The sequence below is a fragment of the Lolium perenne genome, chromosome 3 (genome assembly GCF_019359855.2).
Source record: "Lolium perenne isolate Kyuss_39 chromosome 3, Kyuss_2.0, whole genome shotgun sequence".
Classification (NCBI taxonomy): Eukaryota; Viridiplantae; Streptophyta; class Magnoliopsida; order Poales; family Poaceae; genus Lolium; species Lolium perenne.
The window spans coordinates 324,133,116-324,205,204 of NC_067246.2; the positions used below are offsets into that span (position 1 = coordinate 324,133,116).

A 72,089-nucleotide genomic window follows, 5' to 3' on the forward strand; every position below is an offset into this window, starting at 1 on the left:
AATATAAGTCATATTTGACTCGATAAAATGTGCCATTCCAACAGCCGGAAAAGCACTCGACAATATATTCTCAGAACGCCGAAGTTGCGATCAATTTCTGAATGCCGCAAATTTGCGAAGGTAAGACCCCAGATCCGTTCTGCTGGGCGTGGCATCGCCAAAGACTGCGCTCTGCTACCTTTATCCGTATCAACAGATACGAAGAAAAATCCTAACGGACGCGTTAGGTACCCGATAAATTTGGCGGGACTCGACGAATGGTAAGACCTTAAGCGGCACCTGTCGAAGTTTACACCAGTATCCCGAGATCATGTCCAGGGACGTGATTTTGAAGTAGGTTTTTGCGGATTGCCACTAGAGCAGTTAACTAGTACCTGATCCGTCAGATGAACTAGCCCCAACTACCAGTATCCCTGTACAATATAGAATTTTATGTGAAGAAATATAAAAAAGTTAAAGCTTTCGGGTAAAAATAAACAGTGGAGATTTTCCCTGACTCTACGATTCAAGCAAAATCTCGGGGGCTACTGACATAGGCATCCCAAATGGGCCTACCGAACATAGTACCCGGGGTTTACTGAAGGCCCACTACCCGAAGAATAAGAAGATTCGAGAGCCCAAGATGTATTTAAGGAAAAGATAGAGTTGTAATAGGAAGTGTTATTTGTAATCTGGCGGGATGAGTTAGAAACCGTCCCGGACTTTGTAAACTTGTATAGCACGAGTCCCTCGGCTCCACCTCCTATATAAAGGGGGAGTCGAGGGACGAAGAATCAATCGAATTATTGTCTGCAAACCCTAGTTTTCATAATCGTCGAGTACTTTTCGGCTGAAACCTTCGAGATCTACTTACCCTCTACTTCCAACTAAACCCTAGCCTACAATCCATAGGCATTGACAAGTTGATACCTTGTCAACAGGACAAATCACGCTTGGAAGATCCCTGCTGAAACTCGTGGGAGCAGTCATAGATGTTGGGAAAGGCACTCTAAATTTTATCTCTACACCCGGATGCGGTCATGTGTTCCTGATACGTCTCCGACGTATCGATAATTTCTTATGTTCCATGCCACATTATTGATGTTATCTACATGTTTTATGCACACTTTATGTCATATTCGTGCATTTTCTGGAACTAACCTATTAACAAGATGCCGAAGTGCCAGTTCCTGTTTTCTGCTGTTTTTGGTTTCAGAAATCCTAGTAACGAAATATTCTCGGAATCGGACGAAATCAACGCCCAGGTTCCTATTTTTCCCGGAACCATCCAGAACACCCGAGAGCCGCCAGAGGGGAGCCCTGGGGGGCCCACACCACACCCTGGCGCGGCCAGAGGGGGGGCCGCGCCGCCCTATGGTGTGGGCCCCCCAGAAGCCCTCCTGCGCCGCCTCTTCGCCTATATAATGTCCCTGGATCGAAAACCCTGATACGTTCGACGAAAACCACAAAAACCTTCCAGAGCCGCCGCCATCGCGAGGCCAAGATCTGGGGGACAGGAGTCTCTGTTCCGGCACGCTGCCGGAGCGGGGAAGTGCCCCCGGAAGGCTTCTCCATCGACACCGCTGCCATCTCCACCGCCATCTTCATCACCGCTGCTGCTCCCATGAGGAGGGAGTAGTTCTCCATCGAGGCTCGGGGCTGTACCGGTAGCTATGTGGTTCATCTCTCCCATGTACCTCAATACAATAATCTCATGAGCTGCTTTACATGATTGAGATTCATATGAGTTTGTATCACAATTTATCTATGTGCTACTCTAGCAATGTTATTAAAGTAGTTCTATTCCTCCTGCACGTGTGTAAAGGTGACAGTGTGTGCACCGTGTTAGTACTTGGTTTATGCTATGATCATGATCTCTTGTAGATTGCGAAGTTAACTATTGCTATGATAATATTGATGTGATCTATTCCTCCTACATATGCATGAAGGTGACAGTGTGCATGCTATGTTAGTACTTGGTTTAGTCTTTTGATCTATCTTACACTATAAGGTTACTTAAATATGAACAAATTGTGGAGCTTGTTAACTCCGGCATTGAGGGTTCGTGTAATCCTACGTAATGCGTTCATCATCCAACAAGAGTGTAGAGTATGCATTTATCTATTCTGTTATGTGATCAATGTTGAGAGTGTCCACTAGTGAAAGTCTAATCCCTAGGCCTTGTTCCTAAACACTGCTATCGCTGCTTGTTTACTGTTTCTTTGCGTTACTGCTGCAATACTACCACCATCAACTACACGCCAGCAAGCTATTTTCTGGCACCGTTACTACTGCTCATATATATTCATACCACCTGTATTTCACTATCTCTTCGCCGAACTAGTGCACCTATTTGGTGTGTTGGGGACACAAGAGACTTCTTGCTTTGTGGTTGCAGGGTTGCATGAGAGGGATATCTTTGACCTCTTCCTCCCTGAGTTCGATAAACCTTGGGTGATCCACTTAAGGGAAAACTTGCTGCTGTTCTACAAACCTCTGCTCTTGGAGGCCCAACAACATCTCTGAGAAAGGAGGGGGAACGTAGACATCAAGCTATTTTAAGGCGCCGTTGCCGGGGAGGAAAGGTAAAAGGTACTCACACTCCGGACCTCGGCTACTAAGCTATTTCCCGGCGCCGTAAGTACTCGAAGCTATTTCCTTTAGATCCTGCAATTGCAACTTTTTGTTTCTTGTTTACACTAGTTTGGCATAATGGACAAGAATGATCTTCTAATTCTATTTCCTGATTTAAAACATGGATTGTTTGATGCGAAAATTAAAAAACCTATGGAATCTTATTTGCATGCTGGTAGTAATATTAGTATGAACGCTTTGAACACCATTGTTGATAATAATATAGAAAGTTCTAAGCTTGGGGAAGCTGGTTGTCATGATCTTTTTAGTCCCCCAAGCATTGAGGAGAAAATTTTCTTTGATGATACTTTGCCTCCTATTTATGATGATTATAATGATAGTGGTCTTTTGGTACCACCTACTATGGAGAGTAAATTTTGTTGTGATTATACTATGCCTCCTACACTTGATGAGAATAATAATGATAGCTACTTTGTTGAGTTTGCTCCCACTACAACTAATAAAATTGATTATGCCTATGTGGAGAGTAATAATTTTATGCATAAGACTCATGATAAGAATGCTTCATTTGATAGTTATATTGTTGATTTTGCTCATGATGCTACTGAATATTATTATGAGAGAGGAAAATATGGTTGTAGAAATTTTCATGTTACTAAAACACCTCTCTATGTGCTGAAATTTTTCAAGCTACACTTGTTTTACCTTTCTATGCTTGTTGCATTATGCTTCTTGAACTTGTTTATTTACAAGATTCCTTTTCATAGGAAGCATGTTAGACTTAAATGTGTTTTGAATTTGCCTCTGGATGCTCTCTTTCGCTTCAACTACTATTTCTTATGAGTGCATCATTAAAACTGCTGAGCCCATCTTAATGGCTATAAAGAAAAGAACTTCTTGGGAGATAACCCATGTGTTATTTTGCTACAGTACTTTGTTTTATATTTGTGTCTTGGAAGTTGTTTACTACTGTAGCAACCTCTCCTTATCTTAGTTTTGTGTTTTGTTGTGCCAAGTGAAGCCTCTAATCGAAGGTTGATACTAGATTTGGATTTCTGCGCAGAAACAGATTTCTATCTGTCACAAATCTGGGCTGTTTTCTCTGTAAAAAAATAATAAAAATATGCCAATTTACGTGCGTGTTCCTCAGATATGTAGGCAACTTTCATTAGTTTTGAGTTTTCTGATTTGAGCAACGGAAGTATTTATTAGAAATTCGTCTTTACGGACTGTTCTGTTTTGACAGATTCTGCCTTTTATTTCGCATTGCCTCTTTTGCTATGTGGGATGGATTTCTTTGTTCCATTAAACTCCAGTAGCTTTGAGCAATGTCCAGAAGTGTTAAGAATGATTGTGTCACCTCTGAACATGTGAGTTTTTGATTATGTACTAACCCCTCTAATGAAGTTTATGAGAATTTTGGTGTGAAGGAAGTTTTCAAGGGTCAAGAGAGGAGGATGATATACTATGATCAAGAAGAGTGAAAGCACTAAGCTTGGGGATGCCCCGGTGGTTCACCCCTGCATATATCAAGAAGACTCAAGCGTCTAAGCTTGGGGATGCCCAAGGCATCCCCTTCTCCATCGACAAATTATCAGGTTCCTTCTCTTGAAACTATATTTTTATTCGGTCACATCTTATGTGCTTTACTTGGAGCGTCTGTATGCTTTTATTTTTGTTTGTGTTTGAATAAATTGGATTACATCATGCTTGTGTGGGAGAGAGACACGCTCCGCTGGTTCGTATGAACACATGTGTTCTTAGCTTTTAGTATTCATGGCGAAGTTTCTTCTTCGTTAAATTGTTATATGGTTGGAATTGGAAAATGATACATGTAGTAATTGCTATTAATGTCTTGGGTAATGTGATACTTGGCAATTGTTGTGCTCATGTTTAAGCTCTTGCATCATATGCTTTGCACCTATTAATGAAGAAATACATAGAGCATGCTAAAATTTGGTTTGCATAATTGGTCTCTCTAAGGTCTAGATAATTTCTAGTAAAGTGTTTTGAACAACAAGGAAGACGGTGTAGAGTCTTATAATGTTTTCAATATGTCTTTTATATGAGTTTTGCTGCACCGGTTCATCCTTGTGTTTGTTTCAAATAACCTTGCTAGCCTAAACCTTGTATCGAGAGGGAATACTTCTCATGCATCCACAATACTTGAGCCAACCACTATGCCATTTGTGTCCACCATACCTACCTACTACATGGTATTTCTCCGCCATTCCAAAGTAAATTGCTTGAGTGCTACCTTTAAACAATTCAAAATTTATCACCTCTGATTTGTGTTAATGTTTTATAGCTCATGAGGAAGTATGTGGTGTTTATCTTTCAATCTTGTTGGGCAACTTTCACCAATGGACTAGTGGCTTCATCCGCTTATCCAATAATTTTGCAAAAAGAGCTGGCAATGGGATTCCCAGTCCCAAATTAATTAACAGAAAATAGACACTCCTCCATGGTTTGTGATTGTTGGACGGCACCCGAAGGATTCGGTTAGCCATGGCTTGTGTAAGCAAAGGTTGGGGGGAGTGTCATCATCATAATAAAACTAAAATAAAAAAGGCACTCCTTCATGGTATGAGATTGTTGGCAGGCACCCGAGGAATCGGTTAGCCATGGTTTGTGAAAGAAAGGTTGGAAGGAGTGCCATCCAAAAATAAAATAAAATGGGAACCGCTCTTTGAAGGTTTGTCTGGCAAGGGGGTTAGAGTACCCGCTACCATTCGTTGACAACAACATACACCTCTCAAAACTTTATTTTTATGCTCTCTTTATGTTTTCAAAATAAAAGCTCTAGCACAAATATAGCAATCAATGCTTTCCTCTATGGAGGACCTTTCTTTTACTTTCATTGTTGAGTCAGTTCACCTATTTCTCTCCACCTCAAGAAGCAAACACTTGTGTGAACTGTGCATTGATTCTTACATATTTGCATATTGCATTTGTTATATTGCTTTGCATTGACAACTATCCATGAGATATACATGTTACAAGTTGAAAGCAACCGCTGAAACTTAATCTTCCATTGTGTTGCTTCAATACCTTTTACTATGAATTATTGCTTTATGAGTTAACTCTTATGCAAGACTTATTGATGCTTGTCTTGAAGTGCTATTCATGAAAAGTCTTTGCTTTATGATTCACTTGTTTACTCATGTCATATACATTGTTTTGATCGCTGCATTCACTACATATGCTTTACAAATAGTATGATCAAGATTATGATGGCATGTCACTCCAGAAATTATCTGTGTTATCGTTTTACCTGCTCGGACGACGAGAACTAAGCTTGGGGATGCTGATATGTCTCCGACGTATCGATAATTTCTTATGTTCCATGCCACATTATTGATGTTATCTACATGTTTTATGCACACTTTATGTCATATTCGTGCATTTTCTGGAACTAACCTATTAACAAGATGCCGAAGTGCCAGTTCCTGTTTTCTGCTGTTTTTGGTTTCAGAAATCCTAGTAACGAAATATTCTCGGAATCGGACGAAATCAACGCCCAGGTTCCTATTTTTCCCGGAACCATCCAGAACACCCGAGAGCCGCCAGAGGGAAGCCCTAGGGGCCCCACACCACACCCTGGCGCGGCCAGAGGGGGGGCCGCGCCGCCCTATGGTGTGGGCCCCCCAGAAGCCCTCCTGCGCCGCCTCTTCGCCTATATAATGCCCCTGGATCGAAAACCCTGATACGTTCGACGAAAACCACAAAAACCTTCCAGAGCCGCCGCCATCGCGAGGCCAAGATCTGGGGGACAGGAGTCTCTGTTCCGGCACGCTGCCGGAGCGGGGAAGTGCCCCCGGAAGGCTTCTCCATCGACACCGCTGCCATCTCCACCGCCATCTTCATCACCGCTGCTGCTCCCATGAGGAGGGAGTAGTTCTCCATCGAGGCTCGGGGCTGTACCGGTAGCTATGTGGTTCATCTCTCCCATGTACCTCAATACAATAATCTCATGAGCTGCTTTACATGATTGAGATTCATATGAGTTTGTATCACAATTTATCTATGTGCTACTCTAGCAATGTTATTAAAGTAGTTCTATTCCTCCTGCACGTGTGTAAAGGTGACAGTGTGTGCACCGTGTTAGTACTTGGTTTATGCTATGATCATGATCTCTTGTAGATTGCGAAGTTAACTATTGCTATGATAATATTGATGTGATCTATTCCTCCTACATATGCATGAAGGTGACAGTGTGCATGCTATGTTAGTACTTGGTTTAGTCTTTTGATCTATCTTACACTATAAGGTTACTTAAATATGAACAAATTGTGGAGCTTGTTAACTCCGGCATTGAGGGTTTGTGTAATCCTACGCAATGCGTTCATCATCCAACAAGAGTGTAGAGTATGCATTTATCTATTCTGTTATGTGATCAATGTTGAGAGTGTCCACTAGTGAAAGTCTAATCCCTAGGCCTTGTTCCTAAACACTGCTATCGCTGCTTGTTTACTGTTTTACTGCATTACTACTGCTGCAATACTACCACCATCAACTACACGCCAGCAAGCTATTTTAGCACCGTTACTCTTTGCTCATATATATTCATACCACCTGTATTTCACTATCTCTTCGCCGAACTAGTGCACCTATTTGGTGTGTTGGGGACACAAGAGACTTCTTGCTTTGTGGTTGCAGGGTTGCATGAGAGGGATATCTTTGACCTCTTCCTCCCTGAGTTCGATAAACCTTGGGTGATCCACTTAAGGGAAAACTTGCTGCTGTTCTACAAACCTCTGCTCTTGGAGGCCCAACACTGTCTACAGGAAAGGAGGGGGAACGTAGACATCAGTTCCCTAGACCAAAGAGTAGGAATAAGAGTAAGAAAGGTAAGAGCAACACCCCTGGTAAGAATGCCGATGCACCACCCTTCGATAATACTTGATACACACTTTCTGCGCCTAGCTGAAAGGCGTTAAAGAAAAGCGCTTATGGGAGACAACCCATGTGTTTTTACCTACAGTACTTTGTTTTTATTTTGTGTCTTGGAAGTTGTTTACTACTGTAGCAACCTCTCCTTATCTTAGTTTTGTGTTTTGTTGTGCCAAGTAAAGTCGTTGATAGAAAAGTTCATACTAGATTTGGATTACTGCGCAGTTTCAGATTTCTTTGCTGTCACGAATCTGGGCTAAATGCTCTGTAGGAAGCTCAGAAAAATATGCCAATTTACGTGAGTGATCCTCAGATATGTACGCAACTTTCATTCAATTTGGGCATTTTCATTTGAGCAAGTCTGGTGCCATTTTAAAATTCGTCAATACGAACTGTTCTGTTTTGACAGATTCTGCCTTTTATTTCGCATTGCCTCTTTTGCTATGTTGGATGAATTTCTTTGATCCATTAATGTCCAGTAGCTTTATGCAATGTCCAGAAGTGTTAAGAATGATTATGTCACCTCTGAACATGTTAATTTTTATTGTGCACTAACCCTCTAATGAGTTGTTTCGAGTTTGGTGTGGAGGAAGTTTTCAAGGATCAAGAGAGGAGTATGATGCAACATGATCAAGGAGAGTGAAAGCTCTAAGCTTGGGGATGCCCCGGTGGTTCACCCCTGCATATTCTAAGAAGACTCAAGCGTCTAAACTTGGGGATGCCCAAGGCATCCCCTTCTTCATCGACAACATTATCAGGTTCCTCCCCTGAAACTATATTTTTATTCCGTCACATCTTATGTGCTTTGCTTGGAGCGTCGGTTTGTTTTTGTTTTTGTTTTGTTTGAATAAAATGGATCCTAGCATTCACTTTATGGGAGAGAGACACGCTCCGCTGTAGCATATGGACAAGTATGTCCTTAGTTTCTACTCATAGTATTCATGGCGAAGTTTCTTCTTCGTTAAATTGTTATATGGTTGGAATTGGAAAATGATACATGTAGTAATTGCTATAAATGTCTTGGGTAATGTGATACTTGGCAATTGTTGTGCTCATGTTTAAGCTCTTGCATCATATGCTTTGCACCCATTAATGAAGAAATACATAGAGCATGCTAAAATTTGGTTTGCATATTTGGTCTCTCTAAGGTCTAGATAATTTCTAGTATTGAGTTTGAACAACAAGGAAGACGGTGTAGAGTCTTATAATGTTTACAATATGTCTTTTATGTGAGTTTTGCTGCACCGGTTCATCCTTGTGTTTGTTTCAAATAAGCCTTGCTAGCCTAAACCTTGTATCGAGAGGGAATACTTCTCATGCATCCAAAATACTTGAGCCAACCACTATGCCATTTGTGTCCACCATACCTACCTACTACATGGTATTTCTCCGCCATTCCAAAGTAAATTGCTTGAGTGCTACCTTTAAAATTCCATCATTCACCTTTGCAATATATAGCTCATGGGACAAATAGCTTAAAAACTATTGTGGTATTGAATATGTAATTATGCACTTTATCTCTTATTAAGTTGCTTGTTGTGCGATAACCATGTTCATTGGGGACGCCATCAACTACTCTTTGTTGAATTTCATGTGAGTTGCTATGCATGTTCGTCTTGTCAGAAGTAAGAGCGATCTACCACCTTATGGTTAAGCATGCATATTGTTAGAGAAGAACATTGGGCCGCTAACTAAAGCCATGATCCATGGTGGAAGTTTCAGTTTTGGACATATATCCTCAATCTCATATGAGAAAATTATTAATTGTTGTTACATGCTTATGCATAAAAGAGGAGTCCATTATCTCATTGTCTATGTTGTCCCGTATGGATGTCTAAGTTGAGAATAATCAATAGCGAGAAATCCAATGCGAGCTTTCTCCTTAGACCTTTGTACAGGCGGCATAGAGGTACCCCATTGTGACACTTGGTTAAAACATGTGCATTGTGATGATCCGGTAGTCCAAGCTAATTAGGACAAGGTGCGGGCACTATTAGTATACTATGCATGAGGCTTGCAACTTGTAAGATATAATTTGCATGATACATATGCTTTATTACTACCGTTGACAAAATTGTTTCATGTTTTCAAAATCAAAGCTCTAGCACAAATATAGCAATCGATGCTTTTCCTCTATGAGGACCATTCTTTTACTTTCATTGTTGAGTCAGTTCACCTATTTCTCTCCACCTCAAGAAGCAAACACTTGTGTGAACTGTGCATTGATTCCTACATATTTGCATATTGCACTTATTATATTACTCTATGTTGACAATATCCATGAGATATACATGTTACAAGTTGAAAGCAACCGCTGAAACTTAATCTTCTTTTGTGTTGCTTCAATACCTTTACTTTGAATTATTGCTTTATGAGTTAACTCTTATGCAAGACTTATTGATGCTTGTCTTGAAGTGCTATTCATGAAAAGTCTTTGCTATATGATTCACTTGTTTACTTATGTCATATACATTGTTTTGATCGCTGCATTCGCTACATATGCTTTACAAATAGTATGATCAAGATTATGATGGCATGTCACTCCAGAAATTATCTGTGTTATCGTTTTACCTGCTCGGGACGAGCAGAACTAAGCTTGGGGATGCTGATACGTCTCCAACGTATCGATAATTTCTTATGTTCCATGCCACATTATTGATGTTATCTATATGTTTTATGCACAATTTATGTCATATTCGTGCATTTTCTGGAACTAACCTATTAACAAGATGCCGAAGTGCCGATTCTTGTCGTTTGCTGTTTTTGGTTTCAGAAATCCTAGTAACGAAATATTCTCGGAATTGGACGAAATCAACGCCCAGGGTTCTATTTTGCCACGAAGCTTCCAGAAGACCGAAGAGTCAACGAAGTGGGGCCACGAGGTGCCCAAACCCTAGGGCGGCGCAGCCCCCCCCCTTGGCCGCGCGGCCCTGTGGTGTGGGGCCCTCGTGCCCCCTCCTGACTTGCCCTTCCGCCTACTTAAAGCCTCCGTCGCGAAACCCCCAGTACAGAGAGCCACGATACGGAAAACCTTACTGAGACGCCGTCGCCGCCAATCCCATCTCGGGGGATTCAGGAGATCGCCTCCGGCACCCTGCCGGAGAGGGGATTCATCTCCCGGAGGACTCTATGCCGCCATGGTCGCCTCCGGAGTGATGTGTGAGTAGTCTACCCCTGGACTATGGGTCCATAGCTGTAGCTAGATGGTTGTCTTCTCCCCATTGTGCTTCATTGTCGGATCTTGTGAGCTGCCTAACATGATCAAGATCATCTATCTGTAATTCTATATGTTGCGTTTGTTGGGATCTGATGAATAGAGAATACTTGTTATGTTGATTATCAAAGTTATGTCTATGTGTTGTTTATGATCTTGCATGCTCTCCGTTATTAGTAGATGCTCTGGCCAAGTTGATGCTAGTAACTCCAAGAGGGAGTATTTATGCTCGATAGTGGGTTCATGTCTCCGTGAAGCTGGAGGAGTGACAAGAACCACTAAGGTTACGGATGTGCTGTTGCCACTAGGGATAAAACATTGGTGCTATGTTCAAGGATGTAGTCACTGATTACATTACACGCAATACTTAATGCAATTGTCTGTTGTTAGCAACTTAATACTGGAGGGGGTTCGGATGATAACCTGAAGGTGGACTTTTTAGGCATAGATGCATGCTGGATGGCGGTCTATGTACTTTGTCTTAATGCCCAATTAAATCTCACAATACTCATCATAATATGTATGTGCATGGTCATGCCCTCTCTATTTGTCAATTGACCAACTGTAATTTGTTCACCCAACATGCTGTTTATCTTATGGGAGAGACACCTCTAGTGAACTGTGGACCCCGGTCCAATTCTCTTTACTGAAATACAATCATCTTGCACATCGTTGTTCTCTTGTTTTCTCGCAAACAATCATCATCCACACTATACATCTAATCCTTTGTTACGACAAGCGGTGAGATTGACAACCTCACTGTTTCGTTGGGGCAAAGTACTTTGGTTGTGTTGTGCAGGTTCCACGTTGGCGCCGGAATCTCTGGTGTTGCGCCGCACTACATCCCGCCGCCATCAACCTTCAACGTGCTTCTTGGCTCCTACTGGTTCGATAAACCTTGGTTTCATACTGAGGAAAACTTGCCGCTGTACGCATCACACCTTCCTCTTGGGGTTCCCAACGGACGCGTGTTATACGCGTATCAATGGCCAGGTGTCAAAGTGATAACAAGCAGATTGATCTCGACCATTCTAAGCTGGAGGTTGTTGTGCCTGGACAAATTGTCGAGTTTGATGGACGAAAATCTGATGCTCCTAGATCATCATCCTGGGGAATTGCTTCGGATTGCCTGCATATGAGCATGCTGGTGTTTGGGCTTGCGTCTGACAAAGATCATGCCGGGCCTACAACACCCTTTCTTCTAAACTGTTGGCATCAGGAAATTGCCTGCGAGAAGCTGCTCGAAAGTGTTTAGATGTAATTCTCTCTTGTAGTGTCTCTGCCTGAGGATGTCAAACTGTTGAGCCCTTTTATTTTCTGTATCCTCAAGCTTTTGCTCCCAGATCTTGTCACTGTGAAACCTTGGTTGCATGTTAATGGAATTAGGGGGCTTTGCCCCTCTTTTATCTAAAAAATAAAAAATGTACACTACAAATTCACCCATATGTATGCGCAAGTGATGGTCTGGGCTGGGCTTGAGCCTGACCCAGTCGTGGGCTTTCTGGCATTCATTATCCTCTTCTTCCCTTTACGTCGTCCGTGCGCGTCTTCTTATCCTCTTCTTCCCCCGGACACGAGTGAGTCAGTTTCAGTCAGAAATCCATTCCACCATCCATGGCGTCCATGCTGTGCTCCTACTCCATGCCCGCCGGCGCCGCCAGGGCCCCGCTCGTCCGCTCCAACGCCTACGCCACCTCGCTCGGGTTCGCCACTTCTCAGCTCGCCGGCCTCAGCCTCGGCCTCACCGCCACCGCCACCGCTGCCCCCCTCCCCCTCTCAGCCAAGCACACCATCATCGCCCGTACGTCCCTCCCTCCCTCTCTTCCTTTGTTTTGTTTATTTGCTCCATTTGCTCCTCGATTGCATTGCATTGCGTTGCCATATTGCTTCTCTCAGTCTTGTTCTCTGTGTGCACTGTAAGTCTGTAACATAGACATACCTGTGCTGCTCTGTCTGATTTTCTTCAGACCAGTTGTCTGTAACATACAGTAGATGAACTGAAAATGTACCACTCAGATGATAGGGTTAGCTTGATTCACTTCATTTATTAAGTTAACATGCATTGTTGACTACTCTGAAATTAAGATTTCACTGGCTAGAGATCGAGTTGTACCTGTGGAGTTCGGAGAATATACATTATACATGATAGCCGGCAACAGGCAATTCCTGTGCATCGTGTCCAATTGTCAGACATCATCTAGTCACTGCTTTCACGGCACTACGGATTCTGATTGCCATGAATCAAGAACAATTTCAGCAGCTGGCCAAGTGCGTAATCATATTAAACATATAGCAACAGTTGTAGGCTTGTAGCAGTCTTCCAGCGGTACAAGTACAACAAGGGAACCGGTTCTCTTTCAGAATTGCTGCTGCTTTGAATCTTACATACCATCTAACACTTGACTTCCAACGGCTAAGAGTCATGAATGATCTCTGCGTTCAGGTCGGATCTGCCCCTTCCTGGATAAGAGGACGAACCGGGCCAACAAGGTGTCCTTCTCCAACCACAAGACCAAGAAGCAGCAGTTCGTCAACCTGCAGTACAAGAAGCTGTGGTGGGAGGCCGGCAAGCGCTACGTCAAGCTGCGCCTCTCCACCAAGGCCCTCAAGACCATCGAGAAGCACGGCCTCGACGCCGTCGCCAAGAAGGCCGGCGTCGACCTCAACAAGAAATGAGCCAGCTTGTTGGTTCATCTCCTGCCTATGTTACATTCTTCATCTTCTCACACCATGCTTTTTTAGTTCAGGTTTGCTGAGTTGTTGCCTTCTCTTCTTTGAGGGATCACTGTTTACCCAGTTATGATTGGATTTGAGTACAAAAGAATAGAACACTCTTTGAATTTACCATTAAATCAGGTCATATCCAAAGAATGTACAGAGCTACAGAAAATAAAGGAAAAATAAATAAATAAACTAATTGTAATGTGTTAATTTAGGATCTCTAACCACAAAAGTGCCCTCCTTGGCCTCCATGGTATCATCAGAACTTCTGCAGGTGCCAATGCAATGTTTCATCCAGTTTTCTGCCAGCATAAATGTTAGAGAGTAATGCATAGTTTGGAAACTTGTAACAACAAATCTACAATGCTGATAAAAACTCTGTTTTATGTAAACATGCTATAATGAGATTACTCAATATGCCCTGAACAAACTATACGAAATATCTTTTGTGAATTCAACCAATGGTACAACCTATTAATAAGTCCAGGCTTCAGATGTTGACCCATAAAATCAATCAATATTTCGATGGAAAAGCTAAATAGCACACTCTGTACTTTCCAGCAAGTTGCAAATCAACAAATACATGTCAGATAGGCGCGATAATGGTCAAGCAGGCTGACACACATAACCAAATTTCATAACTGATCAAGAAGCCATGTTTTCTAATCTTAGGTTCTGCAGTCTAAGAATCTAAGTGGGTGTCTGGGTTGGGGCCCTCATACAGTAGCAAACCATGCAACCAGCTTCCATGGTGCAAATCTTGGGCTCTGGTTGGAGTGCTGATTAAGAGCATCTCCACTCGTCTCCCCGACGAGGCCCCCGAACGACGTTTTTTTCCATCCGGACGGCGTAATTTGGCCCAGTCGCGCCCCCGGTTCCTCGTTTTCGTCCGGATTTGGGCCTAAATTCATCCGGCGATCCCACGCCATCCCCGGCCCCCCGGGGAGCGCTCGGGGACTCCGGACGAAACGAAAGCGCGGGAAACACCGAGGAAACTTCCCGCGCGTCTGGTGGCCCCAACTTGTCGGCGAGAGAAACCAATCGTCGTCCTCATCGCATCGTCTTCCGCGCGGCGTAAAGCCTGCCGCCGGTCTGCATTCGCCGGCCACGCGGCGAGTTAATGTCGTCGTCTTCCGCGCACGCATCGTCTTCCGCGCGCACTAAAGGCTGCCGCCGGTCAGCTCGCCGCGGACGCGTCGCATTCCACGCGGCATTAATCACCAGCGCCAGCCGCGCCTATATACGCCGGTCCGCTCGCCGCGAGGCGTACCCCGTGCTCCACTCTCCCTCCACTCTCCCTCTACTCTCCCGATGGCGTTCTACGACGACGACGGCGCAGCCAACAACGGCTTCCCCCGCCGGTCGCTCCACGCGTGGGAGGGGCACCTCCTCCACCAGGCGGGGTACCCCTGCCCGCCGGACACGAGGCTTCCCGGCGGCGGGTGGCGGCTTAGTGCTGGCGGCGTACCAATCCCGCCGCCGCCTCATGGCCACGCCCTCGACGTCGCCATCGAGGAGGCGCGGATGACCTTGACGGATGAGGAGCGCGCCGAGCCACGCCACCACCCCGACAACTACACGGCGTGGAACTCGTACTTCCTGCGGCGGTGGGAGCGGGAGCTCGCCTCCTACGACGGCCCGCCGCCTCCGCCTCCGCGCAACAACGCCGCAGGCCGCCGACGTTGGTGGAGCGCGCCGAGCCGGACACTCGAGGCCGTCCTCGATCACATCGAGGGTGGAAACTTCCCGGTGCTCACGATGCCCCCTCCATCGAGGGCATCGGCGAGCCGCCGCCGGGGAAACGTCTGGCAGCCACGGCGCATGGCTGCCGGCTCGTCGTCTTCGGATCGGCGCCGAGGTCATCCTTGGCGCCGGTGAAGAGGGAGGAGGCGACGTCGCCTTCGACGCCGGTGCGCGTCAAGAAGGAGCCGGCGTCTCCGCCGCCGACCAGAGGGCGCAGCAGCGGCGCCCTCGTCATCCGCGACCAACCCTCCCAGCCTGGGCGGAAGAGGAAGGCGGCGAAAAAGGAGGACGCCGCGGCCGCCGCCGCAAACAGGCTCGCCGAGGAGGAGGCGAAGCGCGCGGAGGACGCCGCCGTGGCGGAGGCGATCGCCAGGTCGCTCAACGACCTGGTGCCCGCCGACAACACCCTCCCCGAGGACGCCGCCCTGGCGTGGTCCAGGCGCGAGTGGGAGCGCGAGGAGGCGGAGCAGCAGCGGCGGCTGATGGACCTGGCCGCCGCACGCCAACTCGCCGCGCGCGCCGCTCCAACCGCCGCCGACGACGCCGCGCGCTACCGCCGTCCTGCGACGCCTCCATCCGGCGTCGTTGCCCCCGTCGTCGACCTCGAGTCCTCGGACGACGAATGGTACAAGCCATCCCCGGGGTGGGGAGACGCCGGCTAGGGCAGCAGCCGCCAGGCCGCGCCGCCGAAGGTGCCGAAGGTCGAGGACGACGGCTCCGACGACGGCGGCGATGACTACACGGTGTTCTACCGCCGTATGGGCATGTAGAACGCCGTGTTTTAAAATTAGCATTTGAATTCCCCTAGCCGAATTCGAAATATAGTCGAATTCGGCCTCTATGTATTAACTCCGCCCGTTTTAGTCTAAATATCATTAAATTTAGTCTATATTTGCCCGAATTTAGCCGAAGTTTATCAAGTTTCCGTTTTTCAAACTCGCATCGTCGTCTTCGCCTGGGCACGCGGCTGGGAAACTACTCCTCCCCACGCCAAATCTTCCTCCAATCCGGACGAAAATTTCGCCGGATTTGGGCGTGGGGAGCGCCAACGAGTGGGGATGCTCTAAGAACTCTATACTAGGATTCAAGGCTTATAATCATTTTCCTATAAACTGGATTGAAATAATCTGCAGTCTGCCAGAACTTTTTTTTTTTGGTATATTTTAGTCCTGTATCGATCATCAGAAGTTGTAAACTTCAGCTTGATCAAATAGATGTAGTTAAGTCAGTGATCGTCGTCGAAGAAGATTCATCTAGGAGCATATCATTGCCTCTGTAAAGAAAAGTTGCCAAATCAGTAAACACGAATAGTGAAATCAAAGTTGAGCACTAAGCAGCAGGCTAGGAACTTCCTTCACAGGTACAGAAAATAAGGAAAAATAAATAAACATATTGTAATGTGGTAACTTAGACAGAGAGCCTCCTCCTCCCACCTCTCTCCCCTCCCTCTCCTAGTTGAGAGTCCTCCGTGTGAGACCGGGCCGACCCCGAGCCCTCTCCGGCGGCGCTGCCGTCTAGAGATGGCAAAGGGGAGGCGCCGGAGTAGTTGGTGGGTTTAGTTTTAGGTTTTTCGGCGGTCTACCGGTAGTTTGGATTAGGGCACGAGATCTCTTGGACCAGATCTGATGCATCCTGGGCTGGTGGTTCGTGAACAAGGTTCTCTCCTGCTGCTTCATGATTCATGTTGCTCTGCTGCAGTGGTTTCCTCCTTTGGCCGGCCATGGAGGCGAGGGGATGAGGAAACCAGATGCTAGCTCGATGGAATCTGGAGACAGCCGGAGGTCATCTTCATCCCTGGCGTTTCGACGCGGCGCCAGGCAATCGCAGATGGGGTCCTTCCCTGTGCTCCCAAGGTGGGGGACGGTGAAGATCTCCGCAGCTGCGAGGCCCCCCTTCAATAAGCGTCTTTGCCTCTTTTGCAATGGAGGCAAACCAACTTCGCTGCTCCTCTCGGCCGGCCCCGGTGGCGAGGGATGGGAGCATGCGGCTGTTGGTCTGGTGGCCATGCATAGGAGGTGCCCTGGGAGTTATTCTTGCGCACAACACGCGGTGACCGTCGTCGTCGCCGCGATATTCGGCCGTGCTAGCGGCCTATTCTCAACCTCCCCAGCGGAGGCCTTTGGATCCGTCGCCGGAGCTCGCCACGCCCAGGAAGCCAAGTGGTGCGTCCCCGGTGTCCTTGGTGTTGCTGGCGGCTGGATCCATTCACTGGAGAAGAGCATGCGAGCAAACTCCTCTCTGATCTCGGCTGCAAACCCTGGAGGTCGCCGGCGTTCTAGTGGTGGAGAGCCCGATGTCCTTGATCGCGTTTTCTCATCTTCTTACGGGGTGTTTTCTGCAAAAAAGAGGCCTTATCTTCAAATAGTAGGTTCATTAGGGCAAGTGTTGTAAAAGGCCTCTTTGTAAACTTGTACCCGCCACGTGTTCAAATATAATCCCCCTAGGGTCTTCTAGACCCCGGTACTGTTAAAAAAAGTGCCCTCCTTGGCCTCCATGGTATCATAAAAAATTCTGCAGGTGCCAATGCAATGTTTCGTTCAGTTTTGTGCCAGCATTAATGTTAGAGAGTATTGCATATTTGGAAACTTGTAACAACAAATCTAAAATGCCAATAAAAACTCTGTTTTATGTAGACGTGTTATAGTGAGATTACTAAATATGACATGAACAAACTATACAAAATATCTGTTGTGAATTTAATCAATGGTACAACCTATTAATAAGTCCAGGTTTCAGAAGTTGACCCATAAAATCAATCAATCTTTTGATGGAGAAGCTAAATAGCACACTATGTACTTTCCAGCAAGTTTCGAAACAACAAATACATGTCAGATAGGCGCGATAATGGTCGAGCAGGCTGACACACATAACCAAATTTCATAACTGATCAAGATGCCATGTTTTCTAATCTTGTGTGCTGCAGTCTAAGAATCTAACTTTTTTTTTCGATATGGGAGCGATGCCCCGGCCTCTGCATCAATCGATGCACACAGCCATTTATTTAAAATAGTACTGTAAACAAGAGAGTTTATTACACATGAAAGTGTGCCATTGAAGCAACACTACCAACCAGCTAAAGATGAAAAGTACAAAACCTAGCCATCTCGAATCCTACTAATATGACGCCATCCAGTAGCCTGGAAATAACAGTCCTGCGTGACCTTGAGTAGACGGCTGCATCCAGTATCCATAATACCCCGCTGGTCCTCCGGAAGCATATACGCCCATAGCTGTATCCATTGCGCCGCACGAAGAATAACCTGCAAAAAATTTGTTCCCTTATGTCTGTTAAAAATAATATCATTTCGGCTAGTCCAAATTGACCAACATATTGCCGAAATACCAATCCGGATATGAGCCTTATCCTCTTTTTTAACACCATTTAACCAATTACCAAACATATTTGTTACATTAGCCGGTGGTGGAATGTTATAAGCAAAATATATCATCCGCCAAACAATTTTTGCAAAAGGGCAATGAAGAAACAAATGATCCACAGTTTCATTATTGTTACAGAAACAACATGTTTGACTCCCTGTCCATTTTCTCTTCACCAAATTGTCCTTTGTAAGCAAAACTTTATTACTAAGAAACCACATGAATATCTTAATTTTAAGAGGAATTTTAATCTTCCAAAGATATTTCCGTAAGAATCTAGTATGACCATTCATAAGGTCCATGTACATAGATTTAACAGAGAATAATCCACTATCAGTTAATTTCCAGATAAATTTATCTGGTTCATTTGTTAACTGAATATTCATCAGCCGTTGACATAAGTGTAGCCATAGATTATATTTATATTCATTAAGCGTTCTCCTAAAACCAATATTAAGAGGATGCTCGGCCAGAACTGTAGATACTAACACATTTTTCCGTTGGACTATATTGTATAAAGACGGATATTGGAGAGAAAGTGGAAGATCACCTAGCCAACTATCTTCCCAGAAGCGTACTCTCGTTCCGTTGCCAACCTTAAAGGCTCCTCTTTTAAAAAATTCATGTCTAAGAATCTAACTGAGTGTCTTTTGGGTTGGGGCTCCTCATACAGTAGCAAACCAATTGCAATGAAGCCTAATGAACTGCAAAGGCGGACAACCAGCTTCCATGGTGCAAATCTTGGGCTCTGGTGTGAGTTCTGATTAAGGACTCTATTCGAGGATTCAAGGCTTATAATCAAACTAGATTGAAATAATCCGCAGTCTGCCAGAACTTGTTTTTTTTTGTGTGTGTATATTTCAGTCTTGTATCATCAGAAGTTGTAAACATCAGCTTGATCAAATAGATGTAGTTAAGTCAGTGATCGCTGTCGAAGAAGATTCATCTAGGAGCCTATCTTTGCCTCTGTAGAGAAAAGTTGCCAAATCAGTAAACATGAACAGTGAAATCAAAGTTGAGCACTAAGCAGCAGGCTACGAACTTCCTTCACATCCGATCTGCACGATCTGTGCAGAAGGTGCAGAGAGGATCTTGGACGGGTGCGAGGAACAATGAGGCGTCGTTGATGGAGGCAAAAACCGTAATACCCAGCGATCGAAACAAAATATAGCAAAACTAACACCAACACGCCACTATAAGAACAAAGCACTGCTACTGACTACTATCATGGTTTGCATGAGGTGGACTTGTGCATTTGCTGGTTAGCTAACCTGCTGGCCAGGGGAAATTACGTGGTATAAAAAAATTGAGATTAGCGCATCTCATGATTCTTGAACACGAACACTTTGGTTACGAAGATGCACATATAATATTCAGAGAAGGGCAACAATAAACAGACGAAGATTTCGATCCAGCTTGAATTCTACTGATTGAGGATTTCGATCTATGGTGTGCACGCACGCAGCCATAAAGTATTTACATGCCATGGTTCCATGTAAAGAGAGAACTTCCACACAAGATTGAGTATAAATAAGAAAATATTAGTAAAAACGTTCTAGGATAATTACATCTACCAACCAATTAAGATCTAGTTATACTTGTGCTAACAAAACCTGACTGCATTGTCATACTCATAATGAGTATGTACTGATTCTCCTAATAAAAACACTGTAAGGAAATCATGAAGCTATTCCTATGTAGTCAAGCTCGACGGAGCCCAACCACAATGTCCCGTTCCTCTCGGTCACCTCGCTCAGCGTGACGCCCTTAGCCGCCGTGAGCTCCTCCACCTCCACGCCATTGCCGTCAAGGCGGACTCCCACCAGATGCTTCACCGGAGCCGTGGTCGCGTCCGGGCGCGCCTTCTCCTGGTTCAGAGCCACCCAGTAGCCGCCCTTCCCGTCGCGCCTCACATTATCCGGGTATCCCGGAAGATCGGCGAGTAGCTCGTAGCGGCCGGCCTTTGGACCTTGCAGATAGTACCTATGCGCCTGGCACGGGACGGTGTGCGCCACGACCACGTATGTCCCGTCGTAGCTCACCGCCACCCCATTAGGATATGGCAGACCGTCCTTGAGAACGGTTACCTGCTTCGTCTTCGCATCGTACTTCAGCAACCTCCCTGTGGCGTCCGCGTTCATCATGATCTCCGTGTTGAACCTGTAAATTATGTAGCATAGCACCAATGGTGATTTAGTTTCAGCTATTCCGATCGAGTAGTCAAATTTATCTTATAGCATGCAGGATCGATGATCTACGTTTGTGTATTCAACTATTCGAAAAATATATACCTTCGCGGGTAATTGACGCTGCTGTCGGTGAAGTAAACGTCGCCGGTAGCCTGATCGACGTCGATGCCGTTGACAAAGTTGAAGGGAACGCCGCCGGCTCCCGTGGCGAGCACCTCGGCCTCGCCGCCGTCGGCGCCGACCCTCATGAGCCCCTTGTAGGCGTCGGCAATGTAGAGGTCGCCGGACTTGCGGTGGAAGGCGAGCCCCAGCGGGCGCCCGCACAAGCTCTCCGTCTGCTCCGACGGCGCCACGGGCACGGTGCACATGGCCAGCTTCCGGTAGTTGGCGTGGTGCGCGAAGGTGGTCCAGCCGACGGCGCTTCCGCCCCACCTGAGGACGCGGCCGTCGGAGACGCCGGTGTAGGGGCCCTGGCCACGCGCGTCGAAGGCCAGACTCTCGGCGCCGGTCACGCCGCTGGGGAGGAGGAGGCGGAAGCTCCACTCCGTGGGGCGGGTCTTGATCTCCGCCGCTGCACACGACGGGACGAGCGAGACGGCGAGGAAGCCGACGAGAAGGAGGAGCCAGGTGCTCGAGAAGCCGCCGCGGCGCCTCATGGTTTCGGGCTTTCGGCTGGCTTGCGTGTTTTGCGCGCGAACTCGGGAAGTTCTTTGGCTGCGATGTTGAAGCTCGTGGCTTTGTGGGCAGGTTGTTGCTGCCAATATAAAGGCGCCATAGGCGGTAGCGGTGATCAAGAGCTGTAATCGTTTTTGTTTTTGTTGTTGTTTTGATGGAGAGTTGTAATCGGCATAAGTGACGGAGTCCACAATTGACTTGGGCTAGCGGGCGAGTCGCAGCAAAAGTGACGGAGTCCACAATTGACCACCAGAGCAGAGTAGTGAGAGGATCAAGAGAGAGTAGGAGGCCAAATCACACGAAGAACCTGATTTAGGCGTTTCCTATACATGTATATGATGTTTTGTGGACACAATGGCGGCGTACAATGGTGTCCAGATAGGTGTACTACACTGTATATATGTGATTAAGATTCTGTGTCTGATTATTACAACTCTAACAACATTGGATTCACTACTCCACGTGAAAATATTTTATCAAACATGTCATACAAACAGAAAGACCATGTAAACATACTTGCATTGCAGTCTACAAAGCTTGCAGAAGGGTCCATGAGGCCAGCTACAAGCCTCTCCGTATTCACTTGTGGAGGCATACTCATACATGTAGGCAGTAGCGTAGCCACATTGTGGCATGTGTGGTCACACATGTTTCTGGCAAATCCTTTATATTTTGGTATAAACATATTTAAAATAGATCAAAACACATGTGTTTGACATCACAAATTTAAAATGACAACATAGAATTTAAGTTCTGCCTCCACCACTGCATGTAAAGAGCATCTCCACCAGCAGCCCCCAAATAGGCGCCGGCACTGCCGTATGGGGGCGCCGATACAACATCCTCTATTTGGGAATGCTGCTCCCAGACCGGCGCCCCTAAGCCGGCGGCCACGATAGATTTAGAAAATTAAATTCAAATTTTGAAAATTAATATTCATACGAAGTTCGAACGATATGATCAAGAAGAACCTGAAGGAGTGAGAAGATTATTTGCCGCATGTGAAGTTTGCTTACAACAGGGCGGTACATTCTACCACCGAGTTGTCTCACTTTGAAGTGGTGTATGGTTTCAAACCCATTACTCCACTTGACTTGTTGTCTCTACCCATACCTGAGAGAGTCATTATGGAGGCATCAAAGAGGGCAGATTTTGTACGGAAGATACATGTGAAGACTAAAGAGTTGATAGAGAAGAAAAAGCAAGAACAATGCTGCAAGGGTGAACAAGAAGCGCAAGAAGATGTTATTCAAACCTGGTGATATGGTCTGGGTACATTTTCACAAAGATAGGTTCCCGAAGCTACGGAAGTCCAAGTTGCTTCCTCGTGGTGCTGGTCCTTACAAAGTGCTTGCCAAGATCAATGATAATGCATACTCGATAGATCTTCCAATTGATGAGTTTGGTGTCAGCAATTCTTTCAATGTGGCTGATTTGACACCATATGACGGAGAAGACCTTTGAGCGTCGAGGTCGACGCCTTTTGAAGGGGGGGGGGGGGGGAGATGATGAGGACATCCCTACTACACTACTACCTCCGTCATTGCAAGATGAAGACGATACTGCTGTGAAGCTCAAGTCCAATGAAGTTAGGATTGGACCCATTACAAGGGCTCGTGCGAAGCTACTCAAACAACATGTGAACTTGTTTCTAAATGATACTTTGATCGATGAGAACTTTATACTGTCTAAGTCCTATTACTGATGTATGATCGGGTATGAAGAAGAAGCAAACATCGTGTCGTTGCCTATTCGACGGTACTCCAGAGGAGGGATCCTCATGGAGGGGAGAAGAAGTAGGGGCCATAGGGCGGAGAGTCCTCGGGACGGTGGTACGCGATTTACCCAGCTTCGTGTAATATCCCAGGTATTGGGGTTATAAAAATAGAGGAAACAGATGTGTGCATTGCATTCATGCATAGAAAATCTGGAGAATTTTCGTGCTTTAAAGTAAAACAGTCACAGTAACTGAAGTTTCACTTGACCTTGATGGAATTGAAGTAGCTCATCAAGTCAAGTGCTATAAACTTCAATGTGACCTTTGCCAAAACCTTGTTTTGGGTAGAGATAATTTGATCTAAGGGGTTAGATCAAATGGAATTAAAATCAACACAAGAACTTATTAATCAAGGATCAACTACTTGATCTTATAAAAGATCATAACATGATATTCCTTGCCATAACATAAGAACATCTATTCAATTGGAAATCAACTAACAAATAATTGGAGTAACTATTCCTAACTTATCTTTTCCATGTCTTAAACTAATCCTTGATCATACCATGAACCTCATGGTATTCATTTTACTACATTCTTAGAAACATGACAAGGAGATCAACCCTAAAAGTATATATTCTTCTCTATTCCAAATAGCTTTACATCAAACTTAAAGAGGTGAGAGTCCTATTTTATTTAGGGAAGCAATGACAAACCTTGAGGCAAACCTTGGATATAAATATCCATATGATCACAACATCATCTTCAAGAGGAACCCTAGAGTATTATTCAAGTCATTCCCAAATGAGAGAGACCATTCATACTAATCCAAGCTTTACCTATTTAAGAATAAATGTCAATCTTTGAACTAAATTATTAGGTTGAAAACCATTTCCCTTGGAGTGGTGAGATAACCTAATATCACATGGAATAATACCATATCCATGAATTGATAAAGTAAGGAAGAGAATAATTCAACCAAGATAGCCAAGTGGAGTTTTAGACTTGATACCTATTGAGATATTGTGAGTACACCATAAACCCTAGAATAACTACTCCTATGAAAGAGAGCTCAAGCTTTGGTGCTACACTCAAGTTAGTTGAGGCAACACCTGAAATTGAGGGAGAGAACTATCCATATACCCAGATGATTATATCATCATTCCCTGAAAAGAACCCTAAGTTAATATCTCAGACATTTTCCCGGGATATAAACTAATGAGGCAACCATCGTAGTCCCATCCAAGAAAGTAAAATAGAAGTGTTATACCCTAGTTGATCAAGACAATGCTTGCTCATAGAAATGAAAACCCATTCCATTAGAAAAACTTTAGGAAGCTAAACCTTGATCATTATAACATTGGGTAATGATCATAAACCTTAGAATTTGAGGTAGAAGATATTAAGAACAATTTGATCATGCCTAAACCATGATCATGCTCTTAAGGTATGTGAGGATAAGTTAAATCCTAATAGGATAAGTAGATATTAACCACCACATGAAATCATAGGGAGGTAACTAGTAAGCAACCCTAGGCTTATATCCTAATCTTAACTTGTGAATCACTTGGTGATCACAAGTACAATCCTACCACATCTATATTTCATAAATTAAAGAACCTAAGCAAATCTTAGAGTAAAACTCCATACTTAATATGGTGAGAAACCATCCATCCATATGACTATAACTACTTTAGTCACTTTAATAATAGATTAAGGATATAAAAGAAGTCTATAGGAATAAGCTAGAATCAATTCTCATATCCTTAACCACTAAATGAAAACAATAATAATTAAAGCAAGTAACCATTTTATCATGCATTTGGGAGATTAAACCCTAGCAAGTACAATATGGTGTCATCTCAATTCCACAACCTGTAAGTATATCTCCACCTTAGTTTATGCATCACCATGGTGATCACAATATAAAACCAGGTTATAATTGAGATTCCAAACCATATTAATCAAATCTTATGCTTCAATTCTTGAACATAAGAAAAACCTTGTGCTACATTTCATAATTAAAACCATATGTGTAGTAATCAATCATTTATCCTTGTAACCAAGATCAACCATGATTGAAACAATACCTACATAAATACTTTCAAAGATAATGATAAGTATTAACCTTAATAAGGGGTTTATCATAGATACTATAAAACCCTAATACATTGGTGCTCACATAAAATCATGTGCAAGTGACCAATTCCCTAAATTGAAACCAAGTCTTAATACAACCTTTAAAATACTTTGAGATAAAAGTATCAACCCTCATACTTCTAAATTGAATTGAACTCCTAATAAAAAGGAAATAAAAGTGAGAATATAAATTCATGTCTAATTGCTATATTGAATTAATTCATAAATATGCAATACAATCTCATTCAAAATATTTGTTTAAATAGAATTGGGGAATAATAGTCAGAAAACTAAATTTTTAATTAAATCAACATAAATGTAATATTTGCAAACAAAATTGAATTCAAATAGAAAATTCAAAAAATAGAAAATAAGGAAGAAGAAAGAAAACAGAAAAAATGGAGAGAAGCTTACCTGCCGCAGCATCTGGCCCAAACCCCACATACCCCTTCGTCTATTATCCACGCGAAGAGGACGAAGGAGTCTTCGTCTCTGTCTTCCTCCGTATGGTCGACAGCACAACGCCGGCGAGCCACGTCCCGACCGCCAACGTGGACCAGACGACCATCGACGACCGACGACGAGCCTATAAATACCCCGCCAAATCCTCCTATTCGTGTTCTTCTGTTTCTTCCCCATTCTCACCGAAATTCCGAAACCCTAGCCTTCACGGCCGTTCCTCGTCGCCGACGTTTGGAGCATCCCCGTGTCTTGCCATTGATGCCATCGTCACCGCCACCCTCGACTCGCTCCCCCTGCAGAAGGAATCGAGCTGGGGGGCATCGAGTACCGTGAATCGGCCGCGTCTCTGTCGCCGGTTATCGCCGGAAATGGCAAGACTGAGCTCACCTCCGCCCCTAATCAACATCGCCAAACCTCTGGAAAGCCCTACGGTAAGATTTCCCGTTGATAGTTACCAGTTTCGCGTCCTAAATCGTTCGGTAGTATTCCGTCGACATGAGCCGTCGTCCGCCGCCGCTGCCTGTGCTCACCGGAGCTATTCCGGCGACCATACCTGGGGGGCGCCGCCACCTTTAGGTTCAGCACAGCGCCGCGCAGCCACCCAAAACCTCAGCATGGGCGCGGGAGCACCGATTGAAGGATAACCTTGCATAGAAAACAAAAATTTTCCTACCGCGAACACGCAATCCAAGCCAAGATGCAATCTAGAAGACGGTAGCAACGAGGGGGTATCGAGTCTCACCCTTGAAGAGATTCCAAAGCCTACAAGAGGAGGCTCTTGTTGCTGCGGTAGACGATCACTTGCCGCTTGCAAAAGCGCGTAGAAGATCTTGATCACGATCGGTTCCGGCGCCACGAACGGGCAGCACCTCCGTACTCGGTCACACGTTCGGTTGTTGATGAAGACGACGTCCACCTCCCCGTTCCAGCGGGCAGCGGAAGTAGTAGCTCCTCTTGAATCCGACAGCACGACGGCGTGGTGTCGGTGGCGGTGAAGAAGTCCGGCGGAGCTTCGCTAAGCTACGCGGGAGATATGGAGGAGAAGGGGGCGGCTAGGGTTTGGGAGGGGGTGGCCGGCCACTCAAGGGGGGCGGCCAGCTTGTGGTCTTGGGGTGGCCGGCCCCCTCCCTTGGCCCCTCATTATATAGGTGGATCCCCAAGTGTTGGTGTCCAAGTCTTCGAATAAGACCCGAACCAAAAACCTTCCATAAGAGGGGAAACCTAGCCCAACTAGGACTCCCACCAAAAGGTGGGATTTCCACCTCCCATGTGGGGGGTGGCCGGCCCCCTATGGAGGAGTCCACTTGGGACTCCTCCCCATCTAGGGCTGGCCGGCCATGGAGGTGGAGTCCCATGTGGACTCCACCTTCCTTGGTGGTTTCTTCCGGACTTTTCTAGAACCTTCTAGAACCTTCCATAGAACCTTCCGCGACATTTTATTTCACATAAAATGACATCCTATATATGAATCTTATTCTCCGGACCATTCCGGAACTCCTCGTGATGTCCGGGATCTCATCCGGGACTCCGAACAAATATTCGAACTCCATTCCATATTCAAGTACTACCATTTCAACATCCAACTTTAAGTGTGTCACCCTACGGTTCAAGAACTATGCGGACATGGTTGAGTACTCACTCCGACCAATAACCAATAGCGGGATCTGGAGATCCATAATGGCTCCCACATATTCAACGATGACTTTAGTGATCGAATGAACCATTCACATATATTACCAATTCCCTTTGTCTCGCGATATTTTACTTGTCCGAGGTTTGATCTTGATATCACTCTATACCTTGTTCAACCTCGTCTCTGACAAGTACTCTTTACTAAATGCCGTGGTATGTGGTCTCTTATGAACTCATTCATATGCTTGCAAGACATTAGACGACATTCCACCGAGAGGGCCCAGAGTATATCTATCCGTCATCGGGATGGAAAAATCCCACTGTTGATCCATATGCCTCAACTCATACTTTCCGGATACTTAATCCCACCTTTATAGCCACCCATTTACGCAGTGGTGTTTGGTGTAATCAAAGTACCTTTCCGGTATAAGTGATTTACATGATCTCATGGTCATAAGGACTAGGTAACTATGTATCGAAAGCTTATAGCAAATAACTTAATGACGAGATCTTATGCTATGCTTAATTGGGTGTGTCCATTACATCATTCACACAATGACATAACCTTGTTATTAATAACATCCAATGTTCATGATTATGAAACTAATCATCCATTAATCAACAAGCTAGTTTAAGAGGCATACTAGGGACTTCTTGTTTGTCTACATATCACACATGTACTAATGTTTCGGTTAATACAATTCTAGCATGATATATAAACATTTATCATAAACATAAAGATATAAATAATAATCACTTTATTATTGCCTCTAGGGCATATCTCCTTCAGTCTCCCACTTGTACTAGAGTCAATAATCTAGATTACATTGTAATATACCTAACACCCATGGCATTCTGGTGTTGGTCATGCTTTGCCCTAGGGAGAGCTTTAGTCAACGGATCTGCTACATTCAGATCAGTGTGTACTTTGCAAATCTTTACTTCTCCATCTTCGATGTACTCGCGAATCGAGTGGTAATGCAGCTTGATATGCTTCAGCCTCTTGTGTGACCTTGGCTCTTGTGCATTGGCGATGGCACCCATGTTATCACAGTAAATGATTAATGGGTCCAATGCACTAGGAACCACACCGAGCTCTACAATGAACCTCTTCATCCATACCGCTTCTGATGAAGCCTCTGAAGCCGCTATGTACTCTGATTCTGTTGAAGACTTCGCCACCGTGCAATGATTCGAGCTTGCCCATCATACTGAATCACCATTCAATATAAACACGTACCCAGATTGTGACTTAGAGTCATCAGGATCAGTGTTCCAACTTGCATCGGTGTAACCGTTTACAACGAGCTCTTGGTCACCTCCATAACAAAGAAACATATCCTTAGTTCTTTTCAAGTACTTCAGGATATTCTTGACCGCTGTCCCGATATTCCATTCTGGATCACTTTGATATCTGCTAGTCAAACTAACGGCATGTGCTATATCCGGTCTAGTACATAGCATGGCATACATGATAGATCCTATCGCCGAGGCATAGGGGATATTACTCATCCTTTCTCTTTCTTCTGCCGTAGCCGGTCCTTGAGTCTTACTCAATACCTTGCACAGTAACATAGGTAAGAACCCTTTCTTACTTTCGTCCATTCTAAACTTCTTTAGAATCTTGTCCGGATATGTACTCTGTGATAGCCCTATTAGGCGTCTTGATCTATCTCTATAAATCTTGATGCCTAATATATATGATGCTTCACCAAGGTCTTTCATTGAAAAACTATTATTCAAATAACCTTTAACAACCGCTTAATAGTTCTATATCATTCCCGATCAATAATATGTCATCTACATATAATATCGGGAATGCTACAGAGCTCCCACTCACTTTCTTGTAAATACAGGCCTCTCCATGACCTTTGTATAAACCCGAAGTCTTTGATCACCTTATCAAAGCGTCGGTTCCAACTTCTTGATGCTTGCTTCGGTCCATAGATTGAACGCTGAAGTTTGCATACTTTGTCAGCATTTTTAGGATCGACAAAACCTTTGGGTTGTACCATATACAACTCTTCCTCAATGTCTCCATTAAGGAACGCCGTTTTGACATCCATCGCCAAATCTCATAATCGAAAAATGCAGCTATTGCTAACAAAATCCTCACAGATTTTAGCTTCGCTACAGGTGAGAAAGTCTCATCGTAGTCAACTCCTTGAATTTGTCGGAAACCCTTTGCGACAAGTCGAGCTTTATAGACAGTAATATTACCATCAGCATCTGTTTTTCTCTTGAAGATCCATTTATTCTCGACAGCCTTTCGGCTATCAGGTAAGTCTACCAAAGTCCATACTTTGTTATCATACATGGATCCCATTTCGGATTTCATGGCTTCTTGCCATTTGTTGGAATCTGGGCTCATCATCGCTTCTTCATACGTCGCAGGGTCCTCATCATTGTTATCCACAATCATGACATTTAGACAAGGATCATACCAATCAGGAGTGGCACGTTCCCTTGTCGATCTGCGAGGTTCAGTAGTTTCCTCGTTCGAAGTTTCATGATCATTATCATTAGCTTCCTCTGTTGCCGGTGTAGGCGGTACAGTATAACTTCGATGCTGCGCTACTACGATCAACGAGTATAGATTCATCAATCTCATCGAGTTCTACTTTTCTTCCAGTCACTTCTTTAGTGAGAAATTCTTTCTCAAGAAAGGTTCCGTTCTTAGCAACAAAGATTTTGCCTTCGGATCTGTGATAGAAAGTGTACCCTATAGTTTCCTTAGGGTATCCTATGAAGACGCATTTCTCCGCTTTGGGTTCTAGCTTGTCCGGTTGTAACTTCTTTACATAGGCTTCGCAACCCCAAACTTTCAGAACGATGACTTAGGTTTCTTGTTAAACCATAATTCATACGGTGTCGTTTCTACGGATTTTGATGGTGCTCTATTTAAAGTGAATGCGGCTGTCTCTAATGCATAACTCCAAAATGATAACGGCAAATCAGTAAGAGACATCATACTACGAACCATATCTAAGAGAGTTCGATTACGACGTTCGGACACACCGTTTCGTTGAGGTGTTCCTGGCGGTGTCAATTGTGAAAGTATTCCGCATTTCTTTAAATGCATGCCAAACTCATAACTCAGATATTCACCTCCACGATCAGATCGTAGAAATTTAATCTTCTTGTTATGCTGATTTTCTACTTCACTTTGAAATTCCTTAAACTTCTCGAAAGTTTCAGATTTATGTTTCATGAAATAGATATACCCATATCTACTCAGATCATCTGTGAAGGTTAGAACATAACGATAACCACCGCGCGATGCTACGCTCATTGGTCCACACACATCGGTATGTATGATTTCCAATAAGTCAGTAGCTCGCTCCATCATACCAGAAAATGGAGTCTTTGTCATTTTTCCCATTAGACATGCTTCGCATCTATCAAGTGACTCAAAGTCAAGTGATTCAAGTAATCCATCAGTATGGAGTTTCTTCATGCGTTTCACTCCAATATGACCAAGACGACAGTGCCACATATAAGTAGAATTATCATTAAGTTTAATTCGTTTAGCATCAATGTTATGTATATGCGTATCACTACTATCGAGATCTAATAGAAATAAGCCATTCTTTTGTGGTGCTCGACCATAAAAGATATTATTCATAAAAATAGAACAACCATTATTCTCAGACTTGAATGAATAACCGTCTTGCATTAAACAAGATCCAGATATAATGTTCATGCTCAACGCAGGTACATAATAGCAATTATTTAGGCTTAAAACTAATCCCGAAGGTAGATGTAGAGGAAGTGTGCCATTGCGATCACATTGACCTTGGATCCGTTTCCAACGCGCATCGTCACTTCATCTTTCAGCTGTTGTCGTTTATTCTTTAGTTCCTGTTTCGAGTTACAAATATGAGCAACCGAACCAGTATCAAATACCCAGGTACTAGAACGAGAACCAGTGAAATGAACATCTATAACATGTATATCAGATATACCTTCTTTCTTCTTCTTGACAAGGCCGCTCTTCAGATCAGCCAGATACTTGGAGCAATTACGCTTCCAGTGTCCCTTCTCCTTGCAATAATAGCACTCAGCATCAGGCTTAGGGCCGTTCTTAGGTTTCATAGGAGGCGTGGCAGCTTTCTTGCCACCCTTCTTGAATTTTCCCTTAGACTTGCCCTGTTTCTTGAAACTGGTGGTCTTGTTGACCATCAACACTTGGTGCTCTTTCTTGATCTCAATCTCAGCAGCTTTTAGCATGCCAAAGAGTTCAGGTAACTCCTTGTTCATGTTCTGCATATTGTAGTTCATCACAAAGTTCTTGTAACTTGGTGGCAGTGATTGAAGGACACGATTAATCCCGGTCTGTTAGGAATCACTATTCCCAAGTCATCGAGTTTCTTCGCATGCCCGGTCATGGCGAGCATGTGCTCACTAACGGAGCTGCCTTCTTCCATCATACGGTGAAGAAATGTTTCGATGCTTCATAGCATTCCACGGCCGCATGAGTCTCGAATATAGCTTTCAGCTCATTCATCAACTCATGAGGATCATGGTGCTCAAAACGTTTTTGAAGATCGGATTCCAGATCGCACAGGATGGCACATCGAACTTGAGAGTACCGAGTTTTCCGAGTTGCGTAAACAGCTTTTACTTCATCGGTTTCATCTTCTGCAGGAGGGTCACCTAGCGGTGCATCAAGCACAAATTGCAGATTTCCGCCGAGAGAGGAAGATCCTCACATGACGGAACCGATCGGTGAAGTTGCTACCGTTGCTCTTAAGTTTCTCTTTCTCTAGGAACTGATTAAAATTGATTGGGGACGCCATCTCTACAACATATATTTGCAATAGTTTAGACTAAGTTTATGACAAATTGAGTTCAAATTTTAATTCAACATAATTAAAAACCTAAGTGAACTCCCACTCAAAAACAATATCCCTCGCATTGTCTTAGTGATCACACGAACCAAATCCACCGCACCTAAACCCGATCATCACGAGAAAAGGTGTGATTTCAATGGCGAACACTCAAAGTGTTCATCATATCAACCATATGATTCATGCTCTACCTTTCGGTATCACGTGTTCCGAGACCATGTCCGTACCTGCTAGGCTCGACAAGGCCCCCTTAGTATCCGCATGTGCAAAAGCTGTCTTGCACCCGTTGTATGTACTTATTGAATCTATCACATCCGATCATCACGAGATGCTTGAAACGACAAGACTTGGTAACGGTGCTACTAAGGATGAACACTTTATTATCTTGAGATTTTAGTGAGGGATCATCTTATAATGCTACCGTCGCGATCTAAGCAAAATAAGATGCATAAAAGGATTAACATCACATGCAGTTCATATGTGATATGATATGGCCCTTTTGTCTTTGCGCCTTTGATCTTCATCTCCAAAGCACGGACATGATCTCCATCATCTTTGGGCATGATCTCCATCATCGTCGGCGTAGCGTCAAGGTCAATGGCGCCGTCTTCATGATTGTTCTCCATGTAGCAACTATTACAACTACTTTGAAATACTACTCAACATGAAATTTAAAGACAACCATAAGGCTCCTGCCGGTTGCCACAATACAATAATGATCATCTCATACATATTCATCATCATATTATGGCCATATCACATCACCAAACCCTGCAAAAACAAGTTAGACGTCTCTAATTTGGTTTGCATATTTTACGTGGTTTAGGGTTTTCGAGAGAGATCTAATCTACCTACGAACATGAACCACAACGTTGATACTAATGTTTTCAATAGAAGAGTAAATTGAATCTTCACTATAGTAGGAGAGACAGACACCCGCAAAGCCTCTTATGCAATACAAGTTGCATGTCGAACGAGGAACAAGTCTCATGAACGCGGTCATGTAAAGTTAGTCCGAGCCGCTTCATCCCACTATGCCACAAAGATGCAAAGTACTCAAACTAAAGATAACAAGAGCATCAACGCCCACAAACCATTGTGTTCTACTCGTGCAACCATCTATGCATAGACACGGCTCTGATACCACTGAAGGATAACGTTGCATAGAAAACAAAAATTTTCCTACCGCGAACACGCAATCCAAGCCAAGATGCAATCTAGAAGACGGTAGCAACGAGGGGGTATCGAGTCTCACCCTTGAAGAGATTCCAAAGCCTACAAGAGGAGGCTCTTGTTGCTGCGGTAGACGATCACTTGCCGCTTGCAAAAGCGCGTAGAAGATCTTGATCACGATCGGTTCCGGCGCCACGAGCAGGCAGCACCTCCGTACTCGGTCACACGTTCGGTTGTTGATGAAGACGACGTCCACCTCCCCGTTCCAGCGGGCAGCGGAAGTAGTAGCTCCTCTTGAATCCGACAGCACGACGGCGTGGTGTCGGTGGCGGTGAAGAAGTCCGGCGGAGCTTCGCTAAGCTACGCGGGAGATATGGAGGAGAAGGGGGCGGCTAGGGTTTGGGAGGGGTGGCCGGCCACTCTATGGGGGGCGGCCAGCTTGTGGTCTTGGGGTGGCCGGCCCCCTCCCTTGGCCCCTCATTATATAGGTGGATCCCCAAGTGTTGGTGTCCAAGTCTTCGAATAAGACCCGAACCAAAACCTTCCATAAGAGGGGAAACCTAGCCCAACTAGGACTCCCACCAAAAGGTGGGATTTCCACCTCCCATGTGGGGGTGGCCGGCCCCTATGGAGGAGTCCACTTGGGACTCCTCCCCATCTAGGGCTGGCCGGCCATGGAGGTGGAGTCCCATGTGGACTCCACCTTCCTTGGTGGTTTCTTCCGGACTTTTCTAGAACCTTCTAGAACCTTCCATAGAACCTTCCGCGACATTTTATTTCACATAAAATGACATCCTATATATGAATCTTATTCTTCGGACCATTCCGGAACTCCTCGTGATGTCCGGGATCTCATCCGGGACTCCGAACAAATATTCGAACTCCATTCCATATTCAAGTACTACCATTTCAACATCCAACTTTAAGTGTGTCACCCTACGGTTCGAGAACTATGCGGACATGGTTGAGTACTCACTCCGACCAATAACCAATAGCGGGATCTGGAGATCCATAATGGCTCCCACATATTCAACGATGACTTTAGTGATCGAATGAACCATTCACATATATTACCAATTCCCTTTGTCTCGCGATATTTTACTTGTCCGAGGTTTGATCTTCAGTATCACTCTATACCTTGTTCAACCTCGTCTCCTGACAAGTACTCTTTACTCAAATGCCGTGGTATGTGGTCTCTTATGAACTCATTCATATGCTTGCAAGACATTAGACGACATTCCACCGAGAGGGCCCAGAGTATATCTATCCGTCATCGGGATGGACAAATCCCACTGTTGATCCATATGCCTCAACTCATACTTTCCGGATACTTAATCCCACCTTTATAGCCACCCATTTACGCAGTGGTGTTTGGTGTAATCAAAGTACCTTTCCGGTATAAGTGATTTACATGACCTCATGGTCATAAGGACTAGGTAACTATGTATCGAAAGCTTATAGCAAATAACTTAATGACGAGATCTTATGCTATGCTTAATTGGGTGTGTCCATTACATCATTCACACAATGACATAACCTTGTTATTAATAACATCCAATGTTCATGATTATGAAACTAATCATCCATTAATCAACAAGCTAGTTTAAGAGGCATACTAGGGACTTCTTGTTTGTCTACATATCACACATGTACTAATGTTTCGGTTAATACAATTCTAGCATGATATATAAACATTTATCATAAACATAAAGATATAAATAATAATCACTTTATTATTGCCTCTAGGGCATATCTCCTTCACCGATTCCACGCCGTCGTCCTCGACTGGCCGTCAGCCAGGAGCTCCTCTAGCGTCGTCACCAATTTTGACCAGTCAAGGCCACGGTGGCAGCCGACGTGGACTAAGGCCCGCCAGTTAGTGACTGTATGGGTGGAGTCCCCGGGTAGCTTTAGCTTTTAACTTTTAAATTCAAACTCAATAATCTCTGGAAGTTTAAATAAATCTAGAAAATTCATAAAAGCTCAGAAAAATACAAATTAGATATCAATATGCTCCTAAAAAGAAAATCTATCCAATAAAAATATAATATGAAATTTTTATTTTAAATAAAAAATTAAATTATTTAATACTTGTTATTTAAGCCTTTTATTCTAATTATGAATGCAATTAAAATTCAGAAATTAAGAAAACATTTATAAAATAAATAAAACCAGTAGGCAAATAAAGAAAACATGAAAACTAATTTTTTTATTTGTTATCCTATTCAATCTTTATTAGTGGAAATTTAAACCCTAATTAATAATTACCTTAATTATTAATTCATTAAAAATAATAAAATGTCAAATCCAATATTATTTTTATTTCAAAGTTATTAATAACATCAACTTAATAATGAAGTTATTAATCATAGAACTAAATGGTAAATAGCAAACCCTAATTCCATATTGAATGATATTACAATCCTATCATTTCATGTGACACCTAAAACCCTAATTCAATTAGGAACCCTAGCTCCATTACTTCATATGAACCCTAAATTGTTCCCAAACCTAAAACCCAAGTAACATGTGATCATGTTACTATAAGGATTCGTAGCATAGAAAACAAAAAAATTCCTACCGCGAGAACGCAATTCAAGCCAAGATGCAATCTAGAAGATGGGAGCAACGAGGGGATGAACGAGACTAACCCTTGAAGATTTCCAAAGCCTACAAGAGGAGGCTCTCGTTGTTGCTGTAGACGATCACTTGCTACTTTCAAAAGCGCGTAGAAGATCTTGACGGTGCCACAATCGGGCAGCACCTCCGTACTCGGTCACACGATCGGTGTTGATGAAGACGACATCCTTCTCCCCGTTCCAGCGGGCAGCGGAAGTAGTAGATCCTCCTTGGAATCCCGACAGCACGACGGCGTGGTGGCGGTGTCGATGGAGATCTCCGGCGGAGCTTCGCTAAGCATATGCGGGAGAGGTGGTGGAGGAGAGGTAGCTAGGGTTTGGGAGAGGGGGCTTGGGCGCCGGCCCTCAAAGGGGTGCGGCCAAGGTTGAGCCAAGAGTGGCCGGCCAGCCCCTCCCCTCCTCTCTTTATATAGGTGGAAGCCCCAAGGATTAGGTCAAAAGTCTCCGAATAAGACCCCAACATAAACCTTCCATATGACCAAACCTAGGGGGAGTGGGACTCCCCCTTTTCCTTTGGTGGGGTGGCCGGCCACCATGGGGAGGAGTCCACTTGGGACTCCTCCTCCCTTAGGCTGGCCGGCCAAGGTGGGTGGAGTCCCTCTGGGACTCCACCTTCCATGATGATTTCTTCCGGACTCTTCTAGAACCTTCTAGAACCTTCCAGATAAAATACCGGATCATTTTCAAACCTAGAAAATGACTTCCTATATATGAATCTTATTCTCCGGACCATTCTGGACATCCTCGTGATGTCCTGGATCCCATCCGAGACTCCGAACAAAACTTCGAACCCCATTCCATATTTCCATATCTACTTTAAACGACATCAAACCTTAAGTGTGTCACCCTACGGTTCGCGAACTATGTAGACATGGTTGAGACTTCTCTCCGACCAATAACCAATAGCGGGATCTGGAGATCCATAATGGCTCCCACATATTCAACGATGACTTTAGTGATCGACTGAACCATTTACATACGATACTGATTCCCTTTGTCACGCGATATTTTACTTGTCCGAGGTTTGATCATCGGTATCTCTATACCTCGTTCAACCTCGTCTCATGACAAGTACTCTTTACTCGTATCGTGATATGTCATCTCTTATGAACCATTCATATGCTTGCAAGCTAATTAGACGACATTCCACCGAGAGGGCCCAGAGTATATCTATCCGTCATCGGGATGGACAAGTCCCACTGTTGATCCATATGCCTCAACTCATACTTTCCGGATACATAATCCCATCTTTATAACCACCCATTTACGCAGTGGCGTTTGATGCAATCAAAGTACCCTTCCGGCATAAGTGATTTACATGATCTCATGGTTGAAAGGACTAGGTAACTATGTATCGAAAGCTTATAGCAAATAGAACTTAATGACATGATCATATGCTACGCTTAATTGGGTGTGTCCATTACATCATTCATATAATGACATAACCTTGCTATTAATAACATCCAATGTTCATGATCATGAAACTATGATCATCTATTAATCAACAAGCTAGTTATACAAGAGGCTTACTAGGGACTCCTTGTTGTTTACATAACACACATGTATCAATGTTTCGGTTAATACAATTATAGCATGGTATGCAAACATTATCATAAACACAAAGATATATTATAATAACCATTTTATTATTGCCTCTTGGGCATATCTCCAACAGTCTCCCACTTGCACTAGAGTCAATAATCTAGTTTACATCTGTAAAGATGTAACACCTTGGCCTTCCGGTGCTTTATCATGTATTTCTCACGGGAGAGGTTTTAGTTAACGGATCTGACACGTTCAGAAACGTATGTATTTTGCAATTCATTTGCATCTCAACGCATCACTCATTTTCTAAATGAGTTGGCATTAAATATGTTTGGTCTTCTGGTGGAACCTTAATTCCGCGGTCTGAAATAAGTCACTAATATTGTCACATACAATATAGCTTCAAAGTTCTGACACTATCGGAACTACACCAAGTTCTCAAAGAACTTCTTGACTCAACATCCTCAGTCATTGTCAACACAATGACATACTCTGCCTTCGTTTGTAGAATGCATCACAATATTTTAGAACTCTTCTAAATCTAGCATAGACAACTTCTAGCTCATTGTGCTACCTTTTAAACAACACTTAGTCTAATTTGAGATTGAAATTCTATTTTTATATGTGACAAAACAAATATCGGTGCAACATCTTACAGCGATTTGTTTTGTCATTACCCCATATAAAAATATATATGTATCCTTGGTTCTTCTAAAGCACACGGGGATATTCTTACTGTTTGTCCAATGATCATCACATGAATCATTCTGGTATATGCTCCTAACTTTTCAGAGCATAGGAATCTGATTTTGTACATACTATTCATGATCTATAATCACTCATGTGTTTTTACTCATTGAGTGTCAGATACACTCAAGTCTTGTTAAACCTTCTCATGACAAGAACATTTTCTTAATATTTCTATATTGAACGACTTCAATATCCATTCTATGTACTTTGACTTAAACTTATTATGTGTTTCAATCTATCTTCATAGATCTTGACACTAAATTTGTTTCAGTCCATATCCTTTAATTGAAGTTAATTTCTCAATGAAATCTTTTAATCAAGTATATAATTACATCATTTATAACCAACTATATGTCATCTACATAAAGTATTATAAATATGTCTCAGGGCTCCCACTTAATTTCTTGCAAATGCAAGCCTCTTCATCGTCTCTGATGAAATCAAAAACTCTTTGACTATTTCATCTGGTGAAGATTCCAACTCCGCGATACTTACTTCATCCAATTGAAGTTCGTATACCTATCTAGTATTCAACGGACTAGCAAAAACTCTTGGTTGTATCTTGTATACACCTTTAATACACACTTTTGTTAAGTAATGTATTTTGCCATCCTACCAGCATATCTCATAAAAGAAATATGTAGCGATTACTAGAATAATCCACATAGACTATAAGCATTGCTACAGAAGATCTAATCTTATCGTAGTCAATTCTTTAAACTTTGTCGTAAACAATTTTTCGACAAGTCGAGCTTCTTCAAGGATATTTCATCCAAGTCCATCAATTTTATAGATCCATTTACTTTCAAAAAGTATTCATCTATCTTGGATTTCATGGCGTATAGCCATTTTAACGGAGTCAGGGCCCATCATAACTTCTTTGTTTGTAGTTGGTTTATCATTGTTCAAAATCAATCCTTTGTCCACAAATCATTTATTTGATCACAAAGTAAACCATACCTACAAAGTTCAATATGTACTTCGATCTCCATGGCTAAAACACTTTGTAGTCTGATACGTCTCCGACGTATCGATAATTTCTTATGTTCCATGCCACATTATTGATGATATCTACATGTTTTATGCATACTTTATGTCATATTTATGCATTTTCCGGAACTAACCTATTGACGAGATGCCGAAGGGCCAGTTGCTGTTTTCTGCTGTTTTTGGTTTCATAAATCCTAGTAAGGAAATATTCTCGGAATCGGACGAAATCAACGCCCAACATCTTAGGATCACGCGAAGCTTCCAGAACACCCGAGAGAGGCCAGAGGGGGGCCACTGGGCCACCAGACGCCAGGGTGGCATGGCCCAGGTCTTGGCCGCGCCCCCCTAGTGTGTCACCGCCTCGTCGACCCTCCGACTCCGCCTCTTCGCCTATATAAAGGTCCCTGACCTAAAACATCGAGACGGAAAAGCCACGGTACGAGAAACCTTCCAGAGTCGCCGCCATCGCGAAGCCAAGATCTGGGGGACAGGAGTCTCTATTCTGGCACGCCGCCGGGACGGGGAAGTGCCCCCGGAAGGCTCCTCCATCGACATCACCGCCATCTTCATCAACGCTACTGTCTCCCATGATGAGGGAGTAGTTCTCCATCGAGGCTAAGGGCTGTACCGGTAGCTATGTGGTTAATCTCTCTCCTATGTACTTCAATACAATGATCTCATGAGCTGCCTTACATGATTGAGATTCATATGAGTTTTGTATCACAATTCATCTATGTGCTACTCTAGTGATGTTATTAAAGTAGTTTATTCCTCCTGCACGGTGTAATGGTGACAGTGTGTGCATCGTGTAGTACTTGGCGTAGGCTATGATTGTGATCTCTTGTAGATTATGAAGTTAACTATTGCTATGATAGTATTGATGTGATCTATGCCTCCTTTCGTAGCGTGAAGGTGACAGTGTGCATGCTATGTTAGTACTTGGTTTGGTTATGTTGATCTGTCATGCACTCTAAGGTTACTTAAACATGAATATCGAATATTGTGGAGCTTGTTAACTCCGGCATTGAGGGTTCGTGTAATCCTACACAGTTAGTGGTGTTCATCATCCAACAAGAGGGTGTAGAGTCTAGCATCTATCTATTTATTCTGTTATGTGATCAATGTTGAGAGTGTCCACTAGTGAAAGTATAATCCCTAGGCCTTGTTTCCAATACTGCTATCGCTTGTTTACTGTTCTACTGCATTTGTACTGTCTGCAATACTACCACCATCAATCACACGCCAGTCCTGGACAGCAAAGCACTTTTCTGGTGCCATTGCTACTGCTCATACTTATTCATACCACCTGTATTTCACTATCTCTTCGCCGAACTAGTGCACCTATTAGGTGTGTTGGGGACACAAGAGACTTCTTGCTTTGTGGTTGCAGGGTTGCATGAGAGGGATATCTTTGACCTCTTCCTCCCTGAGTTCGATAAACCTTGGGTGATCCACTTAAGGGAAACTTACTGCTGTTCTACAAACCTCTGCTCTTGGAGGCTGATACGTCTCCGACTTATCGATAATTTCTTATGTTCCATGCCACATTATTGATGATATCTACATGTTTTATGCACACTTTATGTCATATTTATGCGTTTTCCGGAACTAACCTATTGACGAGATGCCGAAGTGCCAGTTCCTGTTTTCTGCTGTTTTTGGTTTCAGAAATCCTAGTAAGGAAATATTCTCGGAATCGGACGAAATCAACGCCCAGCATCTTAGAATCCCCGGAAGCATCCAGAACACCCGAGAGCCGCCAGAGAGGGGACACAGGCCCCCCAGGAGGTATGCCGGCGCGGCCTAGGGGTGGCCCGCGCGGCCCTATGGTGTCACCGCCTCGTTGACCTTCTGACGCCGCCTGTTCGCCTATAAGAAGCCCCTCGACCTAAAACCTCGATACGGAAAAACCACGGTACGAGAAACCATCCAGAGCCACCGCCATCGCGAAGCTAAGATCTGGGGGGACAGGACTCTCTGTTCCGGCACGCCGCCGGGACGGGGAAGTGCCCCCGGAAGGCTTCTCCATCGAAACCACCGCCATCTTCATCACCGCTGCTGTCTCCCATGAGGAGGGAGTAGTTCTCCATCGAGGCTCGGGGCTGTACCGGTAGCTATGTGGTTAATCTCTCTCCCTATGTACTTCAATACAATAATCTCATGAGCTGCCTTACATGATTGAGATTCATATGATGATGCTTGTAATCTAGATGTCATTATGCTTGTCAAGTGGATTTTACTTATGTGATCTCCGGAGACTCCTTGTCCCACGTGTGTAAAGGTGACAGTGTGTGCACCGTGTGGGTCTCTTAGGCTATATTTCACAGAATACTTATTCACTGTTATGAATGGCATAGTGAAGTGCTTATTTATATCCCTTTATGATTGCAATGTGTTTTGTATCACAATTTATCTGTGTGCTACTCTAGTGATGTTATTAAAGTAGTTTATTCCTCCTGCACGGTGTAATGGTGACAGTGTGTGCATCGTGTTAGTACTTGGCGTAGGCTATGATTGTGATCTCTTGTAGATTATGAAGTTAACTATTGCTAAGATGGTATTGATGTGATCTATGCCTCCTTTTAGCGTGAAGGTGACAGTGTGCATGCTATGTTAGTACTTGGTTTGGTTATGTTGATCTGTCATGCACTCTAAGGTTATTTAAATATGAACATCGAATATTGTGGAGCTTGTTAACTCCGGCATTGAGGTTCGTGTAATCCTACACAGTTAGTGGTGTTCATCATCCAACAAGAGGGTGTAGAGTCTAGCATCTATCTATTTATTCTGTTATGTGATCAAAGTTGAGAGTGTCCACTAGTGAAAGTATGATCCCTAGGCCTTATTCCTAAATACTGCTATCGCTGCTTGTTTCTCGTTCTATCGCATCTGTATCGCTGCAATATTACCACCATCAACTACACGCCAGCAAGCACTTTTCTGGTGCCGTTGCTACTGGTCATATTTATTCATACCACCTGTATTTCACTATCTCTTCGCCGAACTAGTGCACCTATTAGGTGTGTTGGGGACACAAGAGACTTCTTGCTTTGTGGTTGCAGGGTTGCATGAGAGGGATATCTTTGACCTATTCCTCCCTGAGTTCGATAAACCTTGGGTGATCCACTTAAGGGAAACTTGCTGCTGTTCTACAAACCTCTGCTCTTGGAGGACCAACACTGTCTACAAGAATAGAAGCTCCCGTAGACATCAAGCACTTTTCTGGCGCCGTTGCCGGGGAGGAAAGGTAAAAGGCACTCATACTCCGGTTCTAGGTAACAGTACTTTTCTGGCGCCATTGTGTTTGTGCTCGAAGCTATTTCCTTTAGATCCTGCAATTGCATCTTTTTGTTTCTTGTTTACACTAGTTAGGCATAATGGACAACAATGAGCTTCTTACTCTATTTCCTGATTTAAGACATGGATGGTTTGATCCGAAAATTAAAAAAACCATGGAACATATTAGTATGAACACATTGAACACCATTGTTGCTAATGATATGGAAAATTCTAAGCTTGGGGAAGCTGGTTTTGATGAGCATGATCTTTTTAGTCCCCCAAGCATTGAGGAGAAAATTTTCTTTGATGATACTTTACCTCCTATTTATGATGATTATAATGATAGTAGTCTTTTGGTGCCACCTACTATGGAGAGTAAATTTGATTATGATTACAATATGCCTCCTATATTTGATGATAGCTACTTTGTTGAATTTGCTCCCACTACAACTAATAAAATTGACAATGCTTATGTGGAGAGTAATAATTTTATGCATGAGACTCGTGATGAGAATGCTTTATGTGATAGTTATATTGTTAAGTTTGCTCATGATGCTACTGAAAGTTATTATGAGAGAGGAAAATATGGTTGTAGAAATTTTCATGTTACTAAAACACCTCTCTATGTGCTGAAATTTTTGAAGCTACACTTGTTTTATCTTCCTATGCTTGTTACTTTGCTCTTCATGAACTTGTTTATTTACAAGATTCCTATGCATAGGAAGCATGTTAGACTTAAATTTGTTTTGAATTTTCCTCTTGATGCTCTCTTTTTCTTCAACTACCATATCTTGCGAGTGCATCATTTAAACTGCTGAGCCCATCTTAATGGCTATAAAGAAAACACTTCTTGGGAGATAACCCATGTGTTTATTTTGCTACAGTAATTTTGTTTTATATTTGTGTCTTGGACATTGTTACTACTGTAGCAACCTCTCCTTATCTTAATTTTGTTGCATTGTTGTGCCAAGTAAAGTCTTTGATAGTAAGGTTCATACTAGATTTGGATTACTGCGCAGAAACAGATTTCTTTGCTGTCACGAATCTGGGCAAAATTCTCTGTAGGTAACTCAGAAAATTATGCCAATTTACGTGAGTGATCCTCAGATATGTACGCAGCTTTCATTCAATTTGAGCATTTTCATTTGAGCAAGTCTGGTGTCTCTATAAAATTCGTCTTTACGGACTGTTCTGTTTTGACAGATTCTGCCTTTTATTTCGCATTGCCTGTTTTGCTATGCTTGATGGATTTTTCGATTCCATTAACTTTCAGTAGCTTTGTGCAATGTCCAGAAGTGTTAAGAATGATTATGACACCTCTGAACATGTAAGTTTTGATTGTGCACTAACCCTCTAATGAGTTGTTTTGAGTTTGGTGTGGAGGAAGTTTTCAAGGATCAAGAGAGGAGGATGATACAATATGATCAAGGAGAGTGAAAGCTCTAAGCTTGGGGATGCCCCGGTGGTTCACCCCTGCATATTTCAAGAAGACTCAAGCATCTAAGCTTGGGGATGCCCAAGGCATCCCCTTCTTCATCAACAAATTATCAGGTTCCTTCTCTTGAAATTATATTTTTATTCGGTCACACCTTATGTACTTTACTTGGAGCGTCTGTTTGTTTTTGTTTTTGTTTGAATAAATGTTTGTGTGGGAGAGAGACACGCTCCGCTGGTTCATATGAACACATGTGTTCTTAGCTTTTAATTTTCATGGCGAAGGTTGAAACTGCTTCGTTAATTGTTATATGGTTGGAAACGGAAAATGATACATGTAGTAATTGGTAAAATGTCTTGGATAATTTGATACTTGGCAATTGTTGTGCTCATGTTTAAGCTCTTGCATCATATACTTTGCACCTATTAATGAAGAAATACATAGAGCTTGCTAAAATTTGGTTTGCATAATTGGTCTCTCTAAGGTCTAGATAATTTCTAGTATTGAGTTTGAACAACAAGGAAGACTGTGTAGAGTCTTATAATGTTTACAATATGTCTTTTATGTGAGTTTTGCTGCACCGGTTCATCCTTGTGTTTGTTTCAAATAAACCTTGCTAGCCTGAACCTTGTATCGAGAGGGATTACTTCTCATGCATCCAAAATCCTTGAGCCAACTACTATGCCATTTGTGTCCACCATACCTACCTACTACATGGTATTTCTCTGCCATTCCAAAGTAAATTGCTTGAGTGCTATCTTTAAACACTTCAAAATTTATCACCTCTGATTTGTGTTAATGTTTTATAGCTCATGAGGAAGTATGTGGTGTTTATCTTTCAATCTTGTTGGGCAACTTTCACCAATGGACTAGTGGCTTCATCCGCTTATCCAATAATTTTGCAAAAAGAGCTGGCAATGGGATTCCCAGTCCCAAATTAATTAACAAAAAATGACACTCCTCCATGGTATGTGATTGTTGGACGGCACCCGAAGGATTCGGTTAGCCATGGCTTGAGAAAGCAAAGGTGGGGAGGAGTGTCATCATAATAAAACTAAATAAAAAGGCACTCCTTCATGGTATGAGATTGTTGGCAGGCACCCGAGGATTCGGTTAGCCATGGTTTGTGAAAGAAAGGTTGGAAGGAGTGCCACACAAAAATAAAATAAAATGGGAGCCGCTCTTTGAAGGTTTGTCTGGCAAGGGGGTTAGAGTGCCCACTACCATTCGTTGACAACAACAAACACCTCTCAAAACTTTACTTTTATGCTCTCTATATGTTTTCAAAAATCAAAGATCTAGCACAAATATAGCAATCGATGCTTTCCTCTTTGAAGGACCATTCTTCTACTTTTATGTTGAGTCAGTTCACCTATTTCTCTCCATCTCAAGAAGCAAACACTTGTGTTAACTGTGCATTGATTCTTACATACTTGCATATTGCACTTGTATTACTTTACATTGACAACTATCCATGAGATATACATGTTACAAGTTGAAAGCAACCGCTGAAACTTAATCTTCCTTTGTGTTGCTTCAATACCTTTACTTTGAATTATTGCTTTATGAGTTAACTCTTATGCAAGACTTATTGATGCTTGTCTTGAAAGTACTATTCATGAAAAGTCTTTGCTATATGATTCATTTGTTTACTCATGTCATTACCATTGTTTTGATCGCTGCATTCATTACATATGCTTACAATAGTATGATCAAGGTTATGATGGCATGTCACTCCAGAAATTATCTTTGTTATCGTTTACCTGCTCGGGACGAGCAGAAACTAAGCTTGGGGATGCTGATACGTCTCCGACGTATCGATAATTTCTTATGTTCCATGCCACATTATTGATGATATCTACATGTTTTATGCACACTTTATGTCATATTTATGCGTTTTCCGGAACTAACCTATTGACGAGATGCCGAAGTGCCAGTTCCTGTTTTCTGCTGCTTTTGGTTTCAGAAATCCTAGTAAGGAAATATTCTCGGAATCGGACGAAATCAACGCCCAGCATCTTAGAATCCCCGGAAGCATCCAGAACACCCGAGAGCCGCCAGAGAGGGGACACAGGCCCCCCAGGAGGTAGGCCGGCGCGGCCCAGGGGTGGCCCGCGCGGCCCTATGGTGTCACCGCCTCGTTGACCTTCTGATGCCGCCTCTTCGCCTATAAGAAGCCCCTCGACCTAAAACCTCGATACGGAAAAACCACGGTACGAGAAACCATCCAGAGCCGCTGCCATCGCGAAGCCAAGATCTGGGGGACAGGACTCTCTGTTCCGGCACGCCGCCGGGACGGGGAAGTGCCCCCGGAAGGCTTCTCCATCGACACCACCGCCATCTTCATCACCGCTGCTGTCTCCCATGAGGAGGGAGTAGTTCTCCATCGAGGCTCGGGGCTGTACCGGTAGCTATGTGGTTAATCTCTCTCCCTATGTACTTCAATACAATAATCTCATGAGCTGCCTTACATGATTGAGATTCATATGAGGATGCTTGTAATCTAGATGTCATTTTGCTAGTCAAGTGGATTTTACTTATGTGATCTCCGGAGACTCCTTGTACCACGTGTGTAAAGGTGACAGTGAGTGCACCGTGTGGGTCTCTTAGGCTATATTTCACAGAATACTTATTCACTGTTATGAATGGCATAGTGAAGTGCTTATTTATATCCCTTTATGATTGCAATGTGTTTTGTATCACAATTTATCTGTGTGCTACTCTAGTGATGTTATTAAAGTAGTTTATTCCTCCTGCACGGTGTAATGGTGACAGTGTGTGCATCGTGTTAGTACTTGGCGTAGGCTATGATTGTGATCTCTTGTAGATTATGAAGTTAACTATTGCTAAGATGGTATTGATGTGATCTATGCCTCCTTTCGTAGCGTGAAGGTGACAGTGTGCATGCTATGTTAGTACTTGGTTTGGTTATGTTGATCTGTCATGCACTCTAAGGTTATTTAAATATGAACATCGAATATTGTGGAGCTTGTTAACTCCGGCATTGAGGGTTCGTGTAATCCTACACAGTTAGTGGTGTTCATCATCCAACAAGAGGGTGTAGAGTCTAGCATCTATCTATTTATTCTGTTATGTGATCAAAGTTGAGAGTGTCCACTAGTGAAAGTATGATCCCTAGGCCTTATTCCTAAATACTGCTATCGCTGCTTGTTTACTGTTCTACTGCATCTGTACTGTCTGCAATATTACCACCATCAACTACACGCCAGCAAGCACTTTTCTGGTGCCGTTACTACTGCTCATATTTATTCATAGCACTTGTATTTCACTATCTCTTCGCCGAACTAGTGCACCTATTAGGTGTGTTGGGGACACAAGAGACTTCTTGCTTTGTGGTTGCAGGGTTGCATGAGAGGGATATCTTTGACCTCTTCCTCCCTGAGTTTGATAAACCTTGGGTGATCCACTTAAGGGAAACTTGCTGCTGTTCTACAAACCTCTGCTATTGGAGGCCCAACACTGTCTACAAGAATAGAAGCTCCCGTAGACATCAGAGGCCCAACACTTTCTACAAGAATAGAAGCACCCGTAGACATCATAGTCATGGGAGCCATGATCGTCGTGGCCGCTTCCGGAACCATTTCCGATGTTGCGCTACTCTGATTATTATGCTCAGGTTCATAAACCTTATTAAGTTCTATTGTCCTCCCACTCAAATACTTCGCTAGAAAACAATTTCTTGGAAATAAGCAAGTAACATTAACAAACACTTTTGTCTTTTTACTTCATAGTGGAAAGAATTCCCAATCAATTCTTTGGGATAACCAACAAAGACATTTATCTGTTTTTGGTTGTAAACTCTTAGACCAAAATTTAAAGAAAGGACTATTAGGGTTTATACCCATGCCATAACTTGTATGGTGTCATTTCAACGGATCATGATGATGCTCTATTTAGTGTAAAAGCGGTAGTCTCTAAAGCATAATCCACAAAAATTATAATGGCATTAATATTTTATCTCATCATTGACCCAACAAGGTTTGGATAGATTTCTCGGATACTTCATCATCACTATGATACTCCAAGAAATGTGAGTTGTAGAACAATTTCATAACTCTCTTAGATGTTCGCTAAAACTAGTAATTCCACTATGATCCAATCATAGATATTTGACCTTTCTATTACGATGTTTTCCACTTCATGCTGAAATTTATTTGAATCCATTCAAATGTTTCAAACTTCTTTCTTATCGAATATATCCACATATATATACTCAATTCATTGTTGGAAGTTTTCATGAAGTAGAAGAATCTCCCGCACACAACTATGCCCAGTGAACCACATATATCATCATGTATGTTTTCACTAAGTTAGTTGCCCGTTCAACTCTTGGCCTATGAACGGTATTTTAGTCATTCCCTTTAGAAAAGATTTGCAAGCGCCAAACGATTCAAAAATCAAATGACTCCAAAAATCCATTTGCATGGAGTTCCTTCATGCGTTCCTTTCTAACATGACCTAAATGGCGGTTCCACAAATAAGTGGAATTCAAATCATTTGCCTTATGGCATTTTAGCGTTAGTGTTATGTATGTGTGTTTCACCATTAATATTTATAATAACTTATCCATCATACATGGAGTAATGTCATAATTTGAACAACTCATTGTTTTCATTTGACCAGAGCAAAATAACAATTATTAAGTTCTTTATTATAAATTCTAAAGGCTAGATAGAATGCCAAGGACAAACATAATAACACTTTATTTTTGTTCCAGACATGCATTCCTATCATATTCCTTGTCAGTCACTTAGGCGCGCCATTGTATTCTTGTATTGCGTTGTTTTGTATGACACTTCATACCAACCAATATTGTACTAATACTCAAGAATTTCATTGTGTGACCTAACTAGTGAAAGATCATATCTCATTTTATATGTAGTTTTGGTGTTGATGACAATGATAATATATGAACATTTCGGTTTATAAGATTTGTAGGTTATTACATTCTCTAGATGCTCAAAGCGTGAAGAGTATGCAAGATATCGGAAGAGAAAAGAAAGAAAGAAAGAAATGAGAAGAAGAAGAGAAAAAGAAAAGAAGAAAAGAAGAGAGGAGCCGGAGGCTCCAGCCCTGGTACCGCCCAAGGTACCGGTGGCGCAGGGGCGCCTCAGTACTCAAGCCAGGGAGGTTGGAGCCCCGGCGGTACCTCGGCCGGTACCCCGGCCGGAGGCTCCGGCCTCCCCTCCCGGACCGAGCCCCTCTGGCCACGTGGCCTCCTCCTGTTGGTCGCGCGCGTCGCCTAGGAGCGGTAGTACCGGCCCAACCTGGCCAGTACTACCGGCCACCCCTCTCCAACGGCTGAAATGGCAGCCACTATTTAAAGGCTTCTTCTCCAATGTGCTAGGGTTGCTCATTCTCCTCCCAAAAGACATACACCATTGTTGAGCCACCAAGAACATCAAATTCATCGGATCTCCTCCCTCAACCACCCAAATCCCTTGTGCTTTGGAGAATCGAAGGAGAAGACCCCGATCTACATCTTCATCGAAGCAATTTGCATTTCCCCCTCATTTTGTTGAGGGCCCCCTTGCTAGTGTTCCTCTTTGGATCCCTAGTTGATTTGTGTTGATGTATTGTTGTTGATTGTTGTGTTGTAACAGATTTGGGAGCCTCCAATTCGGTTGTGGATGTGTGCCCCAAGAACCTTGTAAAGGCCCGGTTTCCGCCTCGAGGAAATCCCTTAGTGGAAGTGGGCTAGGCCTTCGTGGCGTTGCTCACCGGAGATTTGAGTGAAGCCTTCGTGGCTGTTGGTTTGGCTTTCGTAGCAACCACACTCCTCCAAACGTAGACGTACCTTCTTGCAAAGGAAGGGAACTACGGGAATCATCTCCGTGTCATCGCGTGCTCCACTCTCGGTTACCTCTATCCTATTCTATCTCTTATATTGCCTAGCTATATCTTGCTTAGTTGTTAGTCTTATCATATAGGTAAATTCACTTAGTTGCATATCTAGAGAATTTATCTTTTGTGTCAAGCCTAAATTGAAAAAGAACTAAAAATTGGTTAGCACCTATTCACCCCCCCTCTAGGTGCGGCATACGATCCTTTCAATTGGTATCAGAGCCTCGGCTCTTATTTCGGGCTTAACCGCCTAAGAGTATGCCGAACGATGGACCTTCGGATGGGGAGACTAGGCCGGTCACCATGGAGGATATCAATTCGTTGAAGTCATCCATGGATGCTCAAATGGAAAGCATGAGAAAAATGATTTCCGAGCTTTTGGCTCCTCCCCGTCCCGTGGCTCCCACCATAGAGGTTAATATCACGGATGCGGTTGTAGAGGGTGATACTTCGGTATTACCTTCCGCTACCGCACCCATGGATGGTGATAACTTAAACACTATCAAACCCCCCATTGCATCTCCCAAGGGAACTAGTGGAAGTGAGAGCTACAATCGAGTACCTCCACCTTTCCAATCACCCGATATACCGGTTCCCCATCCTCATATAAACATCCGGGGCGACCCACCTAAGTTTTCCGTTAATGATTACGATACTTGGCAATTTGAGTTTAGCTCTCATGTTCGCAGTGCCTCCAATGAACTTTGGAGAATCATCGAGGAAGGCTTCAATCCTTACAACCCCAAGAAGTTGACTAGAAGAGAAGCGGTTGATAGTCAACTCAACAACACCGCCTTGCACATGATTCAAACCACCGTGGGGACAAAGGAGTTGTCTCGTGTTCGGCATTTCACCACCGCCAAGGATGCTTGGGATGCTTTGGCCGCGGGTTGCATTGGAAGTGAGAGCACAAGAAGGAACAAGTATAATGCTCTTCGGAATAAAGCCGAAGGATTCATGAGGCTTCCGGATGAAGATCATGAAGACATGTATGGAAGACTTCTCACCATTGCCGACGCCTTCCGGATTGTTGGAGCCTCTCACATTAATGACTCTTGGATCAAGGAGAAGTACATTGAGTGCATGATGCCTTTCGAGCCTATTGATGTCAAGACTCTTGTCGGAAGAGAATGCTATGCCTCCCTCACCTCTCAACAAGCCGTGCACGAGATGCAAGCTCTCAAGGTCCTTGAGAAAAATTCTCATGATTCCCGCAATCGTGCCATTGGGATGACAAAAGGGTCCAACCTTGCCTTGGTGGTCAACCCCGTGCAAGAAGTGATTCCTCAAGAATCTTATAGGGCATCTTGGAGCATGACCTATCCGGAAGACTTGGAACACCACTACCATGACCACATGGCATTCCATGCAAACACCTTTTGGATTGATCCTTCCAAGGCCAAGGAGGACAACATCAAGAGAAACAACTCAAGGGGTCCCTCAAGCTCGGGCCCAAGAACAAGATCTTGCTACAATTGCAATGACAAGCGCCATTTCATTGCCGAATGTCCCTATGAGAATAGGGAGACTAATGGTGGAAGGCTCATCCCCAAGGACAAGAGCAAAGACTCAAAGGGCAAATATTCAAAGCCCCCCAACAAGAAATTCTATAACAAGAACAAGAAGGGCAAGAGGCCCTCAAGGATTGTGCTAGTAGCTAATGAAGAATACTCTTCCGATGAGATTGCAAGTGCTAGTGATGATGAAGAGGAAAGCTCAAGAGAAGTGGCCGCCATTGTCACCACCAACATTCCCTCTTCATCTCTCTTTGATTCACCCAATGAGAACCCTCAACGCAAGAATGCACATTGCTTCATGGCAAGGTCCACCTTGGACACATAAATTGTGCTATCAACTCAAGAAGAGTATACCTCCGGAGAAGAAGATGTTGATGATGAAGAAGATGCAACCTCAAATGGATTGGTTGCCCTTGCCTCCCTCTCTACTAACTCTTCATCAACAAGTGAATCTCCCAATGAGATCATTCATGTGGAGGAAGAAAGTTGCCTCATGGCTAAATCTTCCGAGGTATCATCTCCTAACCCCTCTATGCCTAACATTGCTAATGATGTAGGGGTTGACCCCGCTAGTCTAAAAGTGAAACAAGAAATGCTAGAGTTTGATGATTTCATTAGTAACCTACAAGGTAACACTAAGAAGCATGTTTCAAGTCTCATGGTTCGTATGGCTCAACTAAATGATACTCTTGAGAAAAAGTGCCAAATAGAGAGAGAAGACTCTCTAGAAATACATGCTCTTAAAAATGCCCTTGAGGAATGTCAAGAAACTATAGCATCTCTTGAAGAGAAGCTAGAAAGTCTTGAAGAACCTCAAGATAAACTTAACAAGCTCAGTAAAGCTAGAGATCTTGCTAGAGCTAAGACTAAAGTGCTTATAAAAGAAAAGGCCAAATTTGGTGTTGATCATGAGAAACTTGTGAAGGATCTAGATGAACTAGACAAGGCTCACAAAGCCTTGAAGAGTGAATACTCTCTCCTTTCCGAGTCTTATGAGCAACTTCAAATTAGGCTTGCTTCATATGACATACCTAGTACCTCTACTCCTTCATGTGATCATGCAAATATTATTGAGGAAAATGCTAGGTTGAAGGATGAACTTGCTAAGGCCTCCTCTCCCCAAAGTAAACTTTCCTTGGATAATCTTTTGAGTAAGCAAAGGTCAAACAATGGGAAGGAGGGACTTGGTTATAATACCAAGGCTAAAAAGGCTAACAAGAAAAAGACCAAGCCCGCACATGAGAAAGCTAATGGTGAAACCCGAAAGGGCAACACCATTAATGATGATGGTGCGGGAATAGATAACCCTCACTATGTTCTCTTTAAAGATTATTATGGTGATGTTTATGCTAAATATGTTGGTCCATATGATGGTTATGTTGCTTGGTCTATTTGGGTTCCAAAGACCCTTGTTGCTAACAAAAGAGGACCCATTGAAAAATGGGTACCTAAATCCAAGAATTGATCTCATGTAGGACTATGCCGCCGGAGGTTCAAAATGGGTACTTGATAGTGGATGTACAAGTCATATGACCGGCGGCAAGAACCTCGTCAAGGAGTTGAGGCCCAACATAAATCATATCACTGTCTCCTTTGGCGATAATTCTACATCCGAGGTATTGGGTTTTGGCAAGGTTGTGGTTGCACACAACATTACTCTTGTGGATGTCATGCTTGTCAAAACCCTTGGTTACAATTTGCTTTCCGTTTCCGCCCTTGGCAAGATGGGTTTCGCCGTCTTTATTGATAAAGATATTGTGGTCCTCTTGTGGAGCAAGACTCTAAAAGTCGCATTCGTTGGGTATCGCGAACACAACTTGTATGTGGTGGACTTTTCGGGGACCACCACGTCAAGTGCGATGTGCCTATTTGGAAAGGCGGACGTGGGTTGGTTGTGGCGTCGCCGCCTAGCCCATGTCAACATGAGAACTTTGCAAAGTCTTCACAAGGGGAACCATATTGTGGGACTAATGGAAAATGTGTCTTTTGCCAAAGATCGTGTTTGTAGGGCTTGTGTTGAAGGCAAAATGCATGACTCTTCGCATCCAAGCAAGACCATCATCTCTTCCAAGAGGATCTTGGAGCTCCTTCATGTGGATCTCTTTTGTCCCGTTACTCATGCAAGTCTTGGTGCGAAGAAACATTGCTTGGTGATTGTCGATGACTACTCAAGATACACTTGGGTCTACTTTCTCAAGACGAAAGATGAGACTCAACAAATATTCATTGACTTTGCTACCGAGGTGCAACGCCAACACAACCTCCTCATTATGGCAATAAGAAGTGACAACGGCTCCGAGTTCAAGAACTACACACTCAATGATTTCTTAGTGATGAGGGGATTCGTCATCAATATTCCGCTGCTTACACCCCTCAACAAAATGGTGTTGCGGAGAGGAAGAACCGGACTCTTATGGATATGGCAAGGTCTATGATGGCGGAGTACAAATCCCGCTATAACTTTTGGGCCGAAGCCATCTCCACCGCTTGTCACTCCTCCAACCGGCTCTATCTCCGCAAGGGCTTGAACAAGACTCCATATGAAATACTCACCGGGAACAAGCCTAATATCTCATACTTCAAGGTGTTCGGGTGTAAGTGTTTCTACAAAATCAAAGGGGTTCGTTTATCTAAATTCGCTCCTAAAGCTTTGGAGGGTATATTTGTTGGTTACGGTGCCGAGTCTCACACTTATAGAATCTTTGATATAGCCTCCGGGATTATCATTGAATCTTGTAGTGTGAGGTTCGAAGAAAATGATGGCTCCCAAGTGGGGCAAGTTGATGTATGTGCAGGTGATGAAATACCTCAAGATGCCATAGTAAGAATGGGTGTGGGATTTTTCCGCCCCATTGAGGGACACGGTGTGGCATCTCGGGAAGGACTATGCTCTACCACGGTGGAGCCCTCATCTTCTCAACATCAACAAACCCCATCAAGTGAAGCAAATGATGCACCAACCCAAGAACAAGAACAAAACCCTCCCTCTAGTGTGCAAGATCAAGGACAAGATCAAGGTCAAGATCAACCAAGAATTCATGATGGCTCCGACGAGTATCCGTTTGATATTTGCTCCGCACCAAATGATGTCCAAGATCAAGCACATGAGGTTGAGCACACTCAAGAAATTGAAGTTGCTCAAGTTGAAGGTCAAGACGGGGACCCAAAAGATCAAGTTGATCAAGTGATACCTCCAAGGCCAAGAAGAACCAAGGAGGAGATCGAGGCCCGTCGTCTAGCAAGAAGAGAAAGGCAACTTGAGCGTCTTGAACACACACATGACAAGGTTCTTGGTGATGTAAGGGCAAAGGTTTCCACAAGAAGGCAATTGGCTAATTTTAGCAACCATCATGCTTATATCTCCTTAGTGGAACCCAAGAAAGTATTTGAAGCCCTTGAAGATTCGGATTGGATGGAAGCTATGCACGAAGAACTCAACAACTTCAAGCGCAACAAAGTGTGGACCTTAGTAGAGAAGCCAAAGGAGTGCCGCAATGTTATTGGCACTAAATGGATATTCAAGAACAAGCAAGATGAGTTTGGCAATGTTGTGAGGAACAAGGCAAGATTGGTAGCTCAAGGGTTCTCTCAAATTGAGGGAATTGACTTTGGAGAAACCTATGCTCCCGTGGCTCGTCTTGAGTCCATCCGTATCCTTCTTGCTTATGCATCGCATCATAACTTTAAGTTACAACAAATGGATGTGAAAAGTGCATTTCTTAATGGTCCTTTGCATGAAGAGGTTTATGTTAAGCAACCCCCGGGGTTCGAGGATCTCAACTTTCCTAACCATGTCTACAAGCTTGATAAAGCCCTTTATGGTCTCAAACAAGCTCCTAGAGCTTGGTATGAGCACCTTAAGGAATTATTGGTAGACCGTGGATTTGATGTTGGGCTAATCGATCCCACTCTTTTTACTAAGAGGGTCAATGGGGAGCTTTTCGTTTGCCAATTATATGTTGATGATATTATCTTTGGCTCTACTAACAAAGCTTTCAATGATGAATTCTCAAAGCTTATGACCGATAGGTTTGAGATGTCTATGATGGGAGAGATGAAGTTCTTCCTTGGTTTTGAGATCAAGCAATTGAGAGGAGGAACCTTCATCAACCAAGCAAAATATCTCCAAGACATGCTCAAGAGGTTCAAGATGACCGAGATGAAAGGTGTTTCCACTCCTATGGTTACCAAATGTCATCTTGCACTTGATCCCAATGGTAAAGAGGTGGATCAAAAGGTATATCGCTCCATGATTGGATCCTTGCTTTACCTTTGTGCATCTAGACCGGACATAGTGTTGAGTGTTGGTGTGTGTGCAAGGTATCAATCTTCTCCTAAGGAGAGCCACATGATAGCTCTCAAGAGAATCTTTCGATATTTGGTTGATACCCCAAGATATGGTATTTGGTACCCCAAAGGCTCAAGTTTTATTCTCAATGGATACACCGATGCGGATTGGGCGGGAGACAAGGATGATAGGAAATCAACCTCCGGGGCTTGCCAATTTCTTGGTAGGTCCTTGGTGTGTTGGTCATCTAAGAAGCAAAATTGTATATCTCTCTCCACCGCCGAAGCCGAATATGTTGCCGCCGCAAGTGGATGCACTCAATTGTTACGGATGAGGCAAACTTTAAAGGAATACGGTGTCATTTGTGACAAAGTGCCTCTTTTATGTGACAATGAAAGTGCTATCAAGATTGCCTATAATCCGGTGCAACATTCAAGAACGAAGCATATTGTGATCCGGAATCATTTCATTAGGGATCATGTTGCCCGTGGTGATATTGAGCTTATCTATGTTACTACCAAAGATCAACTTGCCGATATCTTCACGAAGCCTCTTGATGAAGCAAGGTTCACTTATTTGAGGAATGAGCTAAATATCATTGATTCAAGGAGTATAGCTTGACCATCTTGCAAACACACCTCCGTCTCAAAACTTTATTTGGTTTAGATGTAGGCATGGAAATATGGGGGAGTGCGGTTTAAATTATTGAGCTATCCCCTCCCCCCATAATGCCAACATTAAAGATTTCATTCTCGTTATATCATATGTTGATATGTGAGCTTAAATGATGAGTATTGGTTTGGACCCAAGATATATCTTCGCGGTGCCATGCCTTAACACTCATATATGGTGGCCTAGGCCACCACACTCTTCTTTGTGAAGAGTTGGAGTAATTTGGATCTTCATTGGATTTTATTGACATCTCCTTGTTCTTATGGGAATTGGCTCAATGTTTGGCTTTCTCTTGTGTTGATCCTTGCAAACTTGAGTTCATAGTACCATACCCCTCTTTGTGTCCATCCTATGCCATTCTCTCATCTCTAAACACTTTCTATGTCTTGCACAAGCTCGTTTCAAACAAAAATTTGCATACCAAAACTCATATTTATCTTTGACCAAATTGTTTTTTTTTTTAAAACAGGGGTGTTTAAAAAAAAAACCAAGGGGCTGAGGCTGGCCGACCCGGGCCTGACCAGGCCGGTAGTACCGCCTGGGGCCTGGCCGGTACTACCGCCGGCCTCGGGCCGGTGCCTCCAAGTGAGGACGGGTCGAGCCCCGCTCCCCATCCCCTCCCCACTCGCCCCTCCTCTCCCCATATCCAAACCGCCAGCCGCCCGGCCGCCCCTGCCGCCCTGCCGCCTCCCTTGCTCCCCCGGCCACTCTCCGGCCCCCTCCGGCCGGATCGGCTCCGTGGGAGCCTTCCCCCACCCCTCCTCCTCCATGGCTCCCGGTATTAGCCTCTTCCTCCGTGTATTTTGTTCGTATTTTTGGCTCACATGTGTGTTGGTTATCGGTTCTACATGCTTAGATTTTTGGCTGAATCTTACACTAAGAGGTTGTATCTATTGCTGATCTATGTCCTCTAGTATGTAGCACCCTTAAACTCTACGATGTAGCATTTTTTTACCCATTGTGTGTGGCCATATTTTTTTATCATGCATGTGTATTTTGGGTCAAAATTTTGTTTAGTTGAGATGAGCTTGTGCCCTTATCCCATATTTCCCTCGGCTCTGTTCGTCTATTTCACAGGTGCTAGTCGGAAGAGGCGTGGAGATCCGACCCTTGAGGATGATTTTGTTGAACAAGATGAAGTGTTACCCCGTGCCACTACTGCGCGTGGTGCTTCTTTGGCAAATAAAAAGAAAGGGAAAAAGGCTATTGAGTCCTATGGCAGCATCCGCCTTCATGAATACACGGCTATTCGCACCGCTAACCCCTATTTGGGGCCTCGGTCTTCTCGCACCCGCAACCGCCACTTCTACACCGAGGTTCAAGAGCGCATATTCAACGAAGTCTATCCTCCCAAGACGAAGGTTGTTGATCAACGGTATATCAACATTGACCATTTGAAGAAGAATGCCTACTTTCATGAAGCTCTTGGGATTTGCGAGGAGTTTGGTTTGCTTCCCATCATGACTTTCCAATGCAACTATGATCCGTACCTTGTGACTCAGTTCTTTGCCACAGTCTATTTTCATGAGGATAATGCTCGCTCCATTACTTGGATGACTCGTGATGAGGTACTCACTACCACTTGGAGCAACTTTGGACGGATTCTTGGTTATCCTATTCCGGAAAATTGTGAAGATGACCGTTCTAGTGGTTGGAGGTTTCACGAGGAGTCTAATGCAAGCACCAAAGATGTTCTTGCGCCGCTCTATATGCCCGGTCGATGCAAGCTTGGATTCACTTCCGGTCTCCAACCCGTATATGATATTATGCTTCGCATCTACCGTGAGACCATTGCCGTCAGAGTTGGTAATGTTGATGAGATCCATTCTTTTGTCATTGACTTAATGCTTCAAACTCATCTCCGGAAGGGCAAAGGTAAGAAGATGGATGTCATGGATTGCCTCTGGAACCAGATCTTCGGGCGTATGGTGGAGAAGAGGTCTCCTTCCTTTGCTCCCTTCATCATGAAGCTTATTTCTGAGGTGTGGCGTCAGAAATTTGAGGGCGCTATTCTGGAACCATACTCACCCCTCATTGAGCATCGTCGCAAGAACATTCTTATCAAAGATCATGGGCTCCCAGCTCCTACCTCAGCCTCTGCAGCTCCTTCTGCCTCAGCAGCTCCTTCAGCCTCAACAGCTCCTTCTGCCTCAGCAGCTCCTTCAGCAGGTCCTGCAGATCCTTCCACTGATCGCCGGTTTGCTGGCCTCAGACTCCTTGATGGTTTTACTCCTCATATGGCTCTTGGGGGGCCTCCGGCTCACTCCGCATATGATCCCATGCTCGAGCCCTCTTGGTACACCAAACTCAAGATCAAGGTAAAGAAGACCTTCTGCCTCCAGCTGGATATTCAGGAGCGCATGTATGACGCCTATGTGGCAGAGAAGAAAGCTCGACGCCGTCAGAAGAGCATCATGGCAAAGCTTGGTGTGGAAGTGTCTCCTCCAGGATCTGAAGAGAATATCCTTCCGAAGCCTCAGTGGATTTCTGCTCATAGCCAGTGGTCTGATGGCGAGGATGGACCCTCCTATGATGTCGACTCCGATATTGCCGGGGACTTCCTTGATGGCTAGGGACGATAGCATCGCTCTTCAACCTTTTTGGCATCTTGATGTCAAAGGGGGAGAAGGGTTCTATTAGGTTCGGGATTTGCATGGGAAGTCACAAGCTTGCGTTTTCTTTGACTCTTTATGCTTGTGACTTATGGTTATCTATTGTTGAGAACCACTTATTATGCTTTATGAACCTTATCTATGTGTGTGAGTCATAGGGGCTATCTATTTATGTATGAGACATTATCTATCTATCTATCTATGGTAAAGACTAAGTGAACTTCATGTGGTATGATCTCTAAACTCAACATTTGTCTTTACTCACATATGGTTGTCTCTTCTCTATACAAGTGATGAATTTATTTGCTTACTAAACATCTTTGCACTTGTTGGTGATTCGTATTTACTTGAGTAGTTTGATCCTAGATTATGTGCCTCTTATTCAAATGTTAATTCTATTAGATGCACATGTCTAGGGGGAGCTTTTTATGCAAATCTTATATTTTCTCTGCTCAAATACTCTCATCTTTTGCAAATCTTATATTGTCATCAAGAAACCAAAAAGGGGGATATTGAAAGATCATATCTCATTTTATATGTAGTTTTGGTGTTGATGACAATGATAATATATGAACATTTCGGTTTATAAGATTTGTAGGTTATTACATTCTCTAGATGCTCAAAGCGTGAAGAGTATGCAAGATATCGGAAGAGAAAAGAAAGAAAGAAAGAAATGAGAAGAAGAAGAGAAAAAGAAAAGAAGAAAAGAAGAGAGGAGCCGGAGGCTTGGGCGGTACCGCCGGCCTAGCCACGGCCGGAGGCTCCGGCCCTGGTACCGCCCAAGGTACCGGTGGCGCAGGGGCGCCTCAGTACTCAAGCCAGGGAGGTTGGAGCCCCGGCGGTACCTCGGCCGGTACCCCGGCCGGAGGCTCCAGCCTCCCCTCCCGGACCGAGCCCCTCTGGCCACGTGGCCTCCTCCTGTTGGTCGCACGCGTCGCCTAGGAGCGGTAGTACCGGCCCAACCTGGCCGGTACTACCGGCCACCCCTCTCCAACGGCTCCAACGGCTGAAACGGCAGCCACTATTTAAAGGCTTCTTCTCCAATGTGCTAGGGTTGCTCATTCTCCTCCCAAAAGACATACACCATTGTTGAGCCACTAAGAACATCAAATTCATCGGATCTCCTCCCTCAACCACCCAAATCCCTTGTGCTTTGGAGAATCGAAGGAGAAGACCCCGATCTACATCTTCACCGAAGCAATTTGCATTTCCCCCTCATTTTGTTGAGGGCCCCCTTGCTAGTGTTCCTCTTTGGATCCCTAGTTGATTTGTGTTGATGTATTGTTGTTGATTGTTGTGTTGTAACAGATTTGGGAGCCTCCAATTCGGTTGTGGATGTGTGCCCCAAGAACCTTGTAAAGGCCCGGTTTCCGCCTCGAGGAAATCCCTTAGTGGAAGTGGGCTAGGCCTTCGTGGCGTTTCTCACCGGAGATTTGAGTGAAGCCTTCGTGGCTGTTGGTTTGGCTTTCGTAGCAACCACACTCCTCCAAACGTAGACGTACCTTCTTGCAAAGGAAGGGAACTACGGGAATCATCTCCGTGTCATCGCGTGCTCCACTCTCGGTTACCTCTATCCTATTCTATCTCTTATATTGCCTAGCTATATCTTGCTTAGTTGTTAGTCTTGTCATATAGGTAAATTCACTTAGTTGCATATCTAGAGAATTTATCTTTTGTGTCAAGCCTAAATTGAAAAAGAACTAAAAATTGGTTAGCACCTATTCACCCCCCCCCTCTAGGTGCGGCATACGATCCTTTCAACTAGGAATACAACCATAACATGTATATCATTTATATACACCTGACCTAGACTTTCTAGTCTTTTCTTTCTTTCTGCCAATAATCTTTTGTAGTTTCTCTTTTAGCTTTCCTCATTATTCAGAAAAACACTTCATCTTTAATAACTTGTAAGTTTGTTGGTCAAATACCAATAACCTTGATGTTCTTACTTTGAAGTTTGATCATCATATGACAAGTGTTCTAGATTTCACTATTAGTAACTTTGTAATATGATGAACAATTTCACTCATAATTTTATCCATCAATTCATGACGACTTTCTGAGACCATGTCTGTACATGCTAGCCTCATAAAGTTTAACCTTAGTATTCACATATGCAAATCTGGCTTGCATCCGTTTTATGCACACGTAGAATCTATAACACCCAATCATCACGTGATGCTTCGAAACGACGAGTCTTAGCAACGGTGCACACTAAGGACGATGACTTCATGGATATGCGAATATCGTTAGTGCCCCAATAGTTGGAGGATTGGGACGCCTTGAGTCTTCAACCTTCGTACATTCCCATAAAACTTATGAGTTTATGTAGTCTCACCAAATTATATTCTATCATCTTGCAATAAGGTCTTAGATATCACATATATCTCATACCTTGATTATTTCTGAAAACTAAATTTTCAGTTCCTTACTTTTCAAACAGATTTGAACTTCAAGTTTCACGGAGACAAGATGACTTTAGGTACTAATTGAAACCATAGCTCTTTGAATCAACAATGTGAGGTTTACTAAAAGTTTTGCAAAATAGGACTTAATCATTTCTTGATTCTTTAACAATACGGTACCAGTCCGTAAAGTTTCTTGTCAGACTTAATAGTATTTCTATCTCAATTACAAGACTAGCGCATGGTAGAAAACGGATGTCAATACTACAAAATTAATTCAAAATACTACTCAGACTATGTTCATGATAATTAGTTCATGTTAAAATCTAATTACTAATGAACTCCCACTTAGTACAACATCCCTCATAGTTGTTAAGTGGTACACGATCCACATCCACTACACCAAAACCGATCATCACGTGAGATGATGTAGCTTCAATGGTGAACATCAACATGTTGATCATATCATCCATATGACTCATGTTCAACCTTTCGGTTTCCGTTGTCCCGAGGCCATGTCTGTACATGCTAGGCCCGTCAAGCAAACCCAAGTATTCCGCGTGTGCAACATGGCTTACACCCGTTGTATGTGAACGTTGAGTCTATCACATCTGATCATCACGAGATGCTTCGAAACGACGAACTATATCAACGGTGCATACGAGGGGAGAACACTTTATTATCTTGATATTAATGTGAGGGATCATCTTATAATGCTACCGTCGCGTTCTAAGCAAAATAAGATGCATAAAGGATTAACATCACATGCAATTCATATGTGATATGATATGGCCCTTTAGTCTTTGCGCCTTCGATCTTCATCTCCAAAGCACGGACATGATCTCCATCATCAACGGGTATGATCCCCATCATCGTCGGCGTAGCGTCAAGGTCCATGGCGCCGTCTTCATGGTTGTTCACCTCATGTAGCAACTATTACAACTACTTTGAAATACTACTCAACATGAAATTTAAAGACAACCATAAGGCTCCTGCCGGTTGCCACAATACAATAATGATCATCTCATACATATTCATCATCACATCATGGCCATATCACATCACCAAACCCTGCAAAAACAAGTTAGACGTCTCTAATTTGGTTTGCATATTTTACGTGGTTTAGGGTTTTCGAGTAAGATCCAATCTACCTACGAACATGAACCACAACGGTGATACTAGTGTTGTCAATATAAAGAGTAAATTGAATCTTCACTATGGTGGGAGAGACAGACACCCGCAAAGCCACTTATGCAATACAAGTTGCATGTCGAACGTGGAGCAAGTCTCATGAACGCGGTCATGTAAAGTTAGCCCGAGCCGCTTCATCCCACCATGCCAAAAAGATGCAAAGTACTCGAACTAAAGACAACAAAGCATCAACGCCCACAAAACAATTGTGTTCTACTCGTGCAACCATCTATGCATAGACATGGCTCTGATACCACTGTAAGGATTCGTAGCATAGAAAATAAAAAATTCCTACCGCGAGAACGCAATCCAAGCCAAGATGTAATCTAGAAGATGGGAGCAACGAGGGGATGAACGAGACTAACCCTTGAAGATTTCCAAAGCCTACAAGAGGAGGCTCTCGTTGCTGCGGTAGACGATCACTTGCTGCTTTCAAAAGCGCGTAGAAGATCTTGACGGTGCCACAATCGGGCAGCACCTCCGTACTCGGTCACACGTTCGGTGTTGATGAAGACGACGTCCTTCTCCCCGTTCCAGCGGGCAGCGGAAGTAGTAGATCCTCCTTGGAATCCCGACAGCATGACGGCGTGGTGGCGGTGTCGATGGAGATCTCCGGCGGAGCTTCGCTAAGCATATGCGGGAGAGGTGGTGGAGGAGAGGTAGCTAGGGTTTGGGAGAGGGGGCATGGGCGCCGGCCCTCAAAGGGGTGCGGCCAAGGTTGAGCCAAGAGTGGCCGGCCAGCCCCTCCCGTCCTCTCTTTATATAGGTGGAAGCCCCAAGGATTAGGTCAAAAGTTTCCGAATAAGACCCCAACATAAACCTTCCATATGACCAAACCTAGGGGGAGTGGGACTCCCCCTTTTCCTTTGGTGGGGTGGCCGGCCACCATGGGGAGGAGTCCACTTGGGACTCCTCCTCCCTTAGGCTGGCCGGCCAAGGTGGGTGGAGTCCCTCTGGGACTCCACCTTCCATGCTGATTTCTTCCGGAATCTTCTAGAACCTTCTAGAACCTTCCAGATAAAATACCGGATCATTTTCAAACCTAGAAAATGACTTCCTATATATGAATCTTATTCTCCGGACCATTCTGGACCTCCTCGTGATGTCCTGGATCCCATCCGAGACTCCGAACAAAACTTCGAACTCCATTCCATATTTCCATATCTACTTTAAACGACATCAAACCTTAAGTGTGTCACCCTACGGTTCGCGAACTATGTAGACATGGTTGAGACTTCTCTCCGACCAATAACCAATAGCGGGATCTGGAGATCCATAATGGCTCCCACATATTCAACGATGACTTTAGTGATCGACTGAACCATTTACATACGATACCGATTCCCTTTGTCACGCGATATTTTACTTGTCCGAGGTTTGATCATCGGTATCTCTATACCTCGTTCAACCTCGTCTCATGACAAGTACTCTTTACTCGTATCGTGATATGTCATCTCTTATGAACCATTCATATGCTTGCAAGCTAATTAGACGACATTCCACCGAGAGGGCCCAGAGTATATCTATCCGTCATCGGGATGGACAAATCCCACTGTTGATCCATATGCCTCAACTCATACTTTCCGGATACATAATCCCATATTTATAACCACCCATTTACGCAGTGGCGTTTGATGTAATCAAAGTACCCTTCCGGCATAAGTGATTTACATGATCTCATGGTTGAAAGGACTAGGTAACTATGTATCGAAAGCTTATAGCAAATAGAACTTAATGACGTGATCATATGCTACGCTTAATTGGGTGTGTCCATTACATCATTCATATAATGACATAACCTTGCTATTAATAACATCCAATGTTCATGATCATGAAACTATGATCATCTATTAATCAACAAGCTAGTTATACAAGAGGCTTACTAGGGACTCCTTGTTGTTTACATAACACACATGTATCAATGTTTCGGTTAATACAATTATAGCATGGTATGCAAACATTATCATAAACACAAAGATATATTATAATAACCATTTTATTATTGCCTCTTGGGCATATCTCCAACAGTTACTTCATTAGTAATCATAGATTCATATTTAGCATCTAAATGCTTGTTCAAATCCACATAAAATATGGGTATCCCATGTGTTCATCTTCATCATACCTAGATAATCAAGTAGGGTCAACCAAGTGTAAACCCTAGAACCTATTACCAAAGCCATCATCATTATTTATCCCTATTTAGCATCACACCATTGTGATGAACTCTATATAGCAACCATGCTTAATATTTGGCATCAATTGCCATACACCTAAACCCTAATAGTGTAACATGTTTATAAACCACCTTATTTAGGAACCAATTATTCTTTACTTGATGAATTCAAAAGTAAAACCTACACAACCTCAACCTTAATTGTAATACTTCTTATTACTTAAGAAGTATGTTCTTCAAAAGTTATTCTTTTGAAGAAAATAAGGAATCATCATCAATCCTGCCTAATAGGACATATAGCCAATAACCAGCTATCACCAGCAAGGTATACCAACCTTGATAGCAACTATTTATAATAAATTGCTCAAGATGCCTAGGCTTAACTCAACCTTACAAGCCCTTGGTGTTGATGAATCCAACTAGGTTGTGATCCATCTAATACTTACTCCAGAAACTAGATGAAACCATAGTCAACCATAGAACCCCACCAATCTAATTATCATACTTGTTCTTTATTCAAGAACATGTTATTCAAAAGTTATTCTTTTGAAATATATAATAAGTAATCATCAACCATGCAATATAGGACTTAAAATTGACAACTGCTCTTTACTTATTATACAACTACTATTCCTGGGTGTGTATGATTGTTACTATGCATTTTACCACCTGCTTATGATTCTAAAACAACACAACCCTGAATAAGAACCTTGTTTGTGAATCACTCTAAAGGTGCAACACACCCTGAACTAATCATTACCACTCACTAATCCTAAATCATCGGGGTTAGGTCACGCGTAGAACGATTGCATCGCATACTTATGCAATATTGCATCCTTGCCAATCTTTTAAACATCGTCCTTACCGGACGATGATGCTATTTCAGAATTTGGAGTTATTGCGTATCGAAGACCTTATCTGCATAATCTTGCAGTCAAGAAAGGCAAGTTCATCACTTGCTCATGTCATTTGAGTATTTTTACCAAATTACTTGCAAAGTACTATGTTTACCACTATTGCATAAAAAGCAAAACCACTATTTTCATAACTATGAATATGACTATGTGGTGGGAAATGGAACCATGGTATGTGTTGATATGGTGGAGGTTCCATTGCAAGGGTTTGTATCCATCTAGGATTAAACAACAAATGTCGTTCAGTGATTCTTGTGCCGTAATACCCGTGTTAATCATAAGATCCGGAGTGGGACGGAGTAGTCAAAAGTGTTTCCACCTCTCGTTCATCAACGGACGCGCTTTACCGTAGTACACTTGTAATCCAAGGGGGCAAGCGGTGAGGCTGGGGAGCCCTAAGTCCCCACGGCAGAGACCGTAGTACACTTGTCGCCCGAAGGAGCAAGCGGTGAGGCTGGGGAGTCCTAAGTCCCCACGGTATTGCGGTCTATGAGGGGTTGCAACGACCGGCGAAGGTATCAGGCCTTCGTGCCTGGTAATAGTCGAGGTCGGATGGTATCCTTTGGATACGCTGGCCGGCGAGGACCCAAGGTCGGAATTGCAACAAAGGGTGGGTGTTCGAGGTAGCGGAGGAACATGATTGGATAGACCTTATACACACCAAAGGAAGTGTGGACGAGCCTGCAACTCGGTTGGCACCAAGGTTAAGATCTCTTATGGGTAAAGCAACACACCTCTGCAGAGTGTAATGAATCGTGACCTGTCACTCCCTGTTCCGGGATTTGGAACTGCGAACGCTGCCGGAAAGGAACTCCGTGAAGTTCTAGTAAACCGGTGAAGGCTGACGGACATAGTTCTTCTGAATAAAAGCAATCTTTTGATGAAATGGTTATGAAAACCTGCATTGGTATTAGACTTTCTGGTCTAATGCTGTAGCTAGTGCATTAAACACCTCTTTCCTATAATGAACTTGTTGAGTACGCTCGTACTCATCCCACTCTTAAATCCCCTGCTTAGATATGGAGGCATCGAAGGAGGATCTACAGTGCAACTCGAAGGCCGAGGAGTCAACAACTACTTCAAGAGACAGGACCCTGTCAGAGGAGTCAGATATCACATCCAACAAGGAGAAAACCTAGTTTAGCCATAGAAGGGAACTAGCTTCCTAAACCTAGCTCCTATCTAGCTAGAATCTATTCTTAGCCTCTATAGCTAGTTAAATACTCTAAAAATAGAGTTCGTGATAAGACTAGACTACGAGTCGTTATTCTGGAGTTTATTTGCAGTTTTACCTCATAGTAAAGTAGGAGGCTGTGATGATCTTATGTAACAGAGTCAATGTTGTAATTCTATAGACATGCCTTGGACCCGCATATGTTTCTGTTGTACCACTCTGAGCGATATAATACTAGTGGAATGGTGTTTCATTGGTGTTATATCAGACTTGCATACTACACCATGCAGTGGTATGCCGGGTCACCACACTTTGGAACACCTGCTCGAAGACAGGGCCTACTGCTGCTTGTCTGGAATTATCTGGGCAATTTCGCGTTGTTACAATGAGTTGTGGTTGTGCCTCTGGGGCTCCCAGGATCCGTTTTATAAAGGCGCACGGATCTAGGGTTTACATGGAGAGTCCTAGCCGGAATACAAGTTACCTAACTACGGTTCAATGTCTTGCCCTGTATGTCAAGGATCCGCCTTCCATCAAGGCCGTGCTGGATCCGAATACTTCATGGGCTTCACGGATCCGGCCTCCTTCGCAGGTCGGTTGGGATCCGGCTCCTCGTTCCTGGGCTGGACTTCATCCTTCAGGATCTACAACAACTGGGCCGCCCGATGGGCCATATGCCACATCACCATCTGTGGGCCACCCGGGCTTGCCGGATCTAGGCCATGCCGTTGATATACTGATGGCGTGTATTTCACACGTTCGTTGGGCAACCCCAAGAGGAAGGTATGATGCGCACAGCAGCAAGTTTTCCCTCAGAAAGAAACCAAGGTTTATCGAACCAGGAGGAGCCAAGAAGCACGTTGAAGGTTGATGGCGGCGAGATGTATTGCGGCGCAACACCAGGGATTCCGGCGCCAACGTGGAACCTGCACAACACAACCAAAGTACTTTGCCCCAACGAAACAGTGAGGTTGTCAATCTCACCGGCTTGCTGTAACAAAGAGTTAACCGTATTGTGTGGAAGATGATTGTTTGCAGAAAACAGTAGAACAAGTATTGCAGTAGATTGTATTTCAGTAAAGAGAATTGGACCGGGGTCCACAGTTCACTAGAGGTGTCTCTCCCATAAGACGAACAGCATGTTGGGTGAACAAATTACAGTTGGGCAATTGACAAATAAAGAGAGCATGACAATGCACATACATATCATGATGAGTATAGTGAGATTTAATTGGGCATTACGACAAAGTACATAGACCGCCATCCAATCGCATCTATGCCTAAAAAGTCCACCTTCAAAGTTATCATCCGAACCCTCCAGTATTAAGTTGCAAGCAACAGGACAATTGCATTAAGTATGGTGCGTAATGTAATCAACAACTACATCCTTAGACATAGCATCAATGTTTTATCCCTAGTGGCAACAACACAACACAACCTTAGAACTTTCGTCATCCTTTGTCCTGTGTCAATGCAGGCATGAACCCACTATCGAGCATAAGTACTCCCTCTTGGAGTTACAAGCATCTACTTGGCCAGAGCATCTACTAGTAACGGAGAGCATGCAAGATCATAAACAACACATAAGCATAACTTTGATAATCAACATAACAAGTATTCTCTATTCATCGGATCCCAACAAACGCAACATATAGAATTACAGATAGATGATCTTGATCATGTTAGGCAGCTCACAAGATCCGACAATGATAGCACAATGGGGAGAAGACAACCATCTAGCTACTGCTATGGACCCATAGTCCAGGGGTAGACTACTCACACATCACACCGGAGGCGACCATGGCGGCGTAGAGTCCTCCGGGAGATGATTCCCCTCTCCGGCAGGGTGCCGGAGGCGATCTCTGGATCCCCGAGATGGGATCGGCGGTGGCGGCGTCTCTGGAAGGTTTTCCGTATCGTGGTTCTCGATGACCGGGGTTTCGTCACGGAGGCTATTTGTTGGCGGAAGGGCTGTGTCGGGGGCCAGACGTGGGGGCCACACCATGGGGCGGCGCGGGCCCCCCGGGGGCCGCGCCGCCACGTGGTGTCGCCACCTCGTGGCCCCACTTCGTGTGTTCTTCGGTCTTCTGGAAGCTCCGTGGAAAAATAGGCCCCTGGGCTTTGATTTCGTCCAATTCCGAGAATATTTCCTTACTAGGATTTCTGAAACCAAAAACAGCAGAAAACAAAGAATCGGCACTTCGGCATCTTGTTAATAGGTTAGTTCCGAGAAAATGCACGAATATGACATAAAGTGTGCATAAAACATGTAGATAACATCAATAATGTGGCATGGAACATAAGAAATTATCGATACGTCGGAGACGTATCAGCATCCCCAAGCTTAGTTCTGCTCGTCCCGAGCAGTAAAACGATAACACGAGATAATTTCTGGAGTGACATGCCATCATAATCTTGATCATACTATTTGTAAAGCTTATGTAGTGAATGCAGCGATCAAAACAATGTGTATGACATGAGTAAACAAGTGAATCATATAGCAAAGACTTTTCATGAATAGCACTTCAAGACAAGCATCAATAAGTCTTGCATAAAAGTTAACTCATAAAGCAATAATTCAAAGTAAAGGCATTGAAGCAACACAAAAGAAGATTAAGTTTCAGCGGTTGCTTTCAACTTGTAACATGTATATCTCATGGATATTGTCAACATAGAGTAATATAATAAGTGCAATAAGCAAGTATGTAGGAATCAATGCACAGTTCACACAAGTGTTTGCTTCTTGAGGTGGAGAGAAATAGGTGAACTGACTCAACATTGAAAGTAAAAGAATGGTCCTCATAGAGGAAAAGCATCGATTGCTATATTTGTGCTAGAGCTTTGATTTTGAAAACATGAAACAATTTTGTCAACGGTAGTAATAAAGCATATGCATCATGTAAATTATATCTTATAAGTTGCAAGCCTCATGCATAGTGTACTAATAGTGCCCGCACCTTGTCCTAATTAGCTTGGACTACCTGGATTATCACCGCAATACATATGCTTTAACCAAGTATCACAAAGGGGTACCTCTATGTCACTTTGTACAAAGGTCTAAGGAGAAAGCTCGCATTGGATTTCTCGCTTTTGATTATTCTCAACTTAGACATCCATACCGGGACAACATAGACAACAGATAATGGACTCCTCTTTTAATGCTTAAAGCATTCAACAACAATTAATTCTTTTCTCATTAGAGATTTGAGGATGTTTGTCCAAAACTGAAACTTCCACCATGGAACATGGCTTCGGTTAAGCGGCCCAATGTTCTTCTCTCACAATATGCATGCTCAAACCATTCAACTCAGAGTAGATCGCCCTTACTTCGAGACAAGACGAACATGCATAGCAACTCACATGAAATTCAACAATGAGTTGATGGCGTTCCCCATTAAACATGGTTATCGCACAACAAGCAACTTAATAAGAGATAAAGTGCATAATTACATATTCAATACCACAATAGTTTTTAAGCTATTTGTCCCATGAGCTATATATTGCATAGGTGAATGATGGAATTTTAAAGGTAGCACTCAAGCAATTTACTTTGGAATGGCTGGAAAATACCATGTAGTATAGGTAGGTATGGTGGACACAAATGGCATAGTGGTTGGCTCAAGTATTTTGGATGCATGAGAAGTATTCCCTCTCGATACAAGGTTTAGGCTAGCAAGGCTTATTTGAAACAAACACAAGGATGAACCGGTGCAGCAAAACTCACATAAAAGACATATTGAAAACATTATAAGACTCCACACCATCTTCCTTGTTGTTCAAACTCAATACTAGAAATTATCTAGACCTTAGAGAAACCAAATATGCAAACCAATTTTAGCATGCTCTATGTATTTCTTCATTAATGGGTGCAAAGTATATGATGCAAGAGCTTAATCATGAGCACAACAATTGCCAAGTATCACATTACCCAAGACATTTATAGCAATTACTACATGTATCATTTTCCAATTCCAACCATATAACAATTTAACGAAGGAGAAACTTCGCCATGAATACTATGAGTAGAAACCGAGGACATACTTGTCCATATGCTACAGCGGAGCGTGTCTCTCTCCCATAAAGTGAATGCTAGGATCCATTTTATTCAAACAAAACAAAAATAAAAACAAACCGACGCTCCAAGAAAAAGCACATAAGATGTGATGGAATAAAAATATAGTTTCAGGAGGAACCTGATAATGTTGTCGATGAAGAAGGGGATGCCTTGGGCATCCCCAAGCTTAGACGCTTGAGTCTTCTTGATATATGCAGGGGTGAACCACTGGGTGCATCCCCAAGCTTAGAGCTTTCACTCTCCTTGATCATGTTGCATCATACTCCTCTCTTGATCCTTGAAAACTTCCTCCACACCAAACTCGAAACAACTCATTAGAGGGTTAGTGCACATTATAAATTGACATATTCAGAGGTGACACAATCATTCTTAACACTTCTGGACATTGCATAATGCTACTGGACATTAGTGGATCAAAAGAAATTCATCCAACATAGCGAAAGAGGCAATGCGAAATAAAAGGCAGAATCTGTCAAAACAGAACAGTTCGTATTGACGAATTTTAAAATGGCACCAGACTTGCTCAAATGAAAATGCTCAAATTGAATGAAAGTTGCGTACATATCTGAGGATCATGCACGTAAATTGGCTTAATTTTCTCAGCTACCTACAGGGAGGTGGACCCAGATTCGTGACAGCAAAGAAATCTGGAACTGTGCAGTAATCCAAATCTAGTACTTACTTTTCTATCAACGGCTTAACTTGGCACAACAAAACACAAAACTAAGATAAGGAGAGGTTGCTACAGTAGTAAACAACTTCCAAGACACAAAATAAAAACAAAGTACTGTAGGTAAAAACATGGGTTGTCTCCCATAAGCGCTTTTCTTTAACGCCTTTCAGCTAGGCGCAGAAAGTGTGTATCAAGTATTATCAAGAGATGAAGTGTCAACATCATAATTTGTTCTCATAATAGAATCAAAAGGTACCTTCATTCTCTTTCTAGGGAAGTGTTCCATACCTTTCTTGAGAGGAAATTGATATTTTATATTACCTTCCTTCATATCAATGGTAGCACCAACAGTTCGAAGAAAAGGTCTTCCCAATATAATGGGACAAGATGCATTGCATTCAATATCCAAGACAACAAAATCAACAGGGACAAGGTTATTGTTAACGGTAATGCAAACATTATCAACTTTACCCAAAGGTTTCTTTGTAGAATGATCAGCAAGATTAACATCCAAATAACAATTTTTCAG

The 72,089-nt window shown here is 43.4% G+C and overlaps 2 protein-coding genes across 2 annotated transcripts; one reads left to right on the top strand and one right to left on the bottom strand.

Moving 5' to 3' along the window:
• Positions 1-12,228: 12,228 nt before the first annotated feature.
• On the top strand, positions 12,229-13,515 carry LOC127345708 (large ribosomal subunit protein bL28c). The gene is made up of 2 exons (XM_051372218.2): positions 12,229-12,482; positions 13,125-13,515. Exons 1-2 carry the CDS (start codon positions 12,296-12,298, stop codon positions 13,355-13,357), a joined length of 420 nt encoding a protein of 139 aa, XP_051228178.1. The 5' UTR covers positions 12,229-12,295; the 3' UTR covers positions 13,358-13,515.
• Positions 13,516-20,050: 6,535 nt separating this feature from the next.
• On the bottom strand, positions 20,051-21,370 carry LOC127338864 (protein STRICTOSIDINE SYNTHASE-LIKE 10-like). Its single transcript, XM_051364828.2, has 2 exons — positions 20,815-21,370; positions 20,051-20,683 (listed from the first exon to the last, which is right to left on the bottom strand). Exons 1-2 carry the CDS (start codon positions 21,366-21,368, stop codon positions 20,203-20,205), a joined length of 1,035 nt encoding a protein of 344 aa, XP_051220788.1. The 5' UTR covers positions 21,369-21,370; the 3' UTR covers positions 20,051-20,202.
• Between the last annotated feature and the right edge of the window lie 50,719 nt (positions 21,371-72,089).

Coding starts and splice junctions, on each gene's coding strand:
- LOC127345708 (XM_051372218.2), top strand. CDS start 12,296: ATGGCGTCCATGCTGTGCTCCTACTCCATGCCCGCCGGCGCCGCCAGG. Junction 12,483..13,124: donor CAAGCACACCATCATCGCCC/GTACGTCCCTCC, acceptor CTCTGCGTTCAG/GTCGGATCTGCCCCTTCCTG.
- LOC127338864 (XM_051364828.2), bottom strand. CDS start 21,368: ATGAGGCGCCGCGGCGGCTTCTCGAGCACCTGGCTCCTCCTTCTCGTC. Junction 20,684..20,814: donor AGCGTCAATTACCCGCGAAG/GTATATATTTTT, acceptor CATAATTTACAG/GTTCAACACGGAGATCATGA.